A 72,089-nucleotide genomic window follows, 5' to 3' on the forward strand; every position below is an offset into this window, starting at 1 on the left:
TCCGCGCTGGTCGAATTTCATGAGCCAGCGCATCCTATGCTTGTATTAAGTCATGCTGACACAGCCTGCTCCATTATTAAGATGCGCTGTCAGTGCTCCAGTTTAGTTATGTACCCGCGCTGATCCAGTTTGGGCGAAATTTTTCTAACAGCCAGCCTTCCAGATGACTCCAGACCTGGTTGTTGGCCTTGTGAGTATCGCCCTCCCTTCTATGGCATGTCTTTTCGTCATTTGAGCCACCTTCCTTGGAGATAAGCTCATCCTCCCACCTTTCATGGAGACTCCTTCTCCTATTTAAACCTCTACCATTTCCATGAGCAACTAGTTTTTAGTTTGAATTGTGTGGAGTTGATTGTGCTCAGAGTGCTGCTGCTAGTAGGTAGTTGGTGTGATAAGTGTGGAATTTCTAGATAGCTTAAGGAAGGTTGTGGAGTGTTGCTTGTGTGAGAGAGAGTTCTTGTCTTGGGAGATCTACCTCCAAGGGTGAATGCTTAAGAGACTTGCTGGCTGGACCCTCTTGAGAAGGATTCGACGTCAGAACATTTGGTTGTACTCTTCTCTGTTATTGATTAATAATAGATGACTACTATTATGGTTCCACTCTAATTTGTCTTTGTAATGGTTAATGTGAGTTAAGTCCTTTCTGACTGATGTATAATTCATTTTATTGGATTTCACGCTTGTGTTTGTCTTTCTCTTCGTGTGTGCAGGTATCTATTCACGGAGATAGTGGAAGATCGTGACCGGCCAGAGCGAAGGAGCGAGAGCGGCATCTCTTCATCAAACAATAGCGTTGGAATCCAAGTAGGTGTTCATTGCCTACCTTTTATTTGCAATTAGGAACTTGCATAGTAGCATTGACGGATTGTTGCTAGACCCATTCTGGGCTAGTAGGGATCACCTCTATCCGTAGAGGGGATTTACCTCTCCAACAGTTTGCATGTGTGTTTTCATGTGTGCTTTTAAGCTTGCATAAAAATTAAAATATGTGGGTCGTGTGTTATGCAACTGATACATTAGATTACATTTGTATTAGACATTTGAATAGCATATAAAATCATCATCACATGTGAAAGATCCATCCAAAATCAGTATATATATATATATATATATATATATCACGTGGCGCACCAAGGCGCTCAAAAAATAAGTGTATATGTCTAGATAAGGCCGGTGTCCTCAGTACATCTGAGACACATGTCTCTCAAAAAACATCAGTGGAAATAAAACCTAGATGTCTACTGTGGTGGGTTATGCTCTCTATAGCATACAGCTGCCCGTGCCACCCGCCTCAAAAGGCAGTGCATCCTGGGTTCCACCCCCACTGTGTGGATCTGAGATGCTATGGGGACCTCCTCTATCCCCTGGTAATCTGGAACCCCCGCCAGTAAGCCCTCGAGGTTATGTGTCACAGTCTCCATCGTATCGACTCCTGGAGGAGCCAGGGCCAGGGCTCCGGTGCCTTGTCCCTCTCTCCGTGCCTCTGGGGCTAGACCAAGGGGTCTCGTGGGTCCCACATCTGCATACCATAGCATTTATCATAAGGACATGTACATGAAAAATTAAAAAACATTACAAAAGACAAAAATTAAAAAGAGATCAAGTGGCTTAACTCCATCGTCCCAATGCTCTCCCACAGGCAGTGGCATGTCTGGATCACCGCGGAAGTCTATGCCAGCATATGGCCAGTCCTCTATAAAAGAAACCTGTCGATCCAGCCACTCTCGGAAATAAACACCCCACGCCACTGGGCGGCTGCCACCTCCTCGCGGCATGACATGGCCCCATCGACTGGCCCTCGTCTCCCAGGGACCTCTGGGTGGATCCACGACCATGTCCTGTAGCTGTAAGGCCGGTACCCGCTACAGCATGAGCGAAAGTAAGAGTGACCCATAACCGAACTGTTTCGACTCACCGCGTCGACAGTTGCTCAGTTGTCTCTTCATGCTGGTTGTTACTGCTGCTGCCCAGTTGAATATGGTGGGTTGTAAACACTCAAGAGCTAATAGTAGATGGGTCTTTGAGGCGTCATGATTGGCCAAGCAACCCGCTGCCTGGGTCACCATAAAGAGTATGGTGCAAAGGACGATGTCATCCACCGTCGGAATACCTACCTTTCCACTCCGCGTTTTACGTGCCCGTGGGCACACTCGAGCCATCAGCATAACAAGGGTTTCACCACTCGGTCGTTACCCCTCCAGGATGGGCATCTCACCTCGGCATGATAACCTGGTCAAAAAATAAATATTCGTGTAATCGAACTCGATATCACGGCCTCGAATCGTAAACTTTCCATCAACTGGATTCTAGGCTCTGATTAAGAGCTCGAGGAGATCAGGTTGTGCTCGCAGGCGCGGAGTGAGGAAAAATTTGAGGAACCCGCATGCCCACATTGCATTATGGCACCCAGCATCGGCATAAGCTGCTATATCTTCGTTATCATGAGCTCTGTCTTGCCAAACAAATGCCATTATGTCCTGCATGATCATAAAAAACTATTAGGGCCCTGACCGTTGAATTTTATACGTTCAAATTCATAAAAATAAAATTTCACGGCATCAGCGCGACTGTTTTTAAAACAGTCACGCTGATAATGGCGCCCTTTGTTTTTTTCCTTGGGTCAGCGTGGAAGCACACGTGTTTTCCGCGCTGATCCGGAGGTGGTGTGTGTAAAAATTAATCGATCAGCGCGAACCCGATGAGGAAATCCGCGCTGACCGAGAGCGCATTGAAGCTCAAAATTTTTTCCCAAATGGCCACTTCCCACCGTGGAAATGCCGTAAAAAGGACTCAAAATAAAGCGCAAGGAATGGAGAACCTACCTGGAACAAGTTGCAGGATGGATGGTGTCCGCACGGGATGGAATTGGCTCCGTCAACCTCGCAACTCCACAACGTTCTCCACGGCTCAAAATGGTAACAATGGTAAAAAATTTCTTTTACGCCCCTATTTATGGTAAAAAAATTATAATTGACTATAGTTTTTCATAAATGTGGGTTTTTGTCATGATTTTACCATGTATATAGTGCCAATATCGTTGTGCTATGTGTTTTATGCATGTTTTACTATGTTTTTTAACATGTCAAACAGGTTTACGCAGGTGGTGTTCTTGTGCAGGTTCTCGTAACCGACAGGGTCACGACAATCCTATACACACTTGGTCCCAAAAACGTCATCTTTAAGCTCTTTTTCGACGTAAAGCAAGAAAAGATGGCCGAGCTCCCTCTCGGCTCGTTAAAAGGAACGAGAGGTGGTCGCTTTTGAAGCTCTTTTTTCGACCGTTTAAATTAAAAAGATTTCCGGGTGTTTGTCGTTTCGCACTCGTTATTGGCTCCAAAATGACGTGCTTCTGACCGCTTTTCTACTTTTTCGGGTCGAAGTCACTACTTACGAAAAGTACTCCTTGATCTTACTGGTCGGGCGGTTCTTTCGAGCATTGTTTTATACTTTTTCGGGCTCGAGAGACACAACTTTACGAAAAAGGACCCCACTAGAGTTTTCTTTTTCGTTGTCTTTTCAGACTCTCTAACAAGAAAAGACGCCGAGTTCTTCCTTTGTCAGACTCGTTAAAACTCAATGACATCAGACATCGTCGAAATGATGCTTTCCAAGCATATGCTATCCCCTTCAAGCTTGTCATCCAAAAATAATCGGGGTACCTGCCAAAATGGTGGGGAAAATGGAACTGTAATAATTGTCGTGGGCAGTAAGTCACTCTTGAACATGGCACTCATCTGCATTCGTGTCTGGGTGGGGATTCCTCATCTTGTTTTACACTAGCCTCTGTGGGTTTGGGTTATCCTATTTTGACCTCTCATCTACTCATTGCCTTGTCACTATGACTTCTGCTCATTTGATGTCAAATACTGCCAAATCCGTTGTCTTTCCACCGATATGTTCAAGAGAAGTTGACCTTTGCAAACTTACCACCTCCCTCTGATGTCTCACACAAAATATTTTATCCTTCTCTGTCTCGTGTCGATGATGTGGGAAACATTATGGCCCACCTTCGATCAAGGTTACTTCCTGTCGACTTCGGCTCATTATCCAAGAAAGTGACCTAGAGACTCCCTTCAGGTGCCTTAGAGCCTGCATGCCTCAATGGCAGGTTCTTCGTGTTTGACGCGAGGTTTTCATCATTGGCCTCCAATCGAATGATTCTACGGGTGTTCGACACCAGCTCATTGATTCACACACCGTGGATTGTACCTATAATTACCTTGAGGACCATTGTCATTATTGGTGGTACCTCTTGCGTCTGTTAATAGTTTTCATTATTGGCTGGTAATCAGACGATGTTCATGCATGTTCAACTTCAGCTCATGTATTCACATGCTTGGACTTGTACTTTGTTCGGGTTGGGATGGAGCACAAGACCCTGGTTTTTGTCTGTTGCAAACCAGGTTGCGATTTTGTGGATTATTATTACATGACTCATTGATGGATGGCTGCGCCCATACCTGAGTCTTTTGGGATGGCTGCGACCATACCTTTTTATCATCATGGTCTCTTCAGCTAGGTGGCTGCATCCATACCACAGACCTTCTTCATATGTCTTTTGGATGGCTGCGCCCTTGCCTAAACTACATGTAATAGAGATATCAGTTGTACATACGTGCAGGTTCTTCCTGGTGGTGTTCCAGTTCAGCGAGTTTTGTAAAGCATTTCACCCCTCCCACTCTCTCGGGCTTCATTCTTTAGGGGGCATCTGTTACACAGTAATTTGTCACTGTCTCCCTGTCAGTCTCCCTACTGTGTCATGAATTCAAATTAATCATGCTCATGCTCTCTAATCTGGCCAAATGACCCACTTTGCCAAAGTTTTTCCATCATCGTGATTGTTATTAAAACAACCACACTGACTAGCGCCTCATAGTGCAACGAATGCGCTGCCAGCGCGGAAGCACACGGGTTTTCCGCGCTGGTCGATTTTATGAGCCAGCGCATCCTCTGTTTGTATTTTGTCACGCTGACACAACCTTCTCCGTTATTCAGATGCGATGTCAGCGCTCCAGTGTAGTTATACACCCGCACTGATCTAGTTTGGGCGAGTTTGTTCTAACAGCCAGCCTTCCAGATGACTCCAGACCTGGTTGTTGGCCTTGTAAATGTCGCCCTCCCTTCTATGGCATGTCTGTTCGTCATTTGAGCCACCTTCCTTGGAGATAAGCTCATCCTCCCACCTTTCATGGAGACTCCTTCTCCTATTTAAACCTCTACCATTGCCATGAGCAGCGAGTTTGGATAGTGTGGACTTGATAGTGCTTAGAGTGTTGCTGCTAGTAGGTAGTTGGTGTGACAAGTGTGGGATTGCTATAGCTTAAGGAAGGTTTTGAAGTGTTGCTTGTGTGAGAGAGAGTTCTTGTCTTGGGAGATCTACCTCCAAGGGTGAATGCTTAAGAGACTTGCTGGCTAGACCCTCTTGAGAAGGATTCAACATCAGAACTTTGGTTGTACTCTTCTCTGTTATTGATTAATAATAGATGACTACTATTATGGTTCCACTCTCATTTGTCTTTGTAATGGTTAATGTGAGTTATGTCATTTCTCACTGATGTATAATTGCTTTTATTAGATTTCACGCACGTGTTTTCCTTTCTCTTCGTGTGTGCAGGTATCTATTCACGGGGATCGTGGAGGATCGTGACCGGCCAAAGCGAAGGAGCGAGAGCGACATCTCTTCATCAAACAACAACGTTGGAATCCAAGTAGGTGTTCATTGCCTACCTTTTATTTGCAATTAGGAACTTGCACAGTAGCATTGACTGATTGTTGCTAGACCTGTTTTGGGCTAGTAGGGATCGCCTCTATCCGTAGAGGGGATTTACCTCTCCAACAGCAGGTGCACACTAAGTAGGCGGACCGACCTTTACGACCCAAGATCCAACTACGAGCTTTTTAAATGCAAAACCTTAAATATATGCTATTTGAGCTGGAATTACCGCAGCTGCTGGCACCAGACTTGCCCTCCAATGAATCCTCATTAAGGGATTTAGATTGTACTCATTCCAATTACCAGACTCGATGAGCCCAGTATTGTTATTTATTGTCACTACCTCCCCATGTCAGGATTGGGTAATTTGTGCACCTGTTTCCTTCCTTGGATGTGGTAGCCGTTTCTCAGGCTCCCTCTCTGGAATCGAACCCTTATTCTCTGTCACTTGTCACCACCATGGAAGGCCTCTATCCTACCATCGAAAGTTGATATGGTAGAAATTTGAATGAAGCATCGCTAGCACAAGGGCTGTGCAATCCGTCGAGTTATCATGATTCACCGAAGAAGCGGGCAAGCCCGCACTGGCCTTTTATCTAAAAAATGCATCCCTTCCAAAAGAGTTAGGACTTGGTGCACATATTAGCTCTAGAATTACTACGGTTATTTGAGTAGTATGGTACCATCAAAAAAACTATAACTGATTTAATGAGCCATCCGTAGTTTCACAGTCTGAATTAGTTCATACTTAGACATGCATGGCTTAATCTTTGAGACAAGCATATGACGACTGGCAGGATCAACCAGGTAGCACCCTCCCACTTCAAAAGGCATTCTGGGTGCTCTCTTACCAAGAGCCAATCTGAACACACATCAAGTCAAAGAGACATCAAAATATCATGTAAAACTTTTATGCCTTGCACCTCTTGCATCCCAAGAAGGAAGCACATGGAACATGCCAAGGACATGGCGAACAAATGGGCACACCTGCTGAGCCACAACACACCAAGGCCACTCTGGAGTTTGCAGGCATGGCCCAACCAATAAGAAAATGAGCAATCACTCACCCACTCCTTTAGAAATGCCTCCAAAGGCCTCCACGCCCCGCACCGAGGGCACCTAGGAGTCCACCTGGATAGCAGCAACGATGGACCTCGATCACCCAATCGCTTGCGGTAGCCTCGATGAAAAGGAAACAAATGGAGAATGACCAATCACGCAACCTCTATATTACAAATGAGCTACAACCCTCCCCGCCCCCGCATCGAGGCCACCTGGGAATCCACTCGGACAACATCAATGATCGACCTTGATCTCCCGACTGCCTGCAACAGCCACGTTGCGAAGGAAAAGGAAGGAAATAAAAAGAGGATGACTGACCACACAAATCCTATCATAGAGAGGCCATACAAACCTCTCTGCCCCGCACCGATGCCACCTAGGAGTCCAACTAGACAGCAGCAATAGTGGACCTCGATCAGATGATTGCCTGCGGTAGCCTCGACACAAAGGCAAGGGAAGGAAATCATATAAGACAAACTGAGCCCACAACCTCCCTTAGAAATGTCCCCCAATCGACCCCTCCCCTCCCCGCATTGGGGCCACCTAGGAGTCCACCCGGATAGCAGCAACAATGGACCTCAATCGCATGATTGCCTGCGGCAGTCTCAATGCAAAGGAAACGGAAGGAAATAAAACAAGACCAACCGAGCCCACAACCTCTCTTAGAAATTCCTCCTGACCCTCCACGCCACGCACCGAGGCCACCTAGGAGTCCACCCGGACAGTAGCAATGGTGGACCTTGATCACTTGACTGCCTTTGGCAACCATGATGCGAAATCAAAGGGAGGAAATAAATGCAAATCAAGAGGGTTGCTACACAATACAAGAACACATATCCAAACAGGAGGAGGGATCGGGCAGCTTCGCACCCCATGCAACCTACGTACAGCAACCTAGGAGATTTCCCACAACTTTATCGACGGGATGATGAATAATTTTCCCCTACGACCAACTCCACGCAAAGGAGGGAGGTCGAATCGTTCCACCTCGAAATCCTTCTTCCAGATAGCCCCCACCATCGATTTAGTAGCAAGCCTCCTCCCCGTTCGACCACGAGCGCATGCACAATTGAAACAAGTGCCCCCCAACCCTCCCCGCAGAGAGGCCACCTAGGAGTCCACCCGGATAGCAGCAACAATGGACCTTGATTGCATGATCGCCTCCGACAGCCTCAATGCACAGGAAATGGAAGGAAACAAAACAACAAGACCAACCGAGCCCACAACCTCTCTTAGAAATACCCCCAACCCTCCACACCACGCATCGAGGCCACCTAGGAGTCCACCCGGATAGCAGCAACACTGGACCTCTATCACTTGACCACCTGCGGCAACCATGATGTGAAGGCAAAGGAAGGAAATAAATTCAAATCAAGAGGCTCCCTACACAATACAAGAACATAGCCAAACAAGAGGAGGAATCGGGCAGCTCCACACCCCACGCACCCTACGCACAGGCAACCTAGGGGATTTCCTACAGCTTTACCGACTGGACGATGAATAATTTTTCCCTACGGCCACCTACATGCAAAGGAGGGAGGTCAAAGCATTCCACCTCGAAATCCTTCTTCCAGATAGCCCCCACCATCGATGTAGCAAGCCTCCTCCCCATTGGACCATGAGCGCATACAAAATTGAAACAACAAGTGCCCCCCAACCCTCCCCTCCCTGCAAAGAGGCCACCTAGGAGTCCAACCGGACAGTAGCAACGATGGACCTCGATCTCATGATCGCTTGCGGTAGCCTCAATGCAAAGGAAGCAGAAGGAAACAAAACAACAAGACCAACCGAGTCCACAACCTCTCTTAGAAATGTGCCACCCGACCCTCCATGCCACGCACCAAGGCCACCTAGGAGTCCACCTGGACAGCAGCAACAGTGGACCTCGATCACTTGACTACCTATGGCAACCATGATGCGAAGGCAAAGGAATGAAATAAATGCAAATCAAGAGGCTCGCTACACAATACAGGAACATATCCAAAGAGGAGGAGGGATCGGGCAGCTCCACACCCCCCGCACCCTACGTACAGGCAACCTAGGAGATTTCCCACAGCTTTACCAATTGGACGATGAATACTTTTCCTTTATGGTCACCTCCACACAAAGGAGGGAGGTCGAAGCGTTCCACCTTGAAATCCTTCTTCTAGATAGCCTCCACCATCGACATAGCAAGACTCTTCCCCATTGGCATTGGAGTGCATACACGATTGAGACAACAAATACGAATAAACGTTGTGACTTAACATTTCCAACCGCAAAAGCCTGCCACACACGCAAGATGCAAGGGAAAATACGGGTCCTCGATCAAACATATGGGCCAACACATCTGTCAAAACCTCAAAGCCAACGCAACCATGAATGATGTGCACTTTGAAAGGAATGCCAACCCTTGACTTTACAATAAGGAGAACAGCGCCTCACATCGCCCGACGGAAAAAGCAAGCAAGAGGGAGGGTAGGTGGTTTACAACCAAAACCCTTCCACGTCCCTCTTAAATGTATGCATCTCAACCGACAATGCCAACACAGAAATAGTACAAGCACAAGACACCACCACCATAAACAGCCGAACAGTGAAGAGGCTAGCCATCACAAGGAGCCACACCACAACAACCCATACAACTCCAAAAACTTGGAGTAGAAGGGGAATTGTTCACATATGCCTCCCAGGACAAGCATGGCCAACATTACCGCTCATGCACTACTGAGTGGGTATGGGGAGAAGATGAAAATCGGCCACCCTACAAATGAACTAAGGCCATTCTTGAGGCAAACTCGAAAAACCAACTCAATTACCAACCCACCTTTCACACGAAAAGCAAAACCCTCCGCACCAAATAGGGAGGAGGTGAACAACATAACAAGGAGCCACACATGGCTGCCCAGCCCAATCAAAATTCTCTATTCGCAACAACTGAGGGGCACAATAGCGACATAGGCACGACAGAGTTTCGAGGCTTCCATCTGGGACCGCAACAACGAAGGCTCAAAGGAGCGCCGAGCAAACATTCAACATTCTTATCGTTGGGATGGGAAAGAGGGACGGGGATGAGCATGGCCCACATTACCACTCATGTGCTACCGAGTGGGGATGGAGAGAAGATGAAAATTGGTCGCCCTACAAATGACCCAAGGCCATCGTTCGAGCAAACCCGACAAAGCAACTCGATTACCAACCCACCTTACAAACAGAAAGAAAACCTGTCACCGATATCTTCTAGAGCGGCATGAGGGTACAAGGACGAGCCAAGGAGCCACACCACAACAACCCATACAGCTCCAAGAACTTAGAGAGTAGAAGGGGAATTGTTCACATATGCCTCCCGGGATGAGCATGGCCAACATTACCACTCATGTGCTACTGAGTGGGGATGGAGAGAAGATGAAAATCGGCCACCCTACAAACGACCCAAGGCCATCGTTTAGGAAAATGCAAAAACACAACTCGATTACCAACCCAAATTTCACACGGAAAGAAAACTTGTCGCTTGTATCATCTGGAGGGGAACGAGGGGACCAGGACGAGCAAGGGAGCCACACCACAACAACCCATACACAACTACAAGAACTTAGAGAGCAGAAGGGGAATTTTTCACATATGATTCCCAAGACGAGCATGGTTGACATTGCCACTCATGCGCTACCGAGTGGGGATGGAGAGAAGATAAAAATCGGCCACCCTATAGACGACCCAAGGGCATCGTTTAGGAAAACTTGAAAACACAACTCAATTACCAACCCACCTTTCACACGGAAAGGAAACCTATCATTGGTATCATCTGGAGTGGCACAAGGGGGACCAAGACGAGCCAGGGAGCCACAGCACAACAGCCCATACAGCTCCAAGAACTTGGAGAGCAGAAGGGGAATTGTTCACATATGCCTTGCGGGATGAGCGTGGCCAAAATTACCGCTCATGTGCTACCGAGTGGGGATGGAGAGAAGATGAAAATCGGCCACCCTACAAATGACCCAAGGCCATCATTTAGGCAAACGCGAAAACACAACTCGATTACCAACCCACCTTTCACATGGAAAGAAAACCTGTCACTGGTATCATCTGGAGGGGCATAAGGGGACCAAGATGAGCCAAGGAGCCACACCACAACAACCCATACACAACTCCAGGAACTTAGAGAGCACAAGGGGAATTGTTCACCTATCCCTCCCAGGACGAGGATGGCCAACATCACCGCTCATGCACTACCAAGTGGAGATGGAGAGAAGATGAAAACCGGCCACCCTACAAATGACCCAAGGCCATCCTTCAGGCAAACTCAAAAACACAAATCAATTACCAACCCACCTTTCACGTGAAAAGGAAACATGTCACTTGTATCATTTGGATGGGCATGGGCGGGGCGACCAAGGCGAGCCAGGGTGCCATACCACAACAACCCATACGAGTTTACATGGACGCCCTTGCCTGAACGATTTTGCACGGATGCCCTCAGATGACCCAGGCGAACGAGTTGACTTGGACACCCTCAGATGACCCACCCTTACGAGTTTACGTGGGCACGCAGACGACCGTAACGAAGCGACAAGGGAGAGCTGGGAAAATGAGCTACACGAAAGTGCACAAAGCCAACCTCGGGTCACCAATTAGCACTTTTCATGCGGGCTTGTTCGCCCAGGTGCGCCCTCGCCCGACCCGCCCGAATGAGTTGACACGTATGCCCTCAAACAACCCACCCAAACAAATTTACATGGGCACTCGGACGACCAAAACATAGCGACAGGGAAGAGTTAGGAAAAAGAGCTGCACGAACGTGCACAAAGCCAACCTCGGGTCACAACTTAGCATTTTTGATACGGGCTCGTTCGTTTGGGCGCACCCTCGCTGGAATGACCCACCCGAACGAGTTGACATGGATGCCCTCAAATGACCCACCCGAATGATTTTACATGGGTGCCCGCACGACCGAAACGAAGCGACAGGGGAGAGCCGGGGAAATGAGCTACATGAACATGCACAAAGCCAACCTCGGGTCACAACTTATCATTTTTGATACGGGCTCATTCGTCTAGGCACGCCCTCGCCCTACAATGACCCACCTGAACGAATTTGCATGGCCACCCGCATGACCAAAACGAACCGACAAGGGAGAGCCGGGCAAACGAGCTGCACTAACATGCACAAAGCCAACCTCGGGTCACAACTTTACATTTTTGATATGGGCTCGTTTGCCTGGGTGTGCCCTCGCCCGAAAGAGTTGACATGAACACCCTCAAACAACCCACCCAAATGATTTTACATGGGCGCTTGCACGACCCAAACGAGGCGAAAAGGGAGAGTCGAGCAAACAAGCTACACGAACGTGCACAAAGCCAACCCGTGTCACAACCTAGCATTTTTGATACGGGCTCGTTCGCACGGGCACGCCCTCACCCAAACGGGTTGACATGAATGCCCTCAAATGACCCTCCCAAATGATTTTACATGGGCACCCGCACGACCCAAACGAAGTGACAAGGGAGAGTCGGGAAAACGAGTTGCACGGATGTGCACAAAGCCAACCTCAGGTCACAACTTAGCATTTTTTATATGGGCTCGTTTGCCCAGGCGCGCCCTCACCTGAACGACCTGCCCGAATGAGTTGACACGGAAGCCCTCAAATGACCCACCCGAATGATTTTACAAGGGTGCCCGCATGACCCAAATGAACCGATAAGGGAGAGCTGGGCAAATGAGCTGCACGAACGTGCACAAAGCCAACCTCAGATCACAACTTAGCATTTTTTATACGGGCTCGTTCGCCCGGGCCCTCCCTAACTGGAACGACCCAACCAAACGACTTGACATGGATGCCCTCAAATGACCCGCCCAAACGATTTTACATTGGCGTCCGCACGATCGAAACGAACCGATAAGGGAGAGCCGGGCAAACGAGCTGTACAAACATGCACAAAGCCAACCTCGGGTCACAACTTAGCATTTTTGATATGGGCTCGTTCGCACGGGCGCGCCCTCGCCCAAACGACTTGCCCGAACGAGTTGACACAAATGCCCTCAAACGACCTGCGCGAACGATTTTACATGGGCGCCCGCACGACCCAAATGAATCGACAAGGGAGAGCCGGGCGAACGAGCTGCATGAACATGCACAAAGCCAAAATCGGGTCACAACTTAGCATTTTTGATACGGGCTCGTTCGCCCAGTCGTGCCTTTTCCTGAATGACCCACCCGAATGAGTTGACATGGATGCCCTCAAACAACCCGCCCAAATGATTTTACAAGGGTGCTCGCATGACCCAAATAAACCGACAAGGGAGAGCCAGGCAAACGAGCTACACAAACGTGCACAAAGCCAACCTCGGGTCATAACTTAGAATTTTTGATACGGGATCGCTTGCCCGGGCATGCCCTCGCCCGAACGAGTTGACACGGATGCCCTCAAACGACACGCCCAAATGATTTTACATGGGCGCCCGCACGACCCAAACAAACAGACAAGGGAGAGCTGAGGAAACGAGCTGCATGAACGTGCACAAAGCCAACCTCGGGTCACAAATTAGCATTTTTGATACAAGCTTGTTTGCCCGGGCACGCCCTCGCCAAAATGAGCCACCCAAACAAGTTGACACGGATGCCCTCAAATGACCCGCCCGAACGATTTTACATGGGCGCCCACACGACCCAAACGAAGCGACAAGGGAGAGCCAGGAAAATGAGCTGCACGAACATGCACATAGCCAACCTTGGGTCACAACTTAGCATTTTTCATACGCGCACGTTCGCCTGGGAGTGCCCTCACCAGAATGACTCGCCCAAACGAGTTGACACGGACGCCCTCAAACCACCCACCCGAACGATTTTACAAGGACGCCCGCAAGACCCAAACAAACGGACAAGGGAGAGTGGGGAAAACGAGCTGCACGAACGTGCAGAAAGCTAACCTCAGGTCACAACTTAGCATTTTTTATACAGGCTCGTTCACCCGGGCACGCCCTTGCCCGAACTACCCGCCCGAACGAGTTAACATGGACGCCCTCAAATGACCCGCCCAAACGATTTTACAAGGGCGCTCGCACGACCCAAACAAACCGACAAGGGAGATCCAGGTAAACGAGCTGCACGAACGTGCATAAAGCCAACCTCGGGTCACAACTTAGCATTTTTTATACGGTCTCGTTTGCCCGGGTGTGCCCTCGCCCGAAAGAGTTGACATGAACACCCTCAAACAACCCACCCAAACGATTCTACATGGCCGCTTGCATGACCCAAACGAGGCGAAAAGGGAGAACTGGGAAAACAAGCTGCACAAACGTGCACAAAGCCAACCCAGGTCACAACCTAGCATTTTTGATACGGGCCCGTTCGCACGGGCATGCCCTCACCCAAACGGGTTGACATGAATGCCCTCAAACGACCCTCCCAAACGATTTTACATGGGCGTCCGCACAACCCAAACGAAGTGACAAGGGAGAGTCGGGAAAACGAGCTGCACGAACGTGCATAAAGCCAACCTCAGGTCACAGCTTAGCATTTTTTATACGGGCTCGTTCGCCCAGGCGCGCCCTCGCCTGAACGACCTGCCCGAATGAGTTGACACGGACTCCCTCAAATGACCCACCCGAACGATTTTACAAGGGTGCTCGCATGACCCAAATGAACTGAAAAGGGAGAGCTGGGCAAATGAGCTGCACGAACGTGTACAAAGCCAACCTCGGGTCACAACTTAGCATTTTTGATACGGGCTCGTTCGCCCGGCCCGCCCTCGCTTGAATGACCCACCCGAATGAGTTGACATGGACGCCCTCAAATGACCCGCCCGAACGATTTTACATTGGCGTTCGCACGACCCAAACGAACCGACAAGGGAGAGCTGGGAAAACGAGCTGCACAAACATGCAAAAAGCCAACCTCGGGTCACAACTTAGCATTTTGATATGGGCTCGTTCGCACGGGCGCACCCTCGCTTGAACGACCTGCCCGAATGAGTTGACACAGACGCCCTCAAACGACCTACCCGAATGATTTTACATGGGTGCCCGCACGACCCAAATGAACCGACAAGGGAGAGCCGGGAAAACGAGCTGCACGAACGTGCACAAAGCCAAAATCGGGTCACAACTTAGCATTTTTGATACGAGCTCGTTCGCCCAGTCGTGCCTTTGCCTGAATGACCCACCCGAACGAGTTGACATGGATGCTCTCAAACAACCCGCCCAAATGATTTTACAAGGGTGCTCGCATGACCCAAATAAACCGACAAGGGAGAGCCAGGAAAACGAGCTACATGAACGTGCACAAAGCCAACCTCGGGTCATAAATTAGCATTTTTGATATGGGATCGTTCACCCGGGCATGCCCTCGCCTGAACGAGTTGACACAGATGCCCTCAAACGACCTACCCAAACGATTTTACATGGGCGCCCGCACGACCCAAACGAACCGACAAGGGAGAGCCGAGGAAACGAGCTGCACGAACGTGCACAAAGCCAACCTCGGGTCACAAATTAGCATTTTTGATATAGGCTCGTTTGCCTGGGCACACCCTCGCCCAAACGAGCCACCCAAATGAGTTGACACGGACGCCCTCAAATGACCCGCCCGAACGATTTTACATGGGCGCCCACATGACCCAAACGAAGCGACAAGGGAGAGCCGGGAAAACGAGCAGCACGAACATGCACATAGCCAAACTTGGGTCACAACTTAGCATTTTTCATATGCACTCGTTCGCCCGGGAGTGTCCTCACCCGAATGACTCGCCCAAACGAGTTGACACAGATGCCCTCAAACGACCCACTCGAACGATTTTGCAAGGACGCCCGCAAGACCCAAACGAACGGACAAGGGAGAGTGGGGCAAATGAGTTGCACGAACATGCAGAAAGCTAACCTCAGGTCACAACTTAGCATTTTTGATACAGGCTCGTTCGCCCGGGCGCGCCCTTGCCCGAACTACCCGCCCAAACGACTTAACATGGATGCCCTCAAATGACCCGTGCAAACGATTTTACAAGGGCGCTCGCACGACCCAAACAAACGACAAGGGAGATCCAAGTAAACGAGCTGCACGAACGTGCATAAAGCCAACCTCGGGTCACAACTTAGGATTTTTGATACGGGCTCGTTGGCTCGGGCGCGCCCCCACATGAATGACCCGCGCGAATGAGTTGACACGGACGCCCTCAAACGACCCGCCTAAATGGTTTTACATGTGTTCCCGCATGACCCAATTGAAGCGACCAGGGAGAGCCGAAAAAATGAGCTGCACGAACGAGCACAAAGCCAACCTTGGGTCACAACTTAGCATTTTTGATACGGGCTCATTCGCCCGGGCGCGCCCTCGCCCGAACGACCCACGTGCCCTCACTCGAACGACCCGCCTGAACGAGGTGACATGAACACCCTCAAACGACCCACCCGAACGATTTTACATGGGCACCTACACGACCCAAACGAACCAACAAGGGAGAGCCGGGAAAATGAGCTGCACAAATGTGCACAAAGCCAACCTCGGTTCATAACTTAGCATTTTTGTTACGGGCTGGTTCGCCCAAGCGTGCCCTCGCCCGAATGACCCACCCGAACGAGTTGACACGGACACCCTCAAATGACCCGCTCGAACGATTTTACATTGGCGCCCGCACGACTGAAACGAACCAACAAGGGAGAGCCAGGAAAACGAGTTGCACGAACATGCACAAAGACAACCTCGTGTCACAACTTAGCACTTTTGATACGGGCTCGTTCGCTTGGGGGTGCCCTCGCCCGACCCACCCGAATGAGTTTGCATAGATGCTCTCGCCCGACCCGCCCGAACAAGTTGACATGAACACCCTCGCCCGACCCGCCCGAACGACCTCGCCTGACCTGCCCGGAGGGATTTGCAAGGACGCCCCTGCCCGACCCGCACGAACAAGTTTGCACGGACAACCTCACCGGACCCGCCTGAACGAGTTTACACTGGCGCCCCTCGCCTGACGCGCCCGAATGAGTTTACATGGCAAAAGACCCGCCCGCTCGAGTGTTTACATGGAAAATGACCCGCTCAAACGAGTTTACATGGGCTTCGACACACGACCAAAATGAAGTCACAAGGGAGATTCGGGAAAAGGGGCAGCACGATCGTGCATAAAGCCCACCCCCGGTCACAACTTAGCATTTTTTATACGGCCACATGTGCCCTGGGTGTCGTCACACGACATGACACGACATGACCCAACCCGACCTAACCTGTTTGCATGGGCACCCACACACGACACATCCCGACCCGCTCGAACGAAATTTGGGGTTTCCATGGGCGCACGACCCAGACAAAATTTTGGGGTTCCCATGGGCGCACGACCCAAACGAATGCACGAGGGAGCATCAGGCAAATGGGCCACACGGATGTGAAGAAGACACATGGGCGGTCATGACTTAGCATTTTTGGCACAACCACGTGTGCTCAGGCACCCACACATGGCCCGACCGGCCTTTTGCGAGCCTACCCGACCTGCCCGAACGTGTTTGCACGGGCACCCACACATGACACGACACGACCCGAGCCGAATTTTTTTTTGGGTTTCCTTGTATGCACAGCCCCAACGAAATTTGGGATTTACATGGGTGCACGACCCGAACGAAGGCACAAGGCAGCGTTGGGAAAACGGGCCACATGAACATGTAGAAAGCACACGGGGGGTCATGAATTAGCATTTTTGGCACTGCCACATGTGCCCGAGCACCCACACACGGCATCACCCCAACTGCCTAAATGAAATTTGGGGTTTCCATGGGTGCACGACCTGATCGAAGGCACGACGGAGTGTTAGGCAAACGAGTCACGCGAATGTGCAAGAGGCACACGAGTGGTCACGCCTTAACATTTTTTGCACAACCACATGTTCCCGAGCACCCACGCATGGCACGGCACGACCCGACCCAACTCGACTCGCCCGAATGTGTTTGCACGGGCACCCACACACGACACGACCTGACCCGCCCGAACTGAATTTGGGGTTTCCATGTGTTCATGACCCAAACGAAATTTGGGGTTTCCATGGGTGTACGACCCGAACGAAGGCCCGAGGGAGCGTCGGGCAAATGGGCTACAAGAATGTGAAGAAGACACATGGTCAGTGATGACTTAGAATTTTTGGCACGGCCACGTGTAGCAGGGCACCCACACACGACATGGCACGACCCGACCCGCCCTGGGCGAGCCGACCCGAATCACCCGAATGATATTTGGGGTTTCCATGGGTGCACGACTCAAACAAAGAAGGCACACGGGTAGTCACGACTTAGCATTTTCGGCATGCCCACGTGTACCCGCGCACCCCCACACATGGCACGGCACGGGATGACCCGGCCCACCCGAAGGAAATTTAGGGTTTGAAAGGGTGCACGACCCCAACGAAGGCACGAGGGTAGGAATATCTTTGACTCTAATACATAAATATACCTGGTGTAACATGCCCTTAAGGTCTTCAAACATTTTCTTCAGACTCTTTATAACACTTTAACATGTGCTAGGCCTATTTCCATGAGCAAGAAACTCAACGATAAATATAATATATATATATATATATATATATATATATATATATATATATATATATATATATATATATATTTATTTATTTATTTATTTTCTTGAATAATACAAATATCAAAAGTACATTTATGAAGACCGAACCCAGTTAGACTTTCTTTAACACCCCCTCTTAACTAGGGAGGTATTCATAAATCATTACAAGGTGTTTGGCTATTTTTCAATCTTGAATAATTCACATAAGAGAAACCGGATTGGAAACCCATCTGTTATAGCATCATATTAGCCAACATTGTTCATAGCAAGGCCTTGACTAACAGCTTTATCTCTCATAAGATCAGAGCACAATGTTGGCAAGGCCAATGGCTTATAAACACCTTAGTCATTGTCTCTAAAGGTACATACCCACCCAAGTGTTCCCTGAGTATGACCTTCTAGGACAATTCTTGTCTTGGGTTCCCAGCCCTCAAAGAATATCGCTCCTCTTGCCTACTATTATCTTGGATGCCCTACACATCCTCAAAGAGCATCAGATGCCAAATTATTACCCAATCCTCCCGTTCTTTCTTGCCATGTGAAGACAAGAATGTTGTGTCTACCTCTTCCCCTTGATTTGGGAAGACATGCCCAAGTTTCCTCTGGCAAGGAACTTGCCCAAGCCCCTTTCTAGTTGGGAACTTGTTAGAACTCCCTCTTAGCTAGGGACTTGTCCATTCATCAACAACGTCTTCTTTGTGGGTCCTTCAGCCACTTGATCTCCTTCTTTCCTTCGATGTCATGAAGTTTTTATTTGAACTTCTTCTTGGCAGGGTACCGGCCATCGATCACCTTCCCTCCTGGTTTGTCACGTCATTGCTCCCTTCGTGGAAAGCGGCCTTCTTGATATATATCAGGTCCTTTTTGTCATCTAGATACTCCTTTTTCACCTTGTCTATCCTTCATAACACTTATCACATGGATGCTTACTTGTACTCACTTGTTCCGATACTTTGATTTAGTGGCCCTTCATGACTTCATTGTGATATTGCTTCAGCACCAAATGGTGCTTTCGTTGGATGGTCTCTTCATCATGACATATTTGTAGAGTTGAATCGGTTATCTGCACCTTACTATCTCCAAGGCCTTCGTAGGTGTCAAGGGTCCTTTACCTTTTTCTTCCTTTTTCAAAGTTGCCATGCCTACTTTTGAGAGATGTTGAGGAATCTTGTCAAATAGTTATTCTTTATGACCGCGATGTTCTTCACATGCTTGATCTCTTTCTTCATTTTCTTCTTCTTGGATTGATTGTTCAACCACCTTATTCTCCTTATGAGAGCACTTCTTCATGTTGACTTTTACTCCACTGTAGCACATGCCTCCGAGTATGTCGTTGATGAAAGAGATCCTTCTATTCTTGATTGTGATTCTAGAACTTTTCCCATGACCCAATCAATATATATAATGACATGAATCAAACTTTGATGCATACATACCTCATCTTAATTATGCTTTTATCGTTGCAGCTTTATTTGATAGTTCTCCTCGATTGGTGTAGCCTTTCTTGCTTCATCTGCTCTCGCCTGTATATCATCCTCTCTTGAATCCCATAAATGGGACCCCCAATGAGACCTCTACCCCCTTTGAAAGAAGACTTTAAGCAAAGAGGTTGAATTAGTCATAGGAGGATCTTCCTTCTTTTGCTTTTTTTCGTCTTCTTTCACTTCTTGCGTTACATGAGCTTCTTCCCCTTTTCTCTTATTGTTGTTTTCCTTCTTAAGTTTAGGACAATCCTTCTTGTAGCGTCCCTACTCTTGGCATCCAAGCCGTTGGACTTTGGACATGTAGTGGTCCCAACCAATTTGTTACTTTCCTTGCAAAAAGACACTGAGGTATACTTATAAGGGGACATATACTTACTTGATAGAGTTTGAGATGTAGTGAACTTAATTTCTTCTTGAAGACTTGATGCCTTGCCTTCCTTAGATCTTGATGTTGTTCAAGTTGCTTTCTTCAAATGGACTTGCTTGATGACTTGACTAGTAGTGCCTTTCATTTTTCAAGATGGTGTAGCTTGATGTAGGTCCCTCTTTGATTTGTTCTTCTTGTAGGTGCCTTTATACAAGTCATTTCTTCTTGCTTTGTAGTCTTCCATGATGAATGATAGATGGTAGACCTTCTTGTCCTTGATGTGATTGAGACTTCTCGGCTTGACGCTTCAACCTTGCAGATGTTCTTGAGATCCCCTTTCCTTGATGTGTCACCTTAGCTCCGATACCGCGTTGAAGAATCTGGGGCAATGGGGTATAGCACGATTCTTCTAGACTTGATAACAATTTGTGAAGCTCTTTGCAATCTATTATGTTATCTTAATCTTATTCTCTTCTTATTAATGCATGTGTGTTTAATTTCATCAAACTGGTGCCAAAAACATAAGAACAAGAACACAAGATGTTGGCTCTCTCCCAGGGAAAAACCTCTCTCTCAGAGAGGAAAACCCTTTCGTAAAATTCTCTCATTGAAGCTTATTATTGGTCATTGAGAAGCCCTAGACCATTGACAATAATATCCCCCAAGCACAAGTCAATTCCTTCCTCCTCTTTGCACTTTGTTTCTTCGGTGCTTCATTCCCCGGCACTCTGTCCTTCTTTCAACTTTTGATAGTCCGTGGTGGACAAGCTCTAGAAGAGACTCCAACCTTTGATCCTTAGTGAGATCCTTTACCAATGAAGAAACCTTGATTCTCTTGACCAACCGAGCCTTTTTCTTAATGTGAGGTTGTAGGCTCAATGTACACCAAGTTTACTGCACCTGGGGTGATTTCCATCATGACGAGACATGGAAACCCCAAATTTCCTGAACTTGGGATGGTTTCGACAAGGCAGGACATGGAATCCTCGGGTTCCCTGCAATTTGGAGACTTTTGTCGAGGAAGGACTGGGAGACCCCATGTAATGCTCCTATCCTAGTGGTAGTATTTCAACCATGCATAAGCGGGTGCAGCACCGCCGTACTTTTTCCTTTTACCAATACTTGAGTACACGGTTTGCGCCTACTTCAACACTCAGTCAATTTTCCAATAAGTGTTTCTTAACAATGCAGCGAAAATAACTTACCATAAATTTATCTTCTTCAACTATTCTTTCAACTTGTCATGTTGTGTGGTCATGCTCCACTGCCCGCAGCCTGCACAACACAACTCCACATCTGAACTGTGAACTTGTCCACCCGAATTTCCCTTCCACGGCGTCCAAACTCTGCCCATTAGTGTGGTCCATAGTGAGGGCACATGGCCCGCATGTAGTGTGGCCTGCTTGCCCGGATGGTAACCTTCCCTGCTCTGCCTGTCCACACTACCAAGCCCAACCTACCCTCTATAATCCCCCCGCCAGTGCGGCCCTCTTACCCTCGTCCTTCTCTTCCTTTCGTTTTCGCCCAACTCCTTCCTTCACACTTGTTTTGCGATGTGGAAGTCTGAGTTCAATGTCCCTTCATCGAACACCATCCTCCTTACTTATACGCATCCTTTTGCCCAAGGGCCGTGTCTCTCGAGGATAACAAGGGTCAACTCCATCAACATGCATGCCCGCTGACCTGGCACATAACCTCCACATGCCCCATTCCAACGAACCGTCGCATCCCTTCATGTGCACCGTCGCACCCATGGGTCGACTCGAACACCTCGCCGATTACACCTGTCGCCACACGTCGCACACCTGCCCGCGTCCTAACGTGTCCGCACATGGTCACCTCTTTCATCCAGGCACGCAACAAGGGTCGCCTGCGCACCTTCCGTAGGTGACTCGCCCATCGTGCAGGTGTCAAGGGGCGTGCACCATGCCTAACATGGCATGAGAGACATGGGAACCTCGCGTGTCATGCCCCCAGGCCTACAATAGTCTTTCAGCCATACTTGGCAAGGTGCGACGCCACCGAACACTTTCTTTTCACCAATACTTATGTTCATGGACTATGCCTAACCATTAGTCTACTTATTTGTTTTTCATAACCAAGTATTATTATGTTTCCTTTATACCAATGAACACCCATACGTATTCATTATCATCAGCAATTATACATGAAGAACACAATTGCATAGTATAAAGGGAGGGGAAACTCCCTGAACAATGAGTCTGCCCGAATACAATATATTACTCAACTCTACAATGTTTACGAGGCTTTACAAGTATACTTGGGAAACACCAAGTTTCATACTTAGCCAATTTTACAAATAGGCAACACCTCCATGTGCCAACCAAGTTCCTTTCCTGAGTTGGGTGGGTGCGCCCTCACATAAGCTGCCAACCGTACTCCTAACCGAACCTCGTTTACCACTGCGCGATGGGCGGGCGACTTACCCGAGTCACCTGAGACACCTCCACGTTTCTTCTTCCACGACAGGCGGGTGACCTTCCCAAGTCACCCAAGACACCCGTGTCACACCGAACGACGGGTTCCTTCCTTACCCGTGCCCTCACCTGATAACTGAAACCTGTGCGTATCGTGTGTGCTTGCCCAAGAGTGGGTGCATACATGCCTGTGCCTCTTTTGAAACCTGCTCCACTACTTCACATCTTTCTCTTGATCAACAAATACTCATGTTCGAATGTCCATCTTTGAATGAATTCCAAATGCTCTAACGCCTTGCCATATTTATACGAGTGGTTAGGCAAGTCGCTGTCTAGGCCGACTCAACCACCACATGCCAAAACACCCTTACACGTCGCAAACTTTCCATCCTATTGTTGGTTGGCAAACAATCCTTCGTTCAAGTCGCCCCAACATGTAAGTCAGCATGTGGGTTATGCCAAATGCCCCCACACTATAAACCAACCATTGCTCCACCTCTAATGCGCATTATACTTATGTCCCTTTGCACATTTCGGTCGTAGAGTTCACACTTCACACCTACGGGGAGAAGCCGAACCACAGATCCTTACACCGTGTTTCCCAGACTTGGGTAGCAATTTTTGTTGTGACACAAAATGGAAACCCCATGTGTGTCCGCTGACTTGGGTAGCAGTTTTCATCGCGCTGCAAAACGGACACCCCGAGTTCCCCAGAATTTGGCAGCTCTTCATGGCCCCATGCCATAGAAATCTGAAGTTCCATAGACTCTCGGGCAATTCACGGTGTGCCATGACATGGAAACAATGAGTTCCCCAGACTTGGGCAGTGGTTTCAAAACACCCCAAGTTCCCAAGACTTGTGAGCTGGTTTGCATCATCATGGAAACCCTAAGTTCCCCGCGTTGGGGCATTTTTGAAAACCCCACGTTTCCATCATGCCGTAAAATGCAGAAACCCATGGTTCCATCAAGGGCAGGACATGGAAACCCCAAGTTTCCCAGGCTTGGGTGCTAGGGCACAACATGGAAACCCTGAGTCTCTGCAGGCTTGGGCACTGCCGGCTTTGGTTGTGGCTCGACATGGAAACCCCAAGTTTCCCCAGGCCTAGGCACCGGGGTGTGACTTGGAAACCCCGAGTTTTCGCAGGCTTGGGTGCCACCAGTTTCGGTCGTGGCGCGACATGGAAACCCCAAGTTTCCCCCAGGCTTGGGCGTCGGGACGCGACCTAGAAACCCCAATTTTCCCTAGGCTTGGGCGCCGTCGGTTTCAGTCGGGGCGCAACATGGAAACCCCAAGTTTCCCTAAGCTTGGGTACCAGGGCGTGACTCGTAAACCCAAAAACATTTTGTGCCGGGCGGAAACCCCAATTTTTTTTTTGCGCTGGGCAGAACCCCCAAATTTTAGGCGCCGGGTGGAAACCCCAAATTTTTGGCGCGACATGGAAGCCCCAAATTTTAGGCACCCGGTGGAAACCCCAAATTTTGGGCACCAGGGCACGGCATGGAAACCCCAAATTTTGGGTGCCGAGGCACGACATGGAAACCCCCAAATTTTGGGCGCCGGGGCACAGCATGGAAACCGCAGTTTTCCCAGGCTTCTGCACCTTTTTCGTCGCGACGTGGAAACCCCAAATTTCCCACCCCCAAGCAATAAAAGATTGTTGTCTAGAGGAAGAGGCAGAGGTGCGAGAGGGTTGCCCATATTTTGTTTGTGACAAGAGCGAAGCTTTAAATTGAGGTGACCAAGGGCTGAATCTCAGTGGATCGTGGCAGCAAGGCCACTTTGCCACTTACAATACCCCGTCGCGTATTTAAGTCATCTACAAAGGATTCTTCTCAACAACTGTTTGGAATTGAACTTCAAAGCTTCCCCGACCAAGATGCTTCATGGTCGCGGTTTGAAAATGACACGGGCCCCTGGGGGTGACAAAGCGATGCCCCTACTACAGGTCGAGATAGAGTCGAAGAGTGACATGCACCGCTTCTAGCATAGATTCTAACTTAGAGGCATTCAGTCATAATCCGACACACAGTAGCTTCATGCCACTGGCTTTTCAACCAAGCGCGATGACCAATTGTGTGAATCAACGGTTCCTCTCGTACTAAGTTGAATTACTATTGCGGTGCGGTTCATTGTTACGCCCCCGATGCCTCTAATCATTTGCTTTACCTGATAAAACTCACACGTGAGCTATAGCTATCCTAAGGGAAACTTTGGAGGAAACCAACTACTAGATGGTTTGATTAGTCTTTCGCCCCTATACCCAAGTTAGATGAAAGATTTTCACGTCACTATCGCTACGAGTCTCCACCAGAGTTTCCTCTGGCTTCGTCCTGTTCAGGCATAGTTCACCATCTTTCAGGTCCCAACAGGTGTGCTCGCACTCGAACCCTTCACATAAGCTCAAGGTCGTTCGATGATGCACGCCCCCTAGAGAGGGGATCTCGCCCGTCAGCTTCCTTGTGCCTCGCAGGTTTTCAAACCTGTCGAATCGCACACATGTTAGACTCCTTGGTCCGTGTTTCAAGACGAGTCGCATGGAAAGCCACCAACCAACACCACGAGCGCAGAGGTGCACATGGCCTCCCACAAGGGTGCACGCTTCATTCCTCGATCACCGCAATGGCAAACCGACAGGCAGTAATCCACCCACGCTTGTGACTATGTAGCAGCCCGTGTTAGTTTTCACCTCAAGTCGAGTGGCAGACCAGCCTGAGCCATTCCACATCCGACCGAGACGTATCGACAGCCTCCATCTGCTTCCCTGCTGGTAATTTCAAGCACTCTTTAACTCTCTTTTCAAATTACTTTTCATCTTTCCCTCGCGGTACTTGTTCGCTATCGGTCTCTCACCCATATTTAGCCTTGGACAGAATTTATGACCCAATTAGGGCTGCATTCCCAAACAACCCGACTCGTCGACAACGCCTCGTGATGCGGCAGGGTCCTGGTCCGACGGGGCTATCACCCTCTTAGGCACCCCCTTCCAAGGGACTTAGCCTAGGTCCACTGCTAAGGATTCTTCTACAGATTAGAATTCAGGCGACACTGCCGCCCGATTTTCATGTTGGGCTCTTCCCGGTTCGCTCGCTGCTACTAGGTGAATCCTTGTAATTTTCTTTCCCTCCACTTAATTATATGCTTAAACACAGTGGATGTTCTCGCGTGAGCTGAGGTCGCAAAGTTTGAGCTAAAGCCACCCTACCCGATGGGAGGACAAGAGAGAGCAAAGCAATTTCGATCGATGCCACACAAAGCCCGCGCCAGCTAACGCTGACTGCCCATACAAGGGGACAAGATCACTGCTCGCCGACGTGCGCCACGAAACATCGCTTGAGGTATTTCAGCCAACTGCACTGCATGGGGCACGGACGACCAGCGCCACTGATCCCTAGCATATTACAACAAGCGTGTTTGAATGGGATGCGACGCCCAGACAAATGTGCCCTCGACCGAGGCCTCAGGCGCAAATTGCGTTCAAAAACTCTATGATTCACGAGATTCTGCAATTCACAATAAGTATCACATTTCGCTACATTCTTCATCGTAACAGGAGCCGAGATATCCATTGCCGAGAGTCATTTCCACGTATTACCAAAAAATCAGCCACAACACTGAATAGGGGCACCCCCCACAACAAATGTAAGGCTAAGGGGCAAAAGGAGGAAAAACACATGAGAGAAATAGAAACAAAGGTGTCTAACCCCCTCACAGGGGGAGGCTCGAATAGAGGACAATCTCCCCCAGCCCCACGCCCTCGAAAAAAGGTGGGAAATGCGTAGAAAAATGATCGAGAAGGACTAGGGTGGCCACCTCGGGAGCTCGCACTACTTTCAGTCCTTCCCCAACACCAGCTCACAACAATTCCCCCTTTTCTCCGTAAAGCTAGGGACCGAAAGGAAGAAAAGGGTAGAAAACAAGGTGAAAGAAATAGAGATCAAATGTGGCTATCGGCTCAAACAAAGCACAAGCCCCCCAAGCCCCATGCCTTCGCAAAAAGGGGCGAATTGAAGGGGATGACAATCGAGAAGGACTAGGGTGGCCACCCCGGGAGCTCGCACTACATTTCGTCCTTCCGGAACACCAATCCACAACAAGCCCACCTTTTCTCCATAAAGCTAGGGGCCATGAGGAAGAAGGGAAGAAAACAAGAAGAAATAAAGGGATATCAACTGTGGCTACCGGCTCACAAGGGGAGGCTTCAAACAGAGAACAAGCTTCCCCAACCCCGTGCCTTCGCAAAAAGGGGGGAACTGCAGGGGACGGCGATCGAGAAGGAATAGGGTGGCCACCCTTGGAACTCGCATTGCTTTTTGTCCTTCCCGAACACCAATCCACAATAGTCGCACCTTTTCTCCGTAAAGCTAGGGGCTGAAAGGGAGAAAACAACATGAAAGAAAGAGAGATATCGAATGCGTCTACAGGCTCACAGGGGGAGGCTCAAACAGAGAATAAGCTTCCCCACCCCCGTGCCTTTGCAAAAAGGGGGGGAACTGTAGGGGAAAACGATTGAGAAGGACTAGGGTGGCCACCCTCAGAACTCACACTGTTTTTCATCCTTCCTGAACACCAATCCACAACAATCCCACCTTTTCTCTGTAAAGCTAAGGGGCCAAAGCCAAGAAGGGAAGAAAACAACATGAAAGCAAGAGATATCAAACGTGGCTACTGGCTCACAAGGGGAGGCTCAAACAGAGAACAAGCTTCCCAAACCCCACGCCTTCAGAAAAAGGGGAGAACTGCAGGGGACGACGATCGAGAAGGACTAGCATGGCCAACCTGGGAACTCACACTGCTTTTCATCCTTCCCGAACACCAATCCAAAACAATCCCACCTAAAGCTAGGGGGCAAAAGGAAGAAGGGAAGAAAACAACACCAAAGAAACAAAGATCCCAAGAAAAGAGAGAAGCTCAACAGCACGCCGAGTAGATGTCCGCTAACCAAAAAGAAACCAAACAAGGCACCCAATCAAAAAGCGTCCCACCTCTTCACACCCTCCCACATACATTCAACACAACACCCTTTCTAGCTTTATAACATAGCAAACAACCATGCAAATAAATCACAACCTAAAATTGACCAATAGAAAGGACAAGGGCCACGCTAAGACCAGTGTCTGGAGCACATCACTGAGAGGTAAATAGCCCCCCAACCCAGTGGCACAAGGCTTCAAACGACAAATAGACTGCTGCCAATAACACAAACCCACCCCGCTATTGCACCCCTCCATGTACAAAACACCAACAACCTTTCCAACGAGAAAGTCAACGGGGGTCAAAGAATCAAACTCCAAAGAGGAGTTTTCGCAGGCCGACACTCAACGCTGGAGAAAGCCGCGGGCCACCAATACATTGATGGTGCAAGGCCACTAGAGAGAGGGACGTTTGCAAAGTGCACACCACGAAACACTCAAATGACACAAGTCCCACAAAAAACCCACAATCCAAAGGGAGTGACAAAGACACAACCTGCTACTTCTTTTTCCCTTAGAAGGGGAGTGGCTCACGAGAGGATGAGGAATTCCCTCGACGGCAAAGGCACGAGATAAGATTGCCACCCTCATGCCTGTCATCGGGGAAAATTGCAATCTCGATGGAGCTCAGACCGAGGGATGGGTTTTTCATTACCTGGACACCCAACCCTTTTGTGAGGGCATGTCGAGGAACAGTCGGGAGGGACTAGGGTGGCCAACCCAACGGGTTGAACCACTCCTCATCCATCCCATACTGACCGCACCCCAACAATCTCCCCTCACGAAAAGTTTGAGCTACCAGGTGCGTGCGCAACCACTCCCTCGACCCAACCACCAGCGAAAAAACTCACCCAAGCAACACATCAACTGTTGTCGCCTTTTCAAGAAAACCAACTATGGAAGCCCGTACCCTTGGCCCATGCCTTCCAATGAACAAGAGACCAAGCACCACTGCTACGAATGAGTCTGAATTTATCCATCGTATTTACCAAGCACCTCGACTCTGCAGCAACCATGCCCGACCGAACAGATCGTCGGAAGGGCTCCAAAGAAACAAGCTTCCAAACCCCCTGCAGAAACACATTGGGGGAAAGAAAAATGAAGGATGGGTGGGACAAGTACAAGCACTACTCGCTAGCACACATGAAAAAACAAGCGTTACCTCGAGACAAGCAACCAACAATGTTCCCGCCAAACACCAAACCCGCTCCCCTAGAGACACACCACAAAGTCCCACATTGCAATCGAAACCCAACCAACCCAAACCAAAAATGAAAACCCTTGCTATCAATGATCCTACTACAGTTTCACCTACAGTAACCTTGTTATGACTTCTCCCTCCTCTAAATGATAAGGTTCAATGAACTTCTCACGACGTTGACGGTGGCGAACCACCATCGTCGACACAATTCGAACACTCCACTGGATCATTCAATCGGTAGGAGTGACGGGTGGTGTGTACAAAGGGCAGGGATGTAGTCAACACGAGTTGATGACACGCGCTTACTAGGAATTCCTCGTTGAAGACCAATAATTGCAATGGTTTATCCCCATCACGATGCAATTTGAGAAGATTTCCTAATCCTCTTGAACTAGGAATAAAAACTCGTTGGCTTCATCAGTGTAGCGTGCGTGCGGCCCAGAACATCTAAGGGCATCACAGACCTTTTATTGCCTCAAACTTCCATGGCCTAAATGGCCATAGTCCCTCTAAGAAGCTGGCCACGAAGGGGAACCTCCGCGTAGCTAGTTAGCGGGCTGAGGTCTCGTTCGTGCTGACGGAATCCTTAGAGCAACATCCGTCGATCCCTGGTGGGCATCGTTTATGGTTGAGACTAGGACGGTATCTGATCGTTTTTGAGCCCCCAACTTTCATTCTTGATTAATGAAAAAATCCTTGGCAAATGCTTTCACAGTCGTCCCTCTTTCATAAATCTAAGAATTTCACCTCTGACAATGAAATACGAATGCCCCCGACAGTGCCTATTAATCATTACTCCGGTCCCGAAGGCCAACACAATAGGACTGGACTCCTATCACATTATTCCATGCCAATGTATTCAGAGCATAAGCTTGCTTTGAGCACTCTAATTTCTTCAAAGTAATAGCGTCAGAACCGCGACCCAGCCAATTAAGGCCAGGAGCATGCCGCTGACAAAATGGACGGAAGGGCAGGTGCACACTGAGTAGGCGGACCGACCTTTACGACCCAAGATCCAACTACGAGCTTTTTAACTGCAACAACTTAAATGTACGCTATTGGAGTTGGAATTACCGCGGCTGCTGGCACCAGACTTGCCCTCCAATGGATCATCGTTAAGTGATTTAGATTGTACTCATTCCAATTACCAGACTCTATGAGCCCAGTATTGTTATTTATTGTCACTACCTCCCCATGTTACGATTGGGTAATTTGCGTGCCTGCTGCCTTCATTGGATGTGGTAGCCATTTCTCAGGCTCCCTCTCCAGAATCGAACCCTAATTCTTCGTCACCCGTCATCACCTTGGTAGGCCTCTATCCTACCATCGAAAGTTGATAGGGCAAAAATTTGAAGAAGCATCACCAGCACAAGGGCTGTGCGATCCATCAAGTTATCATGATTCATCGGAGAAGCGGGAAAGCCTGTGCCGACCTTTTATCTAAAAAATGCATCCCTTCCAAAGCGTCGAGACTTGGTGCACGTATTAGCTCTAGAATTACTATGATTATCCGAGTAGTATGGTACCATCAAAAAATCTATAACTGATTTAATGAGCCATCCACAGTTTCACAGTCTAAATTAGTTCATACTTAGACATGCATGGCTTAATATTTGAGACAAGCATATGACTACTGGCAGGATCAACCAGGTAGCACCCTCCCACTTCAAAAGGAATTCTGGGTGCTCTCTTACCGAGAACCAACCTGAACACCCATCTAGTCAAAGAGACGTCAAAATATCATGTAAAACTTTTATGCCTTGCACCTCGTGCATCACAAGAAGGAAGCACACGCAACATGCCAAGGAAATGGCAAATAAATGGGCAGACCTGCCGAGCCACAATGCACCAAGGCCACTTCGGAGTTTGCAGGTATGGCCCAACCAACAAGAAAATGAGCGATCACTCACCCACTCCCTTAGAAATGCCTCCGAAGGCCTCCACACCCCGCACTGAGGGCACCTAGGAGTCCACTTGGACAGTAGCAACGATGGACCTCGATCATTCAATCGCCTGCAGCAGCCTTGATTCAAAGGAAACATATGGAAAATTACCAACCATGCAACCTCTATATTACAAATGAGCCACAACCCTCCCCGCCCCCGCACCGAGGCCACCTATGAATACACCCAGACAACAACAATGATGGACTTCGATCTCCCGACCGCCTGCGATAGCCTCGATGTGAAGGAAAAGGAAGGAGATAAAAGGAGGATGACCGACCACACAAATCCTATCATAGAGAGGCCATACAAACCTCCCCACCCCGCACCGATGCCACCTAGGAGTCCACCTGGACAGCAGCAACTGTGGACCTTGATCGAATGATCACCTGCGATAGCCTTGACACAAAGGCAAGGGAAGGAAATCATACAAGACAAACCGAGCTTGCAACCTCCCTTAGAAATGCCCCCTAACCCATCCCTCCCCTCCCCACACAGGGGCCACCTAGGAGTGCACCCGAACAGCAGCAACGATGGACCTCGATCGCATGATAGCCTATGGCAGCCTCAATGTAGAGGAAATGGAAGGAAATAAAACAAGACGAACCAAGCCCACAAACTCTCTTAGAAATTCCCCCTAACCCTCCACGCCACGCACTGAGGCCACCTAGGAGTCCACCCGGACAGCAGAAATGGTGGACCTTGATCACTTGACCGCCTGTGGCAACCACGATGCGAAGGCAAAGGAAGGAAATAAATGCAAATCAAGAGGGTCGCTGCACAATACAAGAAAACATATCCAAATAGGAGGAGCGATTGGGTAGCTCCGCACCCCACGCACCCTATGTATAGGCAACCTAGGAGATTTCCCACAGCTTTACCAACGGGACGATGAATAATTTTCCCCTATAGCCACCTCCACGCAAAGGAGGGAGGTCGAAGCATTCCACCTCGAAATCCTTCTTCCAGATAGCCCCCACCATCGACATAGCAAGCCTCCTCCCCATTGGCATCGAAGCGCATACATAATTGAGACAAAAGATGCCCATAAATGTTGTGACTTAACATTTCCAACCACAAAAGCCTGCCACGCACACAAGATGCAAGGGAAAAGCTGACCCCTCGATCAAACATATGGGCCAACACATCTATCAAAACCTCAAAGCCAACGCAACCACGAACGATGTGCACATGGAAAGGAATGCCAACCCTTGACTTTACAATAAGGAGAATAGCGTCTCACATCGCCCGACAGAAAAAGAAAGCAAGAGGGAGGGTAGGTGGTTTACAACCAAAACCCTTCCACGTCCCTCTTAAATGTATGCATCTCAACTGACAATGCCAACATGGAAAGAGTACAAGCACAAGACACCGACACCATAAACAGTCGAACAATGAAGAGGCTAGCCATCACAGGGAGCCACACCACAACAACCCATACAACTCCAAAAACTTGGAGCAGAAGGGGAATTGTTCACATATGCCTCCCGGGACAAGCATGGCCAACATTACCGCTCATGCGCTACCGAGTGGGTATGGAGAGAAGATGAAAATTGGCCACCCTACAAATGACCCAAGGCCATTCTTGAGGCAAACCTGAAAAACCAACTCAATTACCAGCCCACTTGTCACACGAAAAGCAAAACCCTCCACACCAAATAGGGAGGAGGTGAACAATATAACGAGGAGATAATTTCAATGGAGCCACACATGGTTTCCCAGCCCAATCAAAATTCTATATTCGCAACAACTGAGGGGCATGATAGGGACATAGGCACAATAGAGTTTCGGGGCTTCCATCTGGGACCACAACAATGAAGGCTCAAAGGAGCGTCGAGCAAACTTTCAACATTATTATCATTGGGATGGGAAAAAGGGATGGGGACAAGCATGGCCCACATTACCGCTCATGTGCTACCGAGTGGGGATGGAGAGAAGACGAAAATCCACCGCCCTACAGATGACCCAAGGCCATCGTTCGGGCAAACCTGACAAAGCAACTCGATTACCAACCCAACTTTCAAATGGAAAGAAAACCTGTCACCGATATTGTTTGCCGGGGCATGAGGGGACGAGGACGAACCAAGGAGCCACACTACAACAACCCATATAGCTCCAAGAACTTAGAGAGAAAAAGGGGAATTGTTCACATATGCCTCCCGGGATGAGCATGGCCAACATTAGCTCATGCGCTACCGAGTGGGGATGGGGAGAAGATGAAAATCGGCCACCCTACAAATGACCCAAGGCCATCGTTTAGGAAAACTCGAAAACACAACTCGATTACCAACCCACCTTTCACATGGAAAGAAAACATGTCACTGGTATCATCTGGAGGGGCACAAGGGGACCAAGACGAGCCAAGGAGCCAAACTACAACAACCCCTATAGCTCCAAGAACTTAGAGAGCAATTGTCCACATATGCCTCCGAGGACGAGCATGGCCAACATTACCACTCATGTGCTACTGAGTGGGCATGGAGAGAAGATGAAAATCGACCACCCTACAAATGAACCAAGGCCATCGTTCAGGAAAACCAGAAAACACAACTCGATTACCAACCCAACTTTCACATGGAAAGAAAACCTGTCGTTGGTATCATCTAGAGGGGCATTAGGGGACCAAGACAAGCCAGGGAGCCACACCACAACAGCCCATACTGCTCCAAGAACTTAGAGATCAGAAGGGGAATTGTCCACATATGCATCCTAGGACAAGCATGGCTGACATTACCGCTCATGCGCTACTGAGTGGGGATGGAGAGAAGATGAAAATTGGCCACCCTACAAATGACCCAAGGCCATCGTTTAGGCAAACCCGAAAACACAACTCGGTTACCAACCCACCTTTCACACGGAAAGAAAAACTGTCGCTGGTATCATCTAGAGGGGCACGAGGGGACCGGGATGAGCCAGGGAGCTACACCACAACAGCACATATATCTCCAAGAAATTGGAGAGCGTTAGGGGAATTGTTCACATATGCCTCCTGAGACGAGCATGGCCGAAATTACCGCTCATGCGCTACCGAGTGGGGATGGAGAGATGATGAAAATTGGCTGCCCTATAAACGACCCAAGGCCATTGTTCAGGAAAACCCAGAAACACAACTTGATTACAATCCCACCTTTCACGCGGAAAGAAAACCTATCACTAGTATCATCTGGAGGGGCAAGAGGGGACCAGGACGAGCCAGGGAGCCACACCACAATAGCCCATATAGCTCCAAGAACCTGGAGAGCAGAATGGGAATTTTTCACATATGCCTCCCAAGACGAGCATGGCAAACATTACCACTCATGCGCTACTGAGTGGGGATGGAGAGAAGATGAAAATGAGCCCCCCTACGAATGACCCAAGGCCATCATTCAGGCAAACCCAAAAACACAACTCGATTACCAACCCACCTTTCGCACGGAAAGAAAACCTGTCACTGGTATCATCTGAAGGGGCACGTGGGGGACTAAGACGAGCCAAGGAGCCATACCACAATAGCCCATACAGCTCCAAGAACTTAGAGAGTAGAAGGGGAATTGTTCACATATGCCTCCTGGGATGAGCGTTGCCAACATTAACGCTCATGCGCTACCGTGTGGGGATGGAGAGAAGATGAGAATCGGCTACCCTACAAACAACCCAAGGCCATCATTCGGGCAAACAAAAAAACACAACTTGATTACCAACCCACCATTCACACGGAAAGAAAACCTGTCACTAGTATCATTTGGAGGGGCACGAGGGGACCGAGACGAGCCAGGGAGCCACACCACAACAACCCATACACAACTCCAAGAACTTAGAGAGCAGATGGGGAATTGTTCACATATGCCTCCCGAGACGAGAATGGCCTACATTATCTCTCATGCGCTACCCAGTGGGGATGGAGAGAAGATGAAAATCGGCCACCCTAAAGACGACCCAAGGGCATCGTTCAGGCAAAACCAAAAACACAACTCAATTACCAACCCACCTTTCAAGCGGAAAGGAAACCTGTCACTGGTATCATCTAGAGGGGCACGAGGGGACCGGGATGAGCCAGGGAGCTACACCACAATAGCCCATATAGCTCCAAGAAATTGGAGAGCATTAGGGGAATTGTTCACATACGGCTCCCAAGACGAGCATGGTCGAAATTACCGCTCATGCGCTACCGAGTGGGGATGGAGAGATGATGAAAATCGGCTGCCCTATAAACGACCCAAGGCCATCGTTCAGGCAAACCCAGAAACACAACTTGATTACAAACCCACCTTTCACGCGGAAAGAAAACCTATCACTGGTATCATCTGGAGGGGCAAGAGGGGACCATGACGAGCCAGGGAGCCACACCACAACAACCCATATAGCTCCAAGAACCTGGAGAGCAGAATGGGAATTTTTCACATATGCCTCCCAAGACGAGCATGGCGAACATTACCACTCATGCGCTACTGAGTGGGGATGGAGAGAAGATGAAAATGGGCCCCCCTACGAATGACCCAAGGCCATCGTTCAGGCAAACCCGAAAACACAACTCGATTACCAACCCACCTTTCGCATGGAAAGAAAACCTGTCACTGGTATCATCTGAAGGGGCACGAGGGGGACCAAGACGAGCTAGGGAGCCACACCACAACAGCCCATACAGCTCCAAGAACTTAGAGAGTAGAAGGGGAATTGTTCACATATGCCTCATGGGATGAGCATTGCCAACATTACCGCTCATGCGCTACCGTGTGGGGATGGAGAGAAGATGAGAATCGACTACCCTACAAAAGACCCAAGGCCATCATTCGGGCAAGCACAAAAATGCAACTCGATTACCAACCCACCTTTCACACGGAAAGAAAACCTGTCACTAGTATCATCTGGAGGGGCACGAGGGGACTGAGACGAGCCAGGGAGCCACACCACAACAACCCATACACAAATCCAAGAACTTAGAGAGCAGAAGGGGAATTGTTCACATATTCCTCCCGAGATGAGAATGGCCTACATTATCTCTCATGCGCTACCCAGTGGGGATGGAGAGAAGATGAAAATCAACCACCTTAAAGACAACCCAAGGGCATCGTTCAGGCAAACCCAAAAACACAACTCAATTACCAACCCACCTTTCAAGCGGAAAGGAAACCTGTCGCTGGTATCATCTAGAGGGGCATGAGGGGGACCAAGACGAGCCAGGGAGCCACACCACAACAGTCCATACAGCACCAAGAACTTGGAGAGCAGAAGGGGAATTGTTCACATATGCCTCCCGGGACAAGCATGGCCGACATTACTGCTCATGTGCTACCGAGTGGGGATGTAGAGAAGATGAAAATCAGACACCCTACAAACGACCCAAGGCCATCATTCAGGCAAACGTGAAAACACAACTCGATTACCAACCCACCTTTCAAACAGAAAGAAAACCTGTCGCTGGTATCATCTGGAGGGGCAAGAGGGGACCAAGATGAGCCAAGGAGCCACACCACAACAACCCATACACAACTCCAAGAACTTAGAGAGAAGAAGGGGAATTGTTCATATATGCCTCCCGGGATGAGCATGGCCAACATTACCACTCATGCGTTACTCAGTGGGGATGGAGAGAAGATGAAAATCGGCCACCCTACAAACGACCCAAGGGCATCATTAAGGAAAACTTGAAAACAAAACTCAGTTACCAACCCACCCTTCACACGAAAAGAAACCTTTCACTGGTATCATCTAGAGGGGCACGAGGGGACCAAGATGAGCCAGGGAGCCACACCACAACAACCCATACAACTCCAAGAACTTGGAGAGCAGAAGGGGAATTGTTCACCTATGCCTCCTCGGACGAGCATGGCAAACATCATCGCTCATGTGCTACTGAGTGGGGATGGAGAGAATATGAAAATCGGCCACCCTACAAATGACCCAAGGCCATCCTTCAGGCAAACCCAAAAACACAACTCAATTACCAACCCACCTTTCATGCAAAAATGAAACCTGTCACTTGTATCATTTGGATGGGCACGGTCGGGGCGAATAAGGCGAGCTAGGGAGCCACACCACAACAACCCATATGAGTTTACATGGATGCCCTCACCCGAACAAGTTTGCATGGATGCCCTCAGATGACCCACGCGAATGCGTTGACTTGGATGCCCTCAAACAACCTACCCTTACGAGTTTACATGGGTGCGCAGACGACCGTATCGAAGCGATAAGGGAGAGTCGAGCAAACAAAAGACACAAAAGTGCACAAAGCCAACCTTGAGTCACAACTTAGCATTTTTCATGTGGGCTCGTTCACCTAGGCACGCCCTCACCCAACCCACCCGAACAAGTTGACAAGGACGCCCTTAAACGACCTGCCCAAATGAATTTACATGGGTGCCCGCACGACCGAAACGAAGCGACAAGGGAGAGCTGGGCAAACGAGCTGCACGAAAGTGCACAAAGCCAACCTCAGGTCACAACTTATCATTTTTGATATGGGCTCGTTCACTTGGGCATGCCCTTGCTCGAACGACCCGCCCGAACAGGTTGACACAAATGCCCTCAAACAACCTGCCCGAACGAATTTACATGGGTGCCCGCATGACCGAAATGCAGTGACAGGGGAGAACCAGGAAAACGAGCTGCACGAACGTGCATAAAGCCAACCTCAGGTCACAACTTAACATTTTCGATACGGGCTCGTTCCTCTGGGTGCGGCCTTGCCTGAACGACCCGCCTGAACGAGTTGACATAGACGCCCTGAAACGAGCCGCCCGAATGATTTTACATGGGTGCTCGCACGACCGAAACAAAGCGACAGGGGAGAGCCAGAGAAACGAGCTGCACGAATGTGCACAAGGCCAACCTTGGGTCACAACTTAGCATTTTTGATATGGGCTCATTCACCCAGGCGCGCCCTCGCCCTCAAACGACCCACCCAAATGAATTTACATGGCCGCCCGCTAGACCGAAATGAACCGACAAGGGAGAGCTGGGAAAACGAGCTGCACGAACGTGCACAAAGGCAACCTCGGGTCACAACTTAGCAGTTTTGATATGGGCTCGTTTTCTCGGGCACACCCTTGCCCGATCGACCCACCTGAATGAGTTGACACAGATGCCCTCAGACGACCCGCGCGAACGAGTTGACTTGGACACCCTCAAATAACCCGCCCTTACGAGTTTACATGGGTGCGCAGACGACCGTATCGAAGCGAAAAGGGAGAGTCGGGCAAACGAAATACACGAAAGTGCACAAAGCCAAACTCGAGTCACAACTTGGCATTTTTCATGTGGGCTCGTTTCCCCAGGCGTGCCCTCGTCTGACCCGCCCGAACGAGTTGACAAGGATGCCCTCAAATGACCCACCCAGACAAATTTACATGGGCACCCGCACGACCAAAACAAAGCGACAAGGGAGAGCCAGGCAAACGAGCTGCACAAAAGTGCACAAAGCCAACCACAAGTCACAACTTAGCATTTTTGATATGGGCTCGTTCACGTGGGCATGCCCTTGCTCGAACGACCCGCCCGAATGGGTTGACACAAATGCCCTCAAACAACCCACCCGAATGAATTTACATGGGCGCCTGCCTGACCGAAACGCAGCGACAGCGGAGAGCCAGGCAAACGAGCTACACGAACATGCATAAATCCAACCTCGGGTCACAACTTAGCATTTTTGATATGGGCTCATTCATCCAGGCACGGCCTCACCTGAATGACCCACCCGAACGCCCTGAAACGACCCGCCCGAACGATTTTACATGGGTGCCCGCACGACCGAAACGAAGAGACAGGCGAAAGCCCGGGAAACGAGCTGCACAAATGTGCACAAGGCCAACCTCGCGTCACAACTTAGCATTTTTGATATGGGCTCGTTCGCCCAGGCGTGCCCTCACCCTCAAACGACCCACCTGAAATAATTTACATGGCCGCCCGCACGACTGAAACGGACCGACAAGGGAGAGTCGGGAAAACGAGCTGCATGAACGTGCACAAAGCCAACCTCGGGTCACAACTTAACATTTTTGATACGGGCTCGTTCGCCCGGGCATGCCCTTGCCCGAACAAGTTGACACGGATACCCTCAAACGACCTGCCTGAATGATTTTACATGGGCGCCCGCACGACCCAAATGAAGCGACAAGGGAGAGCTGAGCAAACAAACTGCATGAACGTGCACAAAGCCAACCGCGGGTCACAACTTAGCATTTTTGGTATGGGCTCGTTTGCCTGGGCGCACCCTCACCCGAACGAGTTGACATGGACACCCTCAAACGACCCGCCTAGATGATTTTACATGGGTGCCCGCATGACCCAAACGAAGCGACAAGGGAGAGCTGCGAAAATGAGCTGCACGAAAGTGCAGAAAGCCAACCTCGGGTCACAACTTAGCATTTTTGATACGGGGTCATTTTCCCAAGTGTGCCCTCGCCCGAACGAGTTGACACAGACGCCCTCAAATGTTCTGCCCGAATGATTTTACAAGGGCTCCCGCACGACCCAGACGAACTGACAAGGGAGAGCCAGGTAAACGAGCTGCACGAATGTGCACAAAGCCGACCTTGGGTCACAACATAGAATTTTTGATACGGGCTCGTTTGCCTGGGCACGCGCTCTTCCAAATGACCCACCCGAATGAGTTGACATGGACGCCCTCAAATGACCTACCTAAACAATTTTACATGGGCGCTTGCACGACCCAAATGAACTGAGAAGGGATAGCCAGGAAAACGAGCTGCACAAACATGCACAAAGCCAACCTTGGGTCACAACTTAGCATTTTTGATATGGGATCGTTCACCCAGGCGTGCCCTCCCCCGAACGACCTGCCCAAATGAGTTGACACGGATGCCCTCAAACGACCCACCCGAACGATTTTACAAGGGCGCCCGCATGACCCAAACGAACCGACAAGGGAGAGCCAGGCAAACGAGCTACACGAATGTGCACAAAGCCAACCTCGGGTCACAACTTAGCATTTTTGATAGAGGCTCATTCTCCCCGGCGTGCCCTTGCCTGAACGACCCACCTGAATGAGTTGACACAGACGCCCTCAAATGACCCACCCAAACGATTTTACAAGGGCGCTCGCACGACCCAAACGAACCAACAAGGGAGAGCCGAGCAAACGAGCTGCACGAATGTGCACAAAGCCAACCTCGAGTAACAACTTAGAATTTTTGATACGGCCTCATTCGCTCGGGCGCGCCCTCGCTCGAACGACCCGCTCGAACGAGTTGACACGGAAAACCTCAAATGACCCACCCTAATGATTTTACAAGGGCGGCCGCACTACCCAAACGAAGCGACAAGGGAGAGCTGGGCAAACAAGCTGCACGAACGTGCACAAAGCCAACCTCAGGTCACAACATAGCATTTTTGATACGGGTTCATTCACCCAGGCGCGCCCTGCCCAAACGACCCACCCGAACGAGTTGACATGGACGCCTTCAAACGACCCGCCCGAAAAATTTTACATGTGTGCCCGCATGACCCAAAGGAACCGAGAAGGGAGAGCGGGGCAAACGAGCTGCACAAACATGCACAAAGCCAACCTCGGGTCACAACTTAGCATTTTTGATATGGGCTCGTTCGCCCGGGTGCGCCCTCGCCCGTGCGACCCACCCGAACGAGTTGACAGGGACGCCCTCAAACGACCTGCCCGAACGATTTTACATGGCCGCCCGCACGACCCAAACGAACCGACAAGGGAGAGCCGGGCAAACAAGCTATACGAACGTGCACGAAGCCAACCTCGGGTCATAACTTAGCATTTTTGATACAGGCTCATTCGCCCAGGCATGCCCTCACCTGAACGACCCACTCAAACGAGTTGACATGGATGCCCTCAAATGACCCGCCTAAACGATTTTACAAGGGCACCCACACGACCCAAACGAATCGACAAGGGAGAGCCGGGAAAACGAGATGCACGAACATGCACAAAGCCAACCTCGGGTCAGAACTTAGAGTTTTTTATATGGGCTTGTTCGCCCAGGTGTGCCCTCGCCCGAACGACCCTCCAGAACGAGTTGACACGGACACCCTCAAACGACCCACCTGAACGATTTTACATGGGCACTCGCATGACCTAAACGAATCGACAAGGGAGAGCCAGGCAAACGAGCTACAAAAACATGCACAAATCCAACCTCGAGTCACAATTAGCATTTTTGATATGGGCTCGTTCGCTCGAGCGCACCCTCGCCCAAACGACCCGCCTGAGCGAGTTGACACGGACGCGCTCAAACGACCCGCCCGAACGATTTTACATGGGCGTCCGCACGACCCAAACGAACTGACAAGGGAGTGCCGGGCAAACGAGCTGCACGAACATGCACAAATCCAACCTCAGGTCACAACTTAGCATTTTTCATACAGGCTCATTCGCCCAGGCGCGGCCTCGCCCGAATGACCCGCACGAATGAGTTCACACGGATGCCCTCAAATGACCAGCCCAAATGATTTTACAAGGGTGCTCGCACGACCCAAACGAACTGACAAGGGAGAGCCGGGAAAACGAGCTACACGAATGTGCACAATTCCAACCTCGGGTCACAACTTAGCATTTTTGATACGGGCTCGTTTGCCCAGGTGTGCCCTTGCCTGAACGACCCGCCTGAACTAGTTGACACGGACGCCCTCAAACGACCCGCCCGAATGATTTTACATGGGCGCCCACATGACCCAGACGAGCTGACAAGGGAGAGTCGGGCAAACGAGCTGCACGAACGCGCACAAAGCCAACCTCAGGTCACAACTTAGCATTTTTTATATGGGCTCATTCACCTGGGTGCGCCCTCGCCCGAACAACCCGCCCAAACGTGTTGACACGGACACCCTCAAACGACCTGCCCGAATGATTTTACATGGGTGCCCGCACGACCCAAATGAACCGACAAGGGAGAGCTGAGAAAATGAGCTGCACGAATGTGCACAAAGCCAACCTCGGGTCACAAATTAGCATTTTTGATATAGGCTTGTTCGCCTGACCCGCCTGAACGACTTTTCATGGACGCCCTCACCCGACCCACCAGAACGAGTTGACACGAATGCCCTCGCCCGACCCGCCCGAACGAGCTCACCCGACCCGCTCGAAGGGGTTTGCACGGACGCCCTAGCTCGACCCGCCCAAACGACCTTGTCCGACCCGCCCGAACAGCCTCGCCCGACCCACTTGAACGGGTTTGCATGGATGCCCTCACTTGACCCGCACGAACAACCTCACCCAACCCATCCGAACGGGTTTGCACGAATGCCCTCGCCCGACCCGCCTGAACGAGTTTGCACGGACGACCTCGGCCAACCCACCCGAACGAGTTTACACCGGTGCCCCTCGCCCGACCCACCCGAACGAGTTTACAAAGGTGCCCTCAAACGACCTGCCCGAATGATTTTACATGGCAAACGACCAGCCCAAACGAGTGTTTACACAGCAAACAACCCGCTCGAACGAGTTTACATGGGCTCCTACACACGACCAAAACGAAGTCGCAAGGCAGATTCAGGCAAACAGGCAGCACGATCATGCACAAAGCCCACCCCCGGTCACAACTTAGCATTTTTTATACGGCCATGTGTGCCCTGGGCACTGTCACATGACACGACACGACACGACCTGACCCGAACTGACCCGTTTGCACGGGCACCCACACACGTCACGTCCCAACCCACCCGAACAAAATTTGGGGTTTCCATGGGTGCACAACCCGAACAAAATTTTGGGGTTTCCGTGGGCGCACGACCCGAATGAAGCCATGAGGAAGCATCAGGCAAACGGGCCACAGGGACGTGCAGAAGACACACGGGCAGTCACGACTTAGCATTTTTGGCACAGCCACGTGTGCCTGAGCACCCACACATGGCCCGACCAGCCTTGTGCGAGCCTACCCGACCCGCCTGAACTTGTTTGCATGGGCACCGACACATGACACAACATGACCCAACCTGAACAAAATTTGGGGTCTCCTTGTATGCACAACCCAAACGAAATTTGGGGTTTCAATGGGTGTGCGACTCGAATGAAGGCACAAGGCATCGTTGGGAAAACGGGTCGCATGAATGTGTAGAAAGCACACGGGGGGTCATGAATTAGCATTTTTGGCACTGCCACATGTGCCCGAGCACCCACACACGGCACGACCCGACCCGCCTGAATGAAATTTGGGGTTTCCATGGGTGCATGACCCGAAAGAAGGCACGACGGAGGGTCGAGCAAACAAGTCGTGCGAACGTGCAGGAGGCACACGGGTGGTCACGCCTTAATATTTGTTGCACGACCACATGTTCCTGAGCACCCATGCATGGCACGACATGACCCGACCCGACTCGACTCGCCTAAACGTGTGTGCATGGGCACCCACACACGACACGACCCGACCTGACCGAACAGAATTTGGGGTTTCCATGTGTGCACGGCCGAAACGAAATTTGGGGTTTCCATGGGTGCACGACCCGAACAAAGGCCCGAGGGAGCATCGGGAAAATGGGCCGCACGAATGTGCAGAAGACACACGGGCGGTGATGACTTAGAATTTTTGGCACGGCCACGTGTGCCAGGGCACCCACACACGCCACGACACGACCCGACCCGCCCTGGGTGAGCCGACTCGAATCGGCCGAACAAAATTTGGGGTTTCCATGGGTGCACAACCTAAACTAATAAGGCACACGAGTGATCATGCCTTAGCATTTTTAACATGCCCACGTGTGCTCGCGCACCCCCACACACGACACGACATGGGATGACCCGGCGCGCCCGAAGGAAATTTAGGGTTTGAACGAGCGCATGACCCGAACAAAGGCACGAGGATAGGAATATCTTTGACTCTAATACATAAATATACCTGGTGAAACATGCCCTTAAGGTCTTCAACATTTTCTTCATACTCTTTATAACACTTTAACATGTGTTAAGCCTATTTCCATGAGCAAGAAACTAAATGATAAATATAAAATATATCTATATATATATATATATATATATATATATATATATATATATATTTATTTATTTATTTATTTATTTTCATATATATAGATATATATTTATTTATTTTCTTGAATAAATACAAATATCAAAAGTATATTTATGAAGACCGAACCCAATTACACTTTCTTCAACACCCCCTCTTAACTAGGGAGGTATTCATAAATCATTACAAGGTGTTTGGCTATTTTTCAATCTTGAATAATTCACATAAGAGAAACCGGATTGGCAACCCATCTGTTATAGCATCATATTAGCCAACATTGTTCATAGCAAAGCCTTGACTAACAACTTTATCTCTCATAAGATCAGAGCAAAATTTTGGCGAGGCCAATGGCTTATAACCACCTTAGTCATTGTCTCTAAAGGTACATACTCACCTAGGTGTTCCCTGAGTATGACCTTCTAGGAAAATTCTTGTCTTGGGTTCCCAGCCCTCAAATAATATCGCTCCTCTTGCCTACTCTTGTCTTGGATGCCCTACACATCCTCAAAGAGCATCAGATGAAAAATGATTACCCAATCCTCCCATTCTTTCTTGCCAAGTGAAGACAAGAATGTTGTGTCTATCTCTTCCCCTTGATTGGGGAAGACAGGCCCAACTTTCCTCTGACAAGGAACTTGCCCAAGCCCCTTTGTATTTGGGAACTTGTTAGAACTCCCTCTTAGCTAAGGACTTGTCCATTCATCAACAACGTCTTCTTCGTGGGTCCTTCATCCGCTTGATCTCCTTCTTTCCTTCGATATCATGAAGTCTTTGTTTGAACTTCTTCTTGGCAAGGTACCAGCCATCGATCACTTTCCCTCCTGGTTTGTCATGTCATTGCTCCCTTCATGGAAAGTGGCCTTCTTGATATATATCAGGTCCTTTTTTTCATCTAGCTACTCCTTTATCACCTTGTCTATCCTTCATAACACTTATCACATGGATGCTTATTTGTACTCGCTTATTCCCATACTTTAATTTAGTGGCCCTTCATGACTTCATTTTGATATTGCTTCAACACCAAATGGTGCTTTCGTTGGACGAGCTCTTCATCATGACATATTTGTAGAGTTGAATCAGTTATCTGCACCTTACTATCTCCAATGCCTTCGTAGGTGTCAAGGGTCCTTTATCTTTTTCTTCCTTTTTCAAAGTTTCCATGCCTTCTTTCGAGAGATGTTGAGGAATCTTGTCAAATAGTTATTCTTTGTGACCGCGATGTTCTTCAAATTCTTCATCTCTTTCTTCGTTTTCTTCTTCTTGGATTGATTGGTCAACCAAATTATACTCCTTATGAGACCACTTCTTCATGTTGACCTTTACTCCACTGTAGCACATGCCTCTGAGCATGTCATTGGCGAAAGAGATCCTTTTATTCTTGATCGTGATTCTAGAACTTTTCCCATGACCCAATCAATATATATGATGACATGACTCAAAATTTGATGCATACATACCTCATCTTGATTATGCTTTTGTTATCGCGGCTTTATTTGATAGTTCTCCTCGATTGGTGTAGCCTTTATTGCTTCATCTTCTCTCGCCTGTATATCATCCTCTCTTGAATACCATAAATGGGACCCCCAATGAGACCTCTACCCTGTTTGAAAGAATAATTTAAGCAAAGAGGTTGACTTAGTCATAGGAGGATCTTCCTTCTTTTGCTTCTTTTCGTTTTCTTTCACTTCTTGAGTTACATGAGCTTCTTCCCTTTTTCTCTTATTGTCATTGTCCTTCTTAAGTTTAGGACAATCCCTCTTGTAGCATCCCTACTCTTGGCATCCAAGCCGTTGTACTTTGAACATGTAGTGGTACCAACCAATTTGTTACTTTCCTTGCAAAAATGACACTGAGGTATACTCAGAAGGGGACATATACTTACTTGATAGAGTTTGAGATGTAGTGAACTTGCTTTCTTCTTGAAGACTTGATGGCTTGCCTTCCTTAGATCTTGATGTTTTTCAAGTTGCTTTCTTCAAATGGACTTGCTTGATGACTTGACTCGTAGTGCCTTTCATTTTTCAAGATGGTGTAGCTTGATGTAGGTCCCTCTTTGATTTGTTCTTCTTGTAGGTTTCTTTATACAAGGCGTTTCTTCTTGCTTTGTAGTCTTCCATGATGAATGATAGATGGTATACCTTCTTGTCCTTGATGTGATTGAGACTTCTCGGCTTGACACTTCAACCTTGCGGATGTTATTGAGATCCCCTTTCCTTGATGTGTCACCTTAGCTCTGATACTGCATTGAAGAATCTGGGGCAGTGGGGTATAGCTAGATTCTTCTAGACTTGATAACAATTTGTGAAGCTCTTTTGCAATCTATCGTGTTACCTTAATCTTCTTATCTTCTTATTAATTCATGTGTGTTTAATTTCATCAAACTGGTGCCAAAAACATAAGAACAAGAACACAAGATGTTGGCTCTCTTCCAGGGAAAAACCTCCCTCTCTCAGAGAGGAAAACCCTTTCGTAAAATTCTCTCATTGAAGCTTCTTATTGGTCATTGGGAAGCCCTAGACCCTTGACAATAATATCCCCCAAGCACAAGTCGAGTCCTTCCTCCTCTCTGCACTTTATTTCTTCGGCGCTTCGTTCCCTAGCACTGTGTCCTTCTTTCAACTTTTGATAGTCCGTGGTGGACTAGCTCTAGAAGAGACTCCAACCTTTGATCCTTAGCGAGATCCTTTACTAATGAAGAAACCTTCATTCTCTTGACCAACCGAAACTTTTTCTTGATGTGAGGTTGTAGGCTCGATGTACACCAAGTTTACTGCACCTGGGGTGATTTCCATTGTGACGAGACATGGAAACCCCAAATTTCCCGCACTTGGGATGATTTCGACAAGGCAAGACATGGAATCCCCGGGTTCCCCACAATTTGGCGACTTTTGTCGAGGAGGGACTGGGAGACCCCATTTCACGCTCCTATCCTAGTGGTAGTATCTCAACCACACATAAGTGGGTGCGACACAACCGTACTTTTTCCTTTTACCAATACTTGAGTATACGGTTTGCACCTACTTCAACACTCAGTCAATTTTCCAATAAGTGTTTCTTAACAATGCAGTGAAAATAACTTACCATAAATTTATCTTCTTCAATGATTCTTTCAACCTGTAGTGTCATGTGGTTGTGCTGCACTACCCGCGGCCTGCATGACACAACTCCACACCTGAACTGCGAACCTGTCCGCCCGACTTTCCCTTCTGTGGCACCCAAACTCTCCCCTTCGGTGCAATCCATAGTGAGGGTGCATGGCCCGCATGCAGTGCGGCCTGCCTGCCCGGTCAGTAACCCTCCATGCTCTGCCTCTCCGCGCTACCAAGCCTGACCCTCCCTATATAATCTGCCCACCGGTGCGGCCCTCTTACCCACGTTCTTCTCTTCCTTCCGTTTTTGCCCAACTCCTTCCTTCACACTTGTTCTGCGATGTGGAAGTCTAAGTTCGATGTCCCTTCTTCGAATGCCATCCTCCTTACTTATACACATCCTTTCGCCCAAGGGTCGTGTCACTCGAGGATAACAAGGGTCAGCTTCATCAACATGCATGCCCAGCTGACCTGCCACATAACCTCGACATGCCCCATTCTAATGAACCGTCGCGTCCCTTCGTGTGCACCGTCTCACCCATGGGTCGGCTCCAACACCTCGCCGATTACACCCGTTGCCGCATGTCACACACCTGCCCGTGTCCTAATTCGTCCGCACATGGTCACCTCTTTCATATGGGCACGCAACAAGGGTCGCTCGTGCGCCTTCCGTCGGTGACTCGCCCATCGTGCATGTGTCAAGGGGCGTGCTCCATGCCCAACATGGTGCGAGTGACATGGGAACCCGCGTGTCATGCCCCCAGGCCTACAATCGTCTTTCAGCCGTACTTGGCAAGGTGCGGAGCCATCGAACACTTTCTTTTCACCAATACTTATGTTCATGGACTACGCCTAACCATTAGTCTACTTAGTTTTTTTTTCGCAACCAAGTATTATTATGTTTCCTTTATACCAATGAACACCCATACACATTCATTATCATCAGCAATTATACATGAAGAACACAATTGCACAGTATAAAGGGAGGGGCAACTCCCTGAACAATGAGTCTGCCTGAATACAATATATTATTCAATTCTACAATGTTTACGAGGCTTTACAAGTATACTTGGGAAACACCAAGTTTCATACTTAGCCAATTTTACAAATAGGCAACACCTCCGTGTGCCAACCGAGTTCCTTGCCCGAGCTGGGCGAGCGCGCCCTCACACGAGCTACTAGCCCTACTCCTCAACTGAACCTCATTTACCACTGCACGATGGGTGGGTGACTTACCCGAGTAAACCGAGACACCTCCGCGTTTCTTCTTCCACGACGGGTGGGCGACCTTCCCGAGTCACCATAGACACCCGTGTCACACTGAACGATAGGTGGCTTCCTTACCCACGCCCTCACCTAATAACCGAAACCTGTGCGTATTGTGTGTGCTTGCCCAAGAGTGGGTGCATACATGCCTGTGCCTCTTTTGCGACCTGCTCCACTACTTCGCACTTTTTTCTTGATCACCGAATGCTCATGTTCGAATGTACATCTTCGAAAAAATGACAAATGCTCCAACACCTTGCCATATTTATACGAGCGGTTGGGCGAGTCACTACCTAGACCGACTCGACCAGCGCATGCCAAAACGCCCTTACACATTGCAAACTTTCCATCCGATTGTTGAAGGGCAAACAATCCTCCGTTCAAGGCGCTCCAACATGTAAGTCGGCCCGTGGGTTATGCCAAATGCTCCCACGCTATAAACCAACCATCGCTCCACCTATAAAGTGCATTATACTTATGTCCCTTTGGACATTTCGGTCGTAGAGTTCGCACTTTGCACCGACGGGGAGAAACCGAACTCCAGGTCTTTACACCGCGTTTCCTAGACTTGGGTAGCAATTCTTGTTGTGACGCGAAATGGAAACCCCGTGTGTGTTCGCTGACTTGGGTAGCAGTTTTCATCACACCACGAAATGGACACCCCGAGTTCCCTGAAATTTGGAGGCTCTTCATGGCCCCATGCCATGGAAATCCGAAGTTCCACATACTCTCGGGTGATTTAGGGTGTGCCGCGACATGGAAACAACGAGTTCCCCAGACTTGGTTAATGGTTTCGAAACACCCCAAGTTCGTGAGACTTGCGAGTTAGTTTGCATCGTCATGGAAACCCCAAGTTCCCCACGTTGGGGCATTGTTGAAAACCCCACATTTCCATCGTGCTGTAAAATGCAAAAACCTGTGGTTCCATCAAGGGCGGGACATGGAAACCCCAAGTTTCCCAGGCTTGGGCGCTAGGGCGCGACATGGAAACGTCGAGTCTGCGCAGGCTTGGGCGCCGCCGGCTTTAGTCGTGGCGCGACATGGAAACCCCAAGTTTCCCCAGGCCTGGGGGCCAGGGCGTGACTTGGAAACCCCCAGCTTCCCCAGGCTTGGGTGCCACCGGTTTCGGTCGTGGCGCAACATGGAAACCTCAAGTTTCCATCAGGCTTGGGCGCCGGGGCGCGACTTAGAAACCCCAAGTTTTCCCAGGCTTGGGCGTCGCTGGTTTCGGTCGAGGCACAACATGGAAACCCCAAGTTTCCCCAGGCTTGGGCGCCAAGGCACAACTCGTAAACCCCAAAAAAATTTGCACCGGGTGGAAACCCAAAAAAAAATTTGCGGTGGGTGAAACTCCCAAATTTTAGGTGCTAGGTGGAAACCCCAAATTTTTTCTGTGACATGGAAGCCCCAAATTTTAGGCGCAGGGTGGAAACCCCAAATTTTGGGCGCTGGGACGTGGCATGGAAACCCCAAATTTGGGCACCAAGGTGCGACATGGAAACCCCCAAATTTTGGGTGCCGAGGCACGACATGGAAACCCCCAAATTTTGGGCACTGGGGCGAGGCATGGAAACCCCAGTTTTCCTCGGCTTTTGGGCCTTTTCTGTCGTGGCTTGGAAACCCCAAATTTCCTGCCCCCAAGCAATAAAAAATTGTCGTTTGGAGGAAGAGGCAGAGGCACGAGAGGTTTTCTCGGATTTTGTTTGTGACAAGAGCGAAGCTCTAAATCGAGGCAACCAAGGCCTGAATCTCAATGGATCATGGCAGCAAGGCCTTTCTACCACTTACAATAACCCATCATGTATTTAAGTCGTCTGCAAAGGATTCTTCTCAACAACTGTTTGGAATTGAACTTCAAAGCTGCCCTAACAGAGATGCTTCATGGTCGCGGTTTGCAAATGAAACGGGCCACTAGGGGCAACAAAGCGATGCCCCTACTGTGGGTCGAGATACAGTCGAAGAGTGACATGCACCGCTTCTAGCGTGGATTCTGACTTAGAGGCATTTAGTCATAATACGACACACGCTTCGCACCACTGGCTTTTCAACCAAGCGCGATGACCAATTGTGTGAATCAACGGTTCCTCTCGTACTAAGTTGAATTACTATTGCGGTGTGCTTCATCAATAGGGTAAAACTAACCTGTCTCACGATAGTCTAAACCTAGCTCACATTCCCTATTGGTGGGTGAACAATCTAACACTTGGTGAATTCTGCTTCACAATGATAGGAAGAGCTGACATCGAAGGATCAAAAAGCAACGTCGCTATGAACGCTTGGCTGCCACAAGCCAGTTATCCCTGTGGTAACTTTTCTGACACCTCTAGCTTCAAATTCTAAAAATCTAAAGGATTGATAGGCCACGCTTTCACGGTTTGTATTCATACTGAAAATAAAAATCAAATGATATTTTACCCTTTTGTTCCAAACGAGATTTCTGTTCTCGTTGAGCTCATCTTAGGACACCTGCATTATCTTTTAATAGATGTGTCGCCCCAGCCAAACTCCCCACCTGACAATGTCTTCCGCCCAGATCGACCCATCGAAATGTGCCTTAAGGCCAAAAAAAGGGGTAATGCCCCATCTCCGCCCCGCGGAATAAGTAAATTAACGCTAAAAATAGTGGTATTTCACTTGCGCCGAAAACAGCTCCCACTTATTCTACAGCTCTCAAGTCATTTAACAAAGTCGTACTAGAGTCAAGCTCAACAGGGTCTTCTTTCCCCGCTGATTCTACCAAACCCATTCCCTTGGTTGTGGTTTCGCTAGATAGTAGATAGCGACAGTGGGAATCTTGTTAATCCATTCATGTGCATCACTAATTAGAGGACGAGGCATTTTGCTACCTTAAGAGAGTCATAGTTACTCCCATCATTTACCCACACTTGGTTGAATTTCTTCACTTTGACATTCAGAGCACTGGGTAGAAATCACATTGCATCAGCATCTGCAGGGACCATCGGAATGCTTTGTTATAATCAAACAGTCAGATTCCCCTTGTCCATACCAGTTCTGAGTCGACTATTCGACGCCTAGGGAAAAGCCCCCAGCAGGGGGCATTCTATGCCCGTAGCCCAATCGGCATGCGACTACCCGCCCTTGCTACGAGAGCTCGAGTAGACTGCCGAAAACCCACAAGTTGAGTGCGCAGACCCCTAGGCCCAACCCTCAGAGCCAATCCTTTTCCGAAGTTACGGATTCGTTTTTCCGACTTCCCTTACCTACATTGTTCTATTGACTAGAGGCTATTCACCTTGGAGACCTGATGCAGTTATGAGTACGACTGGGCATGAACGGTACTCGGTCCTCCAGATTTTCAAGGGCCACCGAGGGCACACCAGACACCGTAAGATGTGCGGTTCTTTTCCAGCTGCTGGACCCTATCTCTGGGTGAACCAATTCCAGGGTGGGAAAGCTGTTAAAAAGAAAAGATAACTCTTCCTGGGGCCCCCGATGACGTCTCCAGATTTCCTAACGTTGCCACCCACCACCATGTCTCAGTTCGGGAATATTAACCCGATTCCCTTTCAATGCTCGTGCAGAGTGCACCCTTGATACAAGGCTTCCCCATCTCTTAGGATCGACTAACCCATGTCCAAGTGCTGTTCACATGGAACCTTTCCCCACTTCAGTCTTCAAAGTTCTCATTTGAATATTTTCTACTACCACCAAGATCTACACTGGGGGCCGATCCACCCAAGCTCACGCTCAAGGTTTCTCAATGATCCCCGCATCCTCCTACTCATTGGAGCCAAGCAATTGCTCCGACGGTTGAGTATAGGTTGCATGCTTCAGCGCCATCCATTTTCGGGCTAGTTGATTTGGTAGGTGAGTCGTTACACACTCCTGAGTGGATTTCAACTTCCATGACCACCGTCCTACTGTCTTAATCAACCAACACCCTTTGTGGGATCTAGGTTAGCATGCAATTTAGCACCGTAACTCGACTTTCGGTTCATCCCGCATCGCCAGTTTTGCTTACCAAAAATGGCCCACTTGGAGCTCTTGATTCCATGACGCGGCTCAATGGAGCAGCCGCACCCTTTTACCTATTTAAAGTTTGAGAATAGGTCAAGGGTGTTACGCCCCTGATGCCTCTAATCATTTTCTTTACCTGATAAAACTCGCGTGTGAGCTCCAGCTATCCTAAGGGAAACTTAAGGGGAAACCAGCTACTAAATGGTTCGATTAGTCTTTCACCCCTATACCCAAGTCAGATGAACGATTTGCACGTCAGTATCACTACGAGCCTCCACCAGAGTTTCCTCTGGCTTCGCCCTGCTCAGGCATAGTTCACCATATTTTGGGTCCCAACAGGTGTGCTCGCACTCAAACCCTTCACATAAGCTCAAGGTCGGTCGATGATGCACCCCCCCTAGAGAGGGGATCTCGCCCGTCAGCTTCCTTGCACCTCGTAGGTTTTCAAACCTGCCGACTCGCACACATGTTAGACTCCTTGGTTCGTGTTTCAAGACGGGTCGAATGGAAAGCCCACCAACCAACACCACGAGCGCGTAGGTGCACACAGCCCACCACAAGGGTGCACGCTTCATTCCTCAACCATCGCAGCGGGAAACTGACAGGCAGTAATCCACCCGCACTTGTGACGATGCAACAGCTCGTGTTGGTTTGCAACTCAAGTCGAGCAGCGGACTAGCCTGAGCCGTTCCACATCTGACCGAGACGCATCGACAACCTCCATCCACTTCGCTCCCAGCAATTTCAAGCACTCTTTAACTCTCTTCTCAAAGTCCTTTTCATCTTTCCCTCATGGTACTTGTTTTCTATCAGTCTCTCACCTATATTTAGCCTTGGACGGAATTTACCAACCAATTAGGGTTGTATTCCCAAAGAACCTGACTCGCCGACAACGCCTCGTGATGCGGCAGGGTCCTGAGCTGACGGGGCTGTCACCCTCTTAGGCACCCCCTTCCAAGGGACTTGGCCCAGGTCCACCGTTGAGGACGCTTCTACAGACTACAATTCAGGTGACGCCGCCGCCAGATTTTCATGCTGGGCTCTTCCCAGTTCGCTCACCGCTACTAGGGGAATCCTTGTAAGTTTCTTTTCCTCTGCTTAATTATATGCTTAAACTCAACGAGTGTTATCGCCTGAGCTTAGGTCGCAAAGTTGGAGCTAAATCTGGCCTACCCGATGGGAGGACAAGAGAGAGCAAAGCAAGTTCGAGCGATGCCACACAAAGCCCGCACCAGCCAACGCCGACTGCCCATCCAAGGGGACAAGATCACCGCTCACCAACGCGTGCCACGAAACATCGCTTGAGGTATTTCAGCCGACCACACCGCATGGGGCACAGACGACTAGCTCCGTTGCTCCCTAGCATATTGCAGGCAGCGCGTTTGAATGGGATGCGATGCCCAGACAGACGTGCCCTCGACCGAGGCCTCGGGCACAAATTGCATTCAAAAACTCAATGATTCATGGGATTCTACAATTCACACTAAGTATCACATTTCGCTACGTTCTTCATCGTAACAAGAACTGAGATATCTGTTGTTGAGATTCATTTCCACGTATTACTGAAAAATCGGCCACAACACTGAATAGGGGCACCCCCCACAATAAAATAAGGCTAAGGGGCAAAAGGAGGAAAAATGCACGAGAGAAAGAGAAACAAAGGTGTCTAACCCCCTCACGGGGGGAGGCTCAAATAGAGGACAATCTCCCCCAACCACACGACCTCACAAAAAGCGTGGAAATGCATGGAACAGTGATCGAGAAGAACTAGGGTGGCCACCCGGGAGCTCGCACTGCTTTTAGTCCTTCCCCAACACCAGCCCACAACAATTCCCCCTTTTCTCTGTAAAGTTAGGTGTTACACAGTAATTTTTCACTGTCTTCCTGTCAGTCTCCCTACTGTGTCATGAATTCAAATTAATCATGCTCATGCTCTCTAATCTAGCCAAATGACCCACTTTTCCAAAGTTTTTTCCATCATCGCGACTGTTATTGAAATAACCGCGCTGACTGGCGCCTCATAGTGCAACGAATGCACTGCCAGCGCGGAAGCACACATGTTTTCCGCGCTGGTCGAATTTCATGAGCCAGCACATTCTATGTTTGTATTGAGCTGCGCTGACACAAATTTCTCCGTTATTCAGATGCGATGTCAGCGCTCCAGTGCATTTATACACCCGCGCTGATCCAGTTTGGGGGAGTTTGTTCTAACAGCCAGCCTTCCAGATGACTCCAGACCTGGTTGTTGGCCTTGTAAATGTCGCCCTCCCTTCTATGGCATGTCTGTTCGTCATTTGAGCCACCTTCCTTGGAGATAAGCTCATCCTCCCACCATTCATGGAGACTCCTTCTCCTATTTAAACCTCTACCATTTCCATGAGCAGCTAGTTTGGATAGTGTGGAGTTGATAGTACTCAGAGTGCTGCTGCTAGTAGGTAGTTGGTGTGACTAGTGTGAGATTGCTAGAGCTTAAGGAAGGTTGTGGAGTGTTGCTTGTATGAGAGAGAGTTCTTGTCTTGGGAGATCTACCTCCAAGGGTGAATGCTTAAGAGACTTGTTGGCTGGACCCTCTTGGGAAGGATTCAACGTCAGAACTTTGGTTGTACTCTTCTCTGTTATTGATTAATAATAGATGACTACTATTATGGTTCCACTCTCATTTGTCTTTGTAATGGTTAATGTGAGTTATGTCCTTTCTGACTAATGTATAATTTCTTTTATTAGATTTCACGCTTGTGTTTGTCTTTCTCTTCGTGTGTGCAGGTATCTATTCACGGAGATCGTGGAGGATCGTGACCGGCCAAAGCGAAGGAGCGAGAGTGGCATCTCTTCATCAAACAATAGCATTGGAATCCATGTAGGTGTTAATTACCTACCTTTTATTTGCAATTAGGAACTTGCATAGTAGCATTGACTAATTGTTGCTAGACCCATTCTGGGCTAGTAGGGATCGCCTCTATCCGTAGAGGGGATTTACCTCTCCAACAATTTGGCGACTCCGCTGGGGAGCTGGCCTTTGTCTCTTTTTGTTCATCCTTGCTTTGAGTTTGATTGTTCCTCTCTTTTCAAAGATCAGGGGTTAGTCCTCTGCTTTTAACCTTCCTGGTTCAATCTGGGAGGTGCCTTAATTGTTTAAAGAGTTATTGCCTTGGTTTGGGAGCTTTTGGCTTGTCTGTACTTGTTTTTTAGCCTCAGCGCGGTTTATATCAAAACAGTCGCACTGACAGCGCATAGCTGTTTCTTTGACTCCGTGGTCATTGCGCTTGTACACTTAACAGTCGCGACGATTCTGAAAAACAAACCAGCGCGACTAAGCCATGTACTTCCACGCTGACAGCGCTTTGTTGCTACGCGTGACTTCTGGTCAGCGCATTGTTGCTGAGTGTTACCCGCGCTGATCCTGTAGAATTGAATTTGTTTCAATTTTTCCTCCTGAGCCTGTTGGTTTGACTATCTCCTACTCTTTCCACCTGGTTTATGACTTGATTTTTATTATTTGAACTGTGAAGCACTTGCTTGCGAAGTCTTGTTGGGCAGATCTTGTGTTGTGTCCTGTGACCTGGTGTTATCATCCCGTTTTGCTGGGTTGACTTTGTTTTATCACTCGTTCACAAAGATTCGTTGCTACTTGCCTTTGCTCTTGCGAAAACCTTCCTCTTTGGCTTTCTTTGCTTGGTTGTTTAGGTGATTGTCATCGAACCAGTCCTTAGATTGTTTCGATTACTTCTCACTACCCAGACATGGATTACAATTGCTTGGGTTCGACCGGCTCTTTTCACGCTTGTTGTGTTTTTCATTGAGTGATTTTTATTTCTTTTTACTCGGTGTTGTTGTCTCTCAAAATTCATTTTAAGTGCATTGTGCCATTGAAAAGAAATCGAACTAATATCTTTTGCATTCAATAGTTAATGAGAAAAAGAGCATTTCATTGATTTGTGTTCTCAAAAGAAAAGTCTCATTTCTTTGCCATTAGCTGCATTAGATTGTTTGATTGAAAACTCTTAACCCTCTCATAGTTAGAATTCATCGAATGAAATGGTATTCTTTGGCATGTAGTTTGCATCTAGGTAATTGTGAGAGATCACACGATAGGGCCTGAAACCGAAACTTAATTCAAGATCAACCATAAAAGAAACCGAATAAACCTAAAAACGCATTGGAACTTAACGCAAACATCTAGAGGTCTAGGCTAGAGACGTGTTCCGACATCTTTAAACATAGTCACTATTGTTTCACATTACGGTTGGGTGATTCCTCCTTCTGTGACTCGATAGTGGTCTAACACGGATTGTGCTCCCACGTACCGTCGCGTATATAGGGAGACCCCACTAGGCTTTTATCCTTGATCCATAGGAAGCCGAGTCTGCCGCCTTGTGAACCGTAACGCACCGAACACAACATTCGGGAAGATTGACTGCAGTACGGAAAGTCCTTGGTTCTCATACGATTGCCAAGGTGTATAAGCAGTTTTACGGGTTGCTTGGTAAACCCTTTTCCTAGAGTCTCCAGAGCAGTCACTTTTGATCCTTTTTGGACTCCCTAAAAGAAAAGGTGCCAGTGAGCGTCTTGTCACTTCGTGCTCATTAAACATTCGAAGGAGACTAGAGTCATCTTTTCGTCCTTTTCTCGACTCTTGAAACATGAAAAGATCAGGTTTAGTTCATGTGTCTTAAAAATTTATTCGGCCACGAAAAACATCACTTGGTTAGATCTTGTGTACGTTAGTTTGAGTAGGGTCCTTTATCGTTAGATTCCTTTAGGTCTTGTGTGGGGTTTGTCATCCTGACTGACCCGTCAACTCCCGTTCCAAGTGATCAAGGCTCTCCATCTTCTGCTGCTCCTGAGGTACCGGTTGTAAGCGATACTCTTCCTGTTATTCCGAGTATCCAACCTATCAACTCGCATGCCCCGGGCGACGAAGATTACGAAGAAGATTGGAACCCTATCTGGGATCCTGACGAGGACGATATTCTTGTTACCCCTCCTGGTATTTTGTCTCCAATGTCTACCTCCCACATGGATGAGACATCTCCCAGCGCAAGTGAGACACCTGTGGTGTCGAATGTTGACATTCCCATCCCAGTTACTTCTCCACTTCCCCCGCATTATCAGTCGCTAAGGGATAGAGTAGCTGCCAGGACTCCTGGTACGACTATGTGGGATCCTCATGTCATCCCCACCACTGAACCCTTTGTTTCACAACCCCATACTACACCTGTTACCTCCATTCCCACGAATCTGACCGTTTGTGTAGCATACTCGACTCCGGTCGTTAGTGCTGTGACAACGTCTTCATCTACGAACACTGGTGTTGATCCCTCTCACAGTCAAGTGAGTAGTGGCCAGCCGGAACTCTCGCCTAGAGTCGTCGACCCTACACAAAGCCTCCCATCCTCTTCTGGTCTTGTTCCAGGAGGGGGGCCATATGATGCCTATGGGAAAGCTGTTCAAGACCCGAATGCGCAAGGTCCACTCTTTTATTATGATTCTACTGGTCAGTACCTCCAGTTCACTCAAACCATGCCTCTTCAACCTTTCGTTGAAGTCTCGGTACCATTATCCATTGCTTGGGACTCCAGTACTCATTCTTTTCATGGGGTCCAGGCAATCCCTGCGCAGCCTCAAGGACCACCTAATCAAGGCCAGCCACCTTATGTGCAAGCCCCCCAAGGGCAACCACTTTATGGCCAGTCTTACCCAGGACAATCTGGGGGCCCACAAGGACAACCCTATCAGGGACAACCTTCGGCTGTTGGTGGTCAATCATTTTCCTACCAGCGTCAACCTTCTAGTTATCCAGGGCAACCTGGTACCCAGCAAGGTTACCCATCTGGACAACCAGGACAACCTTACATCCAACAAGGCCAACCTGGTCTCCAGCAGGGTTATCCGTCTGGACAAGCTGGGCAAACTTATAATCCTCAAAGTCAACCAGCAGTCCAACAGGGGTATCCTCTTGGGCAAGGGGGGCAACCCTACGTACAGCAGGGCCAACCCACTGCTTAGTCTAGTCATCCTTCTGGGCAAGGGAGGCAACCCTACGTACAACAGGGCCAACCCACTGCTCAATCTATGCATCCTCCTAGGCAAGGGGGGCAACCCTACGTACAGTAGGGCCAACCCACTGCTCAGCCTGTGCATCCTTCCGGGCAAATGGGCCAGCCTTCTATGCAGCAAGGCCAACCCACTGTTCACCCTAATCATCCATCTGGACAGGCTGGCCTACCTCAATGTCAACCAGCCATCCAGCCTGCTCGGCCATCTGTTCCACAAGGACAACCCTTGGTTGCTCAAGGACAACCTGGCACCCAGCAAGTACGTCCTTCTGGGCAAACAGGTCTATCCCAAACTCAACCGGGCCAACCTTCTGGCCAGATGATCCAAGCCCAACCGGTTCAAGGACATTATTCTGGGCCCCAAACTCAAATGGGTTATCAAATGCAAGGCGGGCCACAGCCCCAACCTTCTTACCTAGCGCAGCCTTCTTATCAGGCTCAGTATGGAGCTCAGCAAATGTATGGCTACCAGCAACCCCAGGGGAAAACTCAGTTTACCCCTTATCAAAATTATCAACATATGCAGGTCACTCCTTACCAAAATTATCAGTATGCTGCACCTACAGGTCAAGTTGCTAATCCATGGGGTGCTGGGGGGCAGACACAGGGTCAACTGTCTGCATATGGACAAAATCCGTATGGACAGAACCCCTACGGGCAAAGTCCCTATGGGACAGGCCCCTTTGGGCCTGGCCCATCTGGACAGAGTCCATGGGGGCAACCACCGCCTGGTTGGAACCCTGGTACTGCCTCGCTTCCACAGCCACAAATGTCCTTTAACCCTCAATTTCCTTTCTTAGCGGCGTTGGAACTTCCAGATGTGTCCAAGTTAATGAATGATCCCATTCTGCATAATCTGTATTGGCCACCAGTTCCAACTAAAATACCCGGTGATTGTCCAAAATTTGATGGCAAGGCTGGTGAAGATCCTCAAGCCCATGTCATGACCTATCACCTCTAGTGTTCATCGAACTCATGGCTTGATGACTCTATCCGGCTCCGCCTCTTTCAAATAACTCTCACCGGCTTAGTCACTAAGTGGTATATTGAGCTGAATCATAGCACGTTTCAAGATTTCAACTCGCTGGCTATGGCGTTCTTAACTCATTTTCAGTTACCCATTCGGTATGAGACAGGGACACATCTCCTCACGTCTCTCAAACAGGACACGGCTACGCATATATTTGATCATATACATGAATGGAGAAGGCATCGTCGCTTGATCAAGTTCTGGATTCCTGATCAACTCCTAACTGATTGGTTCACAACTTCCTTTGTCCCTGCGATTGCACGAGACATCGCCATGGGAGCTTGTGTAACTAAAGAGCAAGCTATCGCGCGTGCTCAGTACCTTGACTTAGTGTACTCTCAGTCGGTTACTTTATATGATTATTTTCCAGACGCCCCAAGGCCTGGACAATCCAAAGCTCCACTGAAACCATCTGTTGACGTAGTCATTGGCTCTGTTAACTCGTCATCAAAGAAATCGATCGCGAACCCTGGGAAGCAAAAACAAAACGCTTCTAATGGAAATGCTTCTTAGGGCCAATCTAATTCTGGGAGTACCTCCGAGGTAAACGCCGTTCAGTCCACCGTGGCAGATAAATCCTCAAAAGGGAAAAAGAAAGGGAAAGCTAAAGATAAATCTAGACAGCCCAAGCAGGATCCCCCTAAGCCTCCGTCCGAGGAAGGAGCTAAACAAAACCTAAGTATCCTTGTCTCATTTGTGATGAGGATCACTACACTAAGGACTGCCCAAGGCGGTCCGAAGTTAGTCAACTTTTGAAAGGTGCTCCTGGGCCTCCTGCCGTGCTTAAAGAGCCTTTCCCTTCCCAGCAGACTCAAATGGTGGCAGACCCGTCTCAACCCTATTCCTCGTTCCGCTCTCAAGTGTTCATGGCTGGAACGATTCCCATCCATGTTTCAACTCGAGCAAAAGACTATCCATCTCATGTCGGGAAAGAGCCGGAGGTCCCCTCCAGCGCTCCTCCGTCCAGTTCTGTTCCTCTCCACATCGAACGGCCCAACACTGAGACGATCCCCCGACCCCCTCCAAAAGGTGTACTCCAAAAGTCGTCTTATAACCCCAATGCTCGTGCTGCCCAGCATTATAGGATTGTTGAGGACTTAGCTCAGGCTCTGTCTGCTATGTCCGCTCTAGAAGTCCTCCAGAGCTGCCCCTCCCAGAGGAAGTCCTTGCTATCAGCTATTGGTGGCATCGACCCGGCAGATTCAGAATTGATTTCTTTTGATCTCGAGGGTTTTACACAGAGACTTCCTCACCAAGTTGCTTTCCTTATACAGGTCATCATCAATGGCAAGACAATTCATCGAACGGTCATTGACGAAGGTGCCTCAACTTGCATCATGTTTGTTGCTTGCTGGAAGGCTATTGGTTCTCCTACTTTGAGTTAGTCTCCTACGACGTTAGAAGCCTTCGATGGAAGAGAGTCCCGTTCTTATGGTATCCTCCAACGCTTTCCCATCTCTTTGGAAGGGAAGACGGTAGAAGTGGAGGTCGAAGTTGTTGACGCCAATCTTACCTACAACCTCCTCCTCGGACGTAGCTGGACATACGCCATGCAAGCCGTGGCTTCCTCCCTGTTCCTTGTCATTCGTTTCCCTCACTAGGGGAAGATTGTCACGGTGGACCAGCTCTCTTTCTTCGCCTCTTCTTCTGAAGGTAATGTGCCATTTGTGGAGCATACCTCTAAGTCTTTAGAGAGCGTGGGTGCCGGACTTTTCAAAGATCCCGCTTTAATGGGAGTCTTTCCCCTCCCACCTCCAAATCTCGCCCCTATTAACATGATCTCTGTACGTTCTGATCCGTGGGTTCTTCCTTCCGCGAATCAGGAAGACTCTTGGGGTGATATGATGCCGTTGAGTCCTGCCGAGCTCATCTACGTCGAGATTGTCGTTGCATCGGCTCCCCCTACTAAACCTGCTCTACCAAGCAGTGTTCCCGATTCATATGTTCATTTCCCTTGGCTAGGAGATGAGGCTATTTCGAATCCATTGAAGGAAATATTTCCTTCCGATGAAGCCATCATAGAGACTATGTCTCTCGAAGAGCTCCCTTGGTCAGATCATCACCATCACTCTTCATTTCTCCCTCCCCATCCGGAAATGATCACATGTCTCGAGCGGTTTTCTTCGTGTATCCCATCCCCGCCCCTTCAAACACCTGTTCAGCTTCACCAAGTGTCTTCTGAGGGCAATATGGGTAACATCACACACACCCAACCCATCGACATCTCTGTCAAACTAGGGATTGTTGAATACATTTACATTGGAGTCACTTGTACTCCCGAGGAGGTTCAACTTTACACTACTCTATTTCGCGAATTCCATGATGTCTTCGCATGGTCCTACGAGGAAATGCTCGGCATTGACCCCAGTATCGTGGTGCACGAAATACCGACGTACCCAGGGGCTAAGCCTGTCCGTCAGCGCCTACGCCCTGTGCACCCCCGAAAGGTTGTAGCCATCAAGGCCGAAGTCGAAAAGCTTCTTAGAGCCAGATTCATTTACCCCATTCCACTTATGGATTGGGTTTCTAATATAGTCCCGGTGAATAAAAAGCAGGGTACTATCCGCGTCTGTGTTGATTACTGAGATATCAATCGTGATTGTCCGAAAGATAAATTTCCCACACCCTTCATCGATCAGCTTATTGATGAGTGTGCAGGAAGTGAGATTTACTCGTTTATGGACGGCTTCTCTGGCTATAACCAGATCAACATCGCACCAGCAGATCAACATAAGACCGCTTTTATTTGTCCTTGGGGCACCTTTGCCTATAAGAAGCTCCCTTTCGGTCTCAAGAATGTCGGTGCCATGTTTCAACGTGCAATGTCTTATGCCTTTCATGATATTCGTCACATTGTACAGCCATACCTGGATGACCTCCCAGCTCATTCAGTCAAGCGTCAGGACCATCCCTCTCATCTTCGCAAAATTTTTCTTCGCTGTCGACACTACCATATTCGACTCAATCCTCATAAGTGTGTCTTCTGCGTAGAATTAGGCCGACTGCTCGGGTTCATCGTCTCCTGAGAAGGCATCCATTTGGATCCCCTCAAATTCGAGTCCATCCTGAATCTTCCTCCCCCTGCTTCTTTGCAGCAATTGCAGAGCTTGCAGGGCAAAGCGAATTTTCTTACACGATTCATCCCGAATTATGCTGAGGTGGCTAAGGGTTTCACACGATTATTGAAGCGAGACACACCCTTTCAGTGGGATGCTATCGCTCAGGAGTCTTTCGAGCGATTCAAGGATCTCCTTGTCTCGGCTCCACTCTTAAGACCTCCGAACTACCACCAAGATTATACTCTCTATCTAGCTGCCGCTGATACCACCATCGGCATGGTTCTAGTGCAGGATGACGACGACGGTAATGAGCACGTTATCTATTATCTTAGTCGCAACCTTTTGGATACAGAAACTCGCTACGCTTATGTCGAGAAGTTGGCATTGGCTGTTGTCTGCGCCGTCCAACGTTTCCGGCACTATATCCTGTTGCGCACCACGACCGTGATTTCTGACTGCAACCCAATGACCTACATTTTGTCGCGTCAGCTACTGGGGGGAAAATACTCGAAATGGATCGTAATCTTCCAAGAGTTCGACTTGGAATTTACTGCTGCCAAGTCTAAGAAGTCTCTGGTCTTTGCTGAATTGCTCTGCTCTTTTCCATCTCATTCTGCACCATCTCGTTCGGAGGAGCATATCCCGGATGAAACATTGTTCCTCATCAGCACCCTCGACCCTTGGTATGGGGACATCATAGTATATTTGCAGACGTCTTCCTTCCGTCCCAATGTATCGAAAGATGCTCGACGGAGGATTCATCACCAATCTCAACCCTATCGCATTATTGGCGATACCCTGTACCGCTTCGGCGTTGATTTTGTTCTCCGCCGATGTTTGACTCTCGAGGAGGCTGAGCAGGTGTTGAATGACTGCCACTCCGGTGCTTGTGGCGGCCACATATCCGGATATGTTACCGCCCAGAAAATTCTCCGTGCTGGTTATTTCTGGCCTTCTATCTTCAAGGATTGCATCCTTGTCGTCCGTGCATGCCATGAATGCCAGATCTACCACCAGAAAATGCATGCACCTCCTGCACCACTTCACCCTATTATTACCGTAGGTCCCTTTGCCAAATGGGGCATCGATTATACGTCATGTAACCCTCGTTCGGCCAGGGGGCATGGGTATATCATCGTTGCCGTGGATTATTTCACCAAATGGGCCGAAGCGATGCCTACATTGACTGAAGACGGTCACACAGCGGTGAAGTTTTTGTTTAATCATGTCATTACTCGGTTTGGAGTCCCTCAGGCTATTGTCACGGATCACAGAAAACATTTCCGTAATCATGTGATGACGGAACTAACGACCCAACTAGGCTTGCATCAAGATACTTCGACGTCGTACTACCCTCAATCCAATGGCCAAGTTGAAGCCGTGAACAAAGTTTTAATCACAATGCTCCAACGTACCGTTGGTACACACAAGTCTAATTGGCATCTGATGCTGTTCCCTGCCTTGTGGGCCTACCGGACCTCTGTGAAGGACGCCACCAGTTTCACCCCTTTTCAACTGGTTTATGGACTAGAGGCCACCCTTCCTATTGAATGTGAGATTTCTTTGTTAAAGGTAGCTGTCGAGTTGCTTCCCAACACCACTCCAGTGGAGGAACGGCTTCTTTACTTAGAACGGCTAGACGAGACCCGTCGCTTAGCTTCTCTAGCTATTGAAGCATAGAAGAAGAGGGTTAAGGCTCACTTCGACAATGCCATTCAACCTCGTTCCTTTGTTGAGGGAGATCTAGTACTGCTCTACGATCAAGCTAAGGATAAGCTAGGGACAGGCAAACTTGAATCCATGTGGCTAGGCCCCTATATCATGAAAAGAGTTTTGCAGAAGGGCGCATATGAGCTGATTGACTATGAAGGAAACCCTCTCGACAAGCCCCGCAATGGGCTTTATTTGAAAAAATACTATGCATGATTTCGTGCACCTAGCTTGTACATACGCGTGTTTTTAATGTGTTATGTGTGCATGATTTCACATTTTGCTTTGGTGTGAAGGTGTGTTTGCCTCTTATTGTGTTTTCTGCTTCTTGTGTAGATGTCTAGTGCACCTTATGTTGGTTTCACTGATGGCGCCTGCCGTAGCACTTGCAATTTGTCTTCTGCGGCGTGGGCGATCTATGATCCTCACGGAGAGTTGCTAGACCTTCAAGGTGTGTGCTTGGGTCGTACCACTAACAATGTTGCCGAGTACAGTGCTGTAATTGAGTTACTGGCCGAAGCAGTTGATCTCGACATTCATGCGATGGTGGTGAACCTGGACTCTCAACTTGTCGTCCATCAACTCAACGAGCGATATTCCGTCAGAGACCAACTCATTCTAATGTTGTATCTACCTGTAAGATTGTTAGAAAGGAATTTTGATTACATCACATATCAACACATTCCGAGACGATTAAACACGTTAACTGATGCATTGGCAAACCATGTGTTAGATAGACATTTGCGTAACAGATAAACATCATACAAGAAGACATAGAAAGCATAATAAGACCATAGAATAAGCATGTGTATATAAATAAATCCTTTTCCAAGCATAGTTTGCATGTGTGTTTGCATGTGTGCTTTTAAGCTTGCATAAAAATTAAAATATGTGGGTCGTGTGTTATGCAACTGATACATTAGATTACATTTGTATTAGACATCTGCATAGCATATAAAAACATCATCACATGTGAAAGATCCACCCAAAATCAGTATATATATATATATATATATATATATATATATATATATATATATATATCACGCGGCGCACCAAGGCGCTCAAAAAATAAGTGTATATGTCTAAGGTAAAGCCGGTGTCCTCAGTACATCTGAGACATATGTCTCTCAAAAAACATCAGTGGAAATAAAACCTAGATGTCTATTGTGCTGGGTTATGCTCTCTGTAGCATACGACTGCCCGTGCCACCCGCCTCAGAAGACGGTGCATCCTGGGTTCCACCCCCACTGTGTGGATTTGAGATGCTATAGGGACCTCCTTGATCCCCTGGTAATCTGGCACCCCTGCCAGTAAGCCCTCGAGGTTGTGTGCCACAGTCTCCGTCGTATCAACTCTCGGAGGAGCCAGGGCTAGGACTCTAGCACCTTGTCCCTCTCTATGTGCCTCTGGGGCTAGACCAACGGGCCTCGTCGGTCCCACATCTATACACCATAGAATTTATCAGGAAATGTACATGAAAAATCTAAAAACAGTACAAAAGATAAAAAATTAAAAAAGAGATCAAGTGTCATACCTCCATCGTCCCAATGCTCTCCCGCAGGCAGTGGCATGTCGGGATCACCGCGGAAGTCTATACCAGCATATGGCCAGGCCTCTACGAAAATAACCTACCGGTCCAGCCACTCTTGAAAATATACACCCCATGCCACTGGGCAGCCGCAACCTCCGCGCGGCATGACATGGCCCCATCGACTGGCCCTCGTCTCCCGGGGACCTCTGGGTGGATCCATTACCATGTCCTGTAGTTGTAAGGTCGGTACCCGCTCCAACATGAGCAGAAGTAAGAGTGACCCATAACCGAACTGCTTCGACTCACCGCGTCGGCAGTTGCTCAGTTGTCTCTTCATGCTGGTCGTTACTGCCGCTGCCCAATTGAATATGGTGGGCTGTAAACACTCGAGAGCTAATAGTAGATGGGTCTTTGAGGCCTCATGATTGGCCAAATAGCCCACTGCCCGGGTCACCATAAAGAGTATGGTCCGAAGGACGATGTCCTCCACTGTCGGAATTGCCACCTTTCCACTCTGTGTTTTGCGTGCCCGCGGGCACACTCGAGCCATCAGCATATCAAGGGTCTCACAGCTAGGTCGTTGCCCCTCTAGAATGGGCATCTCACCCCGGCGTGATAACCCAGTCAAAAAATAAATGTCCGTGTGATCAAATTCGATATCATGGCCTCAGATCGTGAATTTTCCATCAACTGGGTTCCAGGCTCTGATCAAGAACTCTAGAAGATCGGGCTGCGCTCGTAGGCACGGAGTGAGGAAAAATTTGAGCACCCCGCATGCCCGCATTGCATTACGGCACCCCGCATCGGCATAAGCTACTATATCTTCATTATCGTGAGCTCTCTCTTGCCAAACAAATGCCATTGTGTCCTGCATGACCATCAAAAAACTATTAGAGCCCTGACCGTTGGAGTTTATACGTTCAAATTGTTAAAAATATAACTTCACGGTGTCAGCGCGACTGTTTTTAAAACAGTCGCGCTGATAATTGCGCCCTGTGTTTTTTTCCTTGGGTCAGCGCAGAAGCACACGTGTTTTTCGCGCTGATCCGGAGGTGGTGTGTGTAAAAATTAATCGATCAGCGCGAACCCGATGAGGAAATCCGCGCTGACCGAGAGCGCATCAAAGCTCAAAAAATTTGCCCAAATGGCCACTTCCCACCGTGGAAATGCTGCAAAAAAGGCTCAAAATAAAGCGCAGGAAGAGGAGAACCTACCTGGAACAAGTTGCAGGATGGATGGTGTCTGCACGGGATGGAATTTGCTTCGTCAACCTCGCAGCTCCATAACGTTCTCCACGGCTTAAAATGGTAACAATGGTAAAAAATTTCTTTTACCCCCCTATTTATGGTAAAAAAATTTATAATTGACTACGGTTTTTCACAAATGTGGGTTTTTGTCATGTTTTTACCATGTATTTCATGCCAATGTCACTCTGTTACGTGTTTTATGCATGTTTTACTATGTTTTTTTAACATGTCGAACAGGTTTACGCGGGTGGTGTTCTTGTGCAGGTTCCCGAAACCGGCAGGGTCACGACGATTCTATATACACTTGGTCCCAAAGAACGTCGTATTTAAGCTCTTTTTCGACGTAAAGCAAGAAAAGATGGCCGAGCTCCCTTTCGGCTCGTTAAACGGAACGAGAGGCGGTCGCTGTTAAAGCTCTTTTTTCAACCGTTTAAACTAAAAAGATTGTCGGGTGTTTGTCGTTTCGCACTCGTTATTGGATCCAAAGCGACGTACTTCTGACCGCTTTTCTACTTTTTCGGATCGAAGTCACTACTTACGAAAAGTACTCCTCGATCATACTAGTCAGGTGGTTCTTTCGAGCATTGTTTTATACTTTTTCGGGCTCGAGAGACACAACTTTACGAAAAAGGACCCCCCCTGGAGTTTCCTTTTCCGCTGTCTTTTCAGACTCTCTAAACAAGAAAAGACGCCGAGTTCTTTGTAGAGCCTCTACTTTACACCTACTTGTCTACCATTTCCCTCAATTTTTCCTCATCTTTTCTTCACTTTTGCCTCATTTTCACTGTAAAACCACCCAGATCATTACATTAGGTGTCATTAAGCATGATCAAGTGAGTTTTGCTAATGGGTGACTGTTTTGTTTAGATTTTGACTTACTTGCAGGAATTCCGCAGCTGTCTGGCAATCCCGCAGCCATTCAGCGATCCCGCAGCCATCTGATGATCCCGCAGGTTCCACGTGTCAGTTTGTCAAATGAGCCACATGGGCACTTAGGTATCAACGTGCTCGAGGTTCCTGTGCCATTTTTTCAACCATCCACGTCATCTGTACCTCCGGTCAAAACTGGTCAAGTTACGGTCAAATAAAGGTAGCTTAACGGTGATTGTAAGCTGTTAGGTCACGTCAGCTCAAACGGTGACTTGTCCACGTTTTGCAGGCGGTAGGGGACATGATCCAACACTGGATTCATTGCCCATGACGACAGAACCTCCAGCTCATCCACGCAGCCTTATGATGTGTCAATGAACCTTAAATACGCATTACAGTTAGTTGTTTTTCAGTTATTAGCTGTACGTGTTAGGCCATCCTTCAGATGCCTATATATACTTGCGTCTGCGTACGCTTATTTTACTTTTTAGCTGTTGTACTTTCTGAACTTGTGATAATTTTAAGAGCATTTGTAAACTCTGTTTTTATAGTGCTGTTCTAGTACTCTGTTTTGTACATTTCTGCAAATGGAGCAATAGAAACAGTGCTGTTTTGAAGCTTTCAGTTCCTTAAGTCTTCTTGTGGCTGAATGAATGGAGGGCCCCTGTTCATGTTAGCCTCTGTAAAGTATTTTATGTTCAGCATTTCTTTATTTTCTCATTCAGCATTTCTTTAAACATGTATAGTTTGATTGATTTGATTTCTTTTCTTTCAAGCTGATCAGTATTATTTCCTTGCAGGTTTTTTTTAGCCCGGGATTTGTTTTTATGTTTGTGTATTTTCTTTACAAACTAATGGTATTTGAAGTTGACAGGTTCAAGTTGCTGCCTTTGTTTTTGTAGCTGATTTTTAGTCTTATTTCTCAAAGTTCTGCTAACACATGAATGATCTTTTATCATAAATTGTTATCTTTTAAGGATCAGAATACCACTAACTTGCAGTTGGCTTTGAGTGCTTTTTAGACTAATCTTTCACTACTTTCTAATCATACTTTGCATAGTACATATGGCAGAAGTAGAGAGTTAGAAAGAGAAAAACGTTATCACTAGTCTTTAAAGTAGATTTTTCTTATTTTTAATCACTTTTCTAATTCAACTTGAGCTACTTCCTAATCGTGCTTTACACAGCACTATGTGTTTGAAGCAGGGAGTTAGGGAGAGATAATCATTATCTTTGGTTTTAAAAGTGACTTTCTTTTCTTTTATTTTGCAGCAGCATGGATGGTGTCTAGTGCCATTGGAAGTGGTTATTTGCTTTCAAGTTATTTCAAGTTATTTATTTCTTTCAAGCATTTCCTTTCAAGCAAGTAGTTAGAGATCACTAATCACACACTCTCACTCATTTAGGATTCACTCCACACACACTATCACTCATCTGTTTATAAATCACCACTCCATCTTAGGAAGATAAATTAACCACAAACAACACCCCCAACGATAAAAAAAAAAACTCTAAGAGGTTGCTTAAGTACATATAGTACACCTTCACTTCATCAGCTTACGAGCCCCGGGTTGACAATTAATACTAGCAATTTAGATAACACTAAATTGACTAAACATTTTGGCGCCGTTGCCGGGGAAGTGAAATTAAGTAGCCATATTCTTAAAAAAAAAAACATAAAATTTCAAGAGAAGAAGTTAATAGCCTATCTAAGTATGCTCTCCTCTTGCACTTCAAAGTGATCTGGAGGATCAGAAAGGAGAAAGTTATTGATTTAATAGTTTCTTGAGTATGCTCTCTTCTTGCACCTAGAGTGACCTGGAAGATCAGAAAAAGAACTATTAACTTGACTTGAAGATAAAATAAAAAATGACATGCATAGAGCTAGAGATTCTAGGGGAAGGTTTTTAGCTAGAGCTCGAAGTTCAATTTTTACAAGTCCATCTGCTTCAAGAGATAGACAAGAGACACCTCCCTTATCTCCAACCGAAACTCCTAGTCCTAGAATTCCTGGAATTCAAGAGCCAAGAGTTGACTCTCCTACACCTTCTATTGAGTTTGAACCAGGAAGAGACTCCTCTCTTTCTCCTACAGGAAAACCAATTGTAATTGAGGAAATAGACTCACCTGAAGAAGAAGGAGAAATCTCTTCTCATTCACCCTTTGTAGAAGAACCAGAAGATTTTGAAATCCCTAGGAGAATCATCATGGCAGAGGAAGAAGGAGGTGGTAGAGGTAGAGGTAGAGGAGGAGGAGGAAATAACAATAATAATGGAGGAGGTAGAGGTCCCATTGGAGGAAATAAAGATGGGGATAACTCATTTGGGTTTCCCATTGTTAATGAGGATTCCCGAGCCACCATGAAAAACATATCACCATCCGTCCTCCCAAATTTTCATGGGTTAAGAACTGAGGACCCTGAAACATTCTTGTTTGAATTTGAAGTTGTGTGTCGAACCTATGACTATCTGGATGATACTCAGAAACTCAAGCTGTTCCCATCAACATTAAAAGATCAAGCTTTGAAATGGTTCATGGGGTTACTTACTCAATCCATTAGGACTTGGGATGAAATGAAACAAACCTTTTTGGATAGGTATTTGGACTATTGTATGCCTACTAATCACAAGGACAAGGTTTTTAAAATGATGCAAAAAGAAGATGAGAGCTTAGAAGATTTACTTGAGAGATTTCAATATAACTTAAAAAGAGCAAAAATGAGTACCTTGGATGAAGAGACCTTAAAAGCCCTCTTATTAAAAGCCATTAGGGATGAATGGATAGATATCTTAAACATGATGGGGAAAGGGGATATTTCTCAACTTTCTCTCAATGATATAGCAGAACTTTGTATCCATCTCTCAAGGGGCAAATCAAAAACTCAAAAAGGGCCTAGAGATCCTTCTCTCCTTAGGGCAAATAAATCTGCAACAGGATCAGTGAGTAGGGCTGAAATCGGTAATATGCTGGATGAATTTAAAACTGACATCTTAGGGAGTCTTAGTGAACAAATTGATACCCTTAAGATTCAAAATAAACAAAAAGCAGAAGCTGAGGCTATGACTATCTTTTGCCCGAAGTGTAGAAAGAAGCATGCTTTAAGGGAATGTCCCTTGGAAGCACAAGTTGTGGAAACATGTGTAATTTGCTCAGAAACCCATGAGACCAAGGATTTTCCTTCAATCCCTGGGCTCAAATCAGTCTTTCAAGAAGATCCAAGTACGCTTGAATCTCTTTGTTTTATTGCAAGGAGACCTTGGCAAGGACAATAGAATCAAGGGTTTAACAACCCTATGAATTCTCAATCCCAACCAAATTGGAATCCTTGGCAACAACCTTGGCCTCAACCACAAAATGCTTTTCAAGCATGGTTGCAAAGCATGCAAAATCCTTATGCGAGATTTGCTCAATTCTATCAATATCCTCCATCATTTCAGAATCAGCAAGCTCCCCAACTTCCAAATCAAGGTCAACAATTATCATTGCCATACCCTCAACAACAACAACCTCCTCCACAAAATCAAAATTCTCAACTCTCCCAGCAGAAGCCAAATCAACTTCCCTCTCAGCCATTACCCAATCCAAATAATAGGAATCCTCAAAATGCTTATGTGATAGAAGGTCAACCATTCCCTACCTATATGGTTGTTCCTCTCAATGAAGTACAACTCAGATCAGGTAGAATCCTAGATCAACCTTCTACAAGTGTTCAACAGCCAAGCATTTTTGAGGAAGAATCTCTTAAAGCTAATAAGGGTTCTGAAGCATCCCTTCAAAATCCAAACATTAAAGAAAAAGAATCAACTCCCTTAGTTGAGCAACCTACATCTTCAACTACACCGCCTTTCCCTGAAAGGTTACAAATTGACCAGGGGGTGGAAAAACAAATTTGGTTGCCTGACTACAACTTTCTAGATGAATTGAAAAATGTCTGTATCAAGATTCCCTTGTTAACAGCCATTAAGGAAATTCCCATCCTAGCAAAGACAATAAAGGAGTTGAGTTTGAAAAAAACAGGAAAGAAAACCAGAGATACCAAAAGGATACATCTAGTTGGAAAAATTGCAGACATTATGATGGGTAAGATTACCATGCAAAAGTATGTGGATCCCGGTAGCCCTATTGTTAAAACTCATATTAATGGGGTTGAAATCCCAAATACCTTGATTGACTTAGGAGCCTCTATCAACATCATGAGTAGACAGACCATGGATCAGTTAAAGCTTCCTAACCTTCTCTTTACACCTACTTTACTGCAACTTGCAGATAGATCAATCATCAAACCTGATGGTGTATTGGAAGATATTCCAGTCTCACTAGATTCTTGGGAGTAACCAGTTGATTTTATGATTTTAACTCCCAAGAACAATCTAGGAGGACATCCTCTTATTTTAGGAAGACCTTGGCTGGCCACAGCTGATGCTTTCATAAGTTGTAGGTCTGGGGACATGTATATATCAGATGGTAATTCTACCAAGAAATTCAACTTGTATCCTCCCGCAAAGGAAATAATAGAAATAGGAGAAGATGAGTGGATCAATGATGAGGATACTCTTCAACCTGTTCTAACCATCTCTGAGATTAGTGAGGACAGTCAAATTCTAAATACA

At 48.1% G+C, this 72,089-nt stretch overlaps 3 non-coding genes and 3 pseudogenes across 3 annotated transcripts; all 6 read right to left on the reverse strand.

Annotated features, from left to right (window-relative positions):
- Nucleotides 1–5,915: 5,915 nt before the first annotated feature.
- Nucleotides 5,916–6,520, reverse strand: LOC149221960 (18S ribosomal RNA; annotated as a pseudogene; the record flags this gene model as incomplete).
- Nucleotides 6,521–24,321: 17,801 nt separating this feature from the next.
- On the reverse strand, nucleotides 24,322–25,773 carry LOC149221961 (25S ribosomal RNA; annotated as a pseudogene).
- A 247-nt stretch (nucleotides 25,774–26,020) lies between these two features.
- On the reverse strand, nucleotides 26,021–26,174 carry LOC149221962 (5.8S ribosomal RNA). The gene has a single exon (XR_016249741.1). It is a non-coding gene; the product is annotated as a 5.8S ribosomal RNA (ribosomal RNA).
- A 2,681-nt stretch (nucleotides 26,175–28,855) lies between these two features.
- On the reverse strand, nucleotides 28,856–30,421 carry LOC149221963 (18S ribosomal RNA; annotated as a pseudogene).
- Nucleotides 30,422–49,717: 19,296 nt separating this feature from the next.
- LOC149221964 (25S ribosomal RNA) lies at nucleotides 49,718–53,120 on the reverse strand. The gene has a single exon (XR_016249964.1). It is a non-coding gene; the product is annotated as a 25S ribosomal RNA (ribosomal RNA).
- A 247-nt stretch (nucleotides 53,121–53,367) lies between these two features.
- Nucleotides 53,368–53,521, reverse strand: LOC149221965 (5.8S ribosomal RNA). Its single transcript, XR_016249760.1, has one exon. It is a non-coding gene; the product is annotated as a 5.8S ribosomal RNA (ribosomal RNA).
- Nucleotides 53,522–72,089: the final 18,568 nt, after the last annotated feature.

Source organism: Pinus tabuliformis, chromosome Q, assembly GCF_031772625.1.
Source record: "Pinus tabuliformis cultivar Carrire ecotype Pingquan chromosome Q, CPIR1, whole genome shotgun sequence".
Taxonomy (NCBI): Eukaryota; Viridiplantae; Streptophyta; class Pinopsida; order Pinales; family Pinaceae; genus Pinus; species Pinus tabuliformis.